This window comes from Heterodontus francisci, chromosome 25 (genome assembly GCF_036365525.1).
Source record: "Heterodontus francisci isolate sHetFra1 chromosome 25, sHetFra1.hap1, whole genome shotgun sequence".
NCBI lineage: Eukaryota > Metazoa > Chordata > Chondrichthyes > Heterodontiformes > Heterodontidae > Heterodontus > Heterodontus francisci.
The window spans coordinates 9,148,933-9,221,021 of NC_090395.1; positions in this window are offsets into that span (position 1 = coordinate 9,148,933).

Consider the following 72,089-nt stretch of genomic DNA (forward strand, 5'->3'; position numbering starts at 1 on the left):
ACTTTGACACTCTCAGACACAGTCGGACTCTCTCTGAAACTCTCTGAAACTCTCTGACACTCTCTGACACTCCCTGACATTCTCTGAAGCTTTCTGAAACTCTCTGACACTCTGTGACACCCTCTGAAACTCTGTGAAACTCTCGGACACTCTCTGAAACTTTCTGACACTCTCTGAAACTCTCTGAAACTCTTTGTAACTCTCTGAAACTCTCAGAAACTCTCAGAAGCTCACTGAAACTCTCTGACACTCTCTGACACTCTCTGAAACTCTCAGACACTCTCAGAGACTCTCTGACACTCTCCGACACTATCTGAGACTCTCTGAAACTCTCTGACACTCTCTGAAATTCTCTGAAACTCTCTGACACTCTCTGACATTCTCTGAAACTCTCTGACACTCTCTGACACTCTCAGACACTCTCTGACACTCTGTGACACTTTCTGAATCTCTCGGACACACTCTGAAACACTCTGACACTCTCTGACACTCTCCGGCACACTCAGAAACTGTCAGAAACTCTCAGGCACTCTCTGACACTCTCAGGAATTCTCTGAAACTCTCTGACACTCTCTGAAACCCTCTGACACTCTCTGAAACTCTCTGAAACTCTCAGAAACTCTCAGAAGCTCACTGAAACTCTCTGACACTCTCTGACACTCTCTGAAACTCTCAGACACTCTCAGAGAGTCTCTGACACTCTCCGACATTATCTGACACTCTCTGAAACTCTGTGACACTCTCTGAAACACTCTGACACTCTCTGACACTCTCCGGCACAATCAGAAACTGTCAGAAACTCTCAGGCACTCTCTGAAACTCTTTGACACACTTTGACACTCTCAGACACAGTCGGACTCTCTCTGAAACTCTCTGAAACTCTCAGAAACTCTCAGAAGCTCACTGAAACTCTCTGACACTCTCTGACACTCTCTGAAACTCTCAGACACTCTCAGAGACTCTCTGACACTCTCTGACACTATCTGACACTCTCTGAAACTCTGTGACACTCTCTGAAACTCTCAGACACTCTCAGAGACTCTCTGACACTCTCCGACACTATCTGACACTCTCTGAAACTCTGTGACACTCTCTGAAACACTCTGACACTCTCTGACACTCTCCGGCACACTCAGAAACTGTCAGAAACTCTCAGGCACTCTCTGACACTCTCAGAAATTCTCTGAAACTCTCTGACACTCTCTGAAACCCTCTGACACTCTCTGACACTCTCTGAAACTCTTTGACACACTTTGACACTCTCAGACACAGTCGGACTCTCTCTGAAACTCTCTGAAACTCTCTGACACTCTCTGACACTCCCTGACACTCTCTGAAGCTTTCTGAAACTCTCTGACACTCTGTGACACCCTCTGAAACTCTGTGAAACTCTCGGACACTCTCTGAAACTTTCTGACACTCTCTGAAACTCTCTGAAACTCTCTGACACTCTCTGACACTCTCTGAAACTCTTTGACACACTTTGACACTCTCAGACACAGTCGGACTCTCTCTGAAACTCTCTGAAACTCTCTGACACTCTCTGACACTCCCTGACACTCTCAGAAGCTCACTGAAACTCTCTGACACTCTCTGACACTCTCTGAAACTCTCAGACACTCTCTGACACTCTCCGACACTATCTGAGACTATCTGACACTCTCTGACACTCTGTGACACTTTCTGAAACTCTCTGACACTCTCAGACACTCTCTGACACTCTCCGACACTATCTGATACTCTCTGAAACTCTCTGACACTCTCTGAAATTCTCTGAAGCTCTCTGACACTCTCTGACACACTCTGAAACTCTCTGACACTCTCTGACACTCTCAGACACTCTCTGACACTCAGTGACACTTTCTGAAACTCTCTGACACTATCTGACACTTTCTGAATCTCTCAGACACTCTCTGAATCTCTCTGAAACTCTCCGAAACTCTGTGACACTCTCTGAAACTTTCTGGCACTCTCTGACACTCTCTGAAGATCTCTGGCACTCTCTGAAAATCTCTGACACTCTCTGAAACTCTGTGACACTCTCTGAAAGACTCTGACACTCTCTGACACTCACAGACACTCTCTGACACTCTCTGACACTTTCTGAAACTCTCTGACGCTATCTGACTTTTTCTGAAACTCTCGGACACTCTCTGACACACTCTGCAACTCTATGACACTCTGTGACACTGTCTGACACTCTCTGAATCTCTCTGAAAAGCTCTGACACTCTGTGACACTCTCTGAAAATCTCTGACACTCTCTGAAACACTCTGACACTCTCTGACGCTCTCTGACACTGTCTGAAACTCTGTGACACTCTTTGACACTCGCTGACACTCACTGACTCCCTCTGAAACTCTCTGACACTCTCTGAAACTCTCTGAAACACTCTGAAACTTTCTGACACTCTCTGAAACTCTCTGAAGCTCTCTGAAACTCTCCGAAACTCTCTGAAACTCTCTGACACTCTCTGACACTCTCTGAAACTCTCTGACAATCTCTGGCACTCTGAGACACTCTCAGACACTCTCTGAAGATCTCTGAAACTCTCTGAAAATCTCTGACACTCTCTGAAACTCTGTGACACTCTCTGAAACACTCTGACACTCTCTGACACTCTCCGGCACACTCAGAAACTGTCAGAAACTCTCAGGCACTCTCTGACACTCTCAGAAATTCTCTGAAACTCTCTGACACTCTCTGAAAACCTCTGACACTCTCTGACACTCTCTGAAACTCTTTGACACACTTTGACACTCTCAGACACAGTCGGACTCTCTCTGAAACTCTCTGAAACTCTCTGACACTCTCTGACACTCCCTGACATTCTCTGAAGCTTTCTGAAACTCTCTGACACTCTGTGACACCCTCTGAAACTCTGTGAAACTCTCGGACACTCTCTGAAACTTTCTGACACTCTCTGAAACTCTCTGAAACTCTTTGTAACTCTCTGAAACTCTCAGAAACTCTCAGAAGCTCACTGAAACTCTCTGACACTCTCTGACACTCTCTGAAACTCTCAGACACTCTCAGAGACTCTCTGACACTCTCCGACACTATCTGAGACTCTCTGAAACTCTCTGACACTCTCTGAAATTCTCTGAAACTCTCTGACACTCTCTGACATTCTCTGAAACTCTCTGACACTCTCTGACACTCTCAGACACTCTCTGACACTCTGTGACACTTTCTGAATCTCTCGGACACACTCTGAAACACTCTGACACTCTCTGACACTCTCCGGCACACTCAGAAACTGTCAGAAACTCTCAGGCACTCTCTGACACTCTCAGAAATTCTCTGAAACTCTCTGACACTCTCTGAAACCCTCTGACACTCTCTGAAACTCTCTGAAACTCTCAGAAACTCTCAGAAGCTCACTGAAACTCTCTGACACTCTCTGACACTCTCTGAAACTCTCAGACACTCTCAGAGACTCTCTGACACTCTCCGACATTATCTGACACTCTCTGAAACTCTGTGACACTCTCTGAAACACTCTGACACTCTCTGACACTCTCCGGCACACTCAGAAACTGTCAGAAACTCTCAGGCACTCTCTGAAACTCTTTGACACACTTTGACACTCTCAGACACAGTCGGACTCTCTCTGAAACTCTCTGAAACTCTCAGAAACTCTCAGAAGCTCACTGAAACTCTCTGACACTCTCTGACACTCTCTGAAACTCTCAGACACTCTCAGAGACTCTCTGACACTCTCCGACACTATCTGACACTCTCTGAAACTCTGTGACACTCTCTGAAACTCTCAGACACTCTCAGAGACTCTCTGACACTCTCCGACACTATCTGACACTCTCTGAAACTCTGTGACACTCTCTGAAACACTCTGACACTCTCTGACACTCTCCGGCACACTCAGAAACTGTCAGAAACTCTCAGGCACTCTCTGACACTCTCAGAAATTCTCTGAAACTCTCTGACACTCTCTGAAACCCTCTGACACTCTCTGACACTCTCTGAAACTCTTTGACACACTTTGACACTCTCAGACACAGTCGGACTCTCTCTGAAACTCTCTGAAACTCTCTGACACTCTCTGACACTCCCTGACACTCTCTGAAGCTTTCTGAAACTCTCTGACACTCTGTGACACCCTCTGAAACTCTGTGAAACTCTCGGACACTCTCTGAAACTTTCTGACACTCTCTGAAACTCTCTGAAACTCTTTGTAACTCTCTGAAACTCTCAGAAACTCTCAGAAGCTCACTGAAACTCTCTGACACTCTCTGACACTCTCTGACACTCTCTGAAACTCTCAGACACTCTCAGAGACTCTCTGACACTCTCCGACACTATCTGAGACTCTCTGAAACTCTCTGACACTCTCTGAAATTCTCTGAAACTCTCTGACACTCTCTGAACCTCTCTGACACTCTCTGACACTCTGTGACACTTTCTGAAACTCTCTGACACTATCTGACACTTTCTGAATCTCTTGGACACTCTCTGAATCTCTCTGAAACTCTCCGACACTCTGTGACACTCTCTGAAACGTTCTGGCACTCTCTGACACTCTCAGAGACTCTCTGACACTCTACGACACTATCTGAGACTATCTGAAACTCTCTGACACTCTCTGAAATTCTCTGAAACTCTCTGACACTCTCTGAACCTCTCTGACACTCTCTGACACTCTGTGACACTTTCTGAAACTCTCTGACACTCTCTGACACTCTCTGAAACTCTCAGACACTCTCAGACACTCTCTGACACTCTCCGACACTATCTGAGACTCTCTGAAACTCTCTGACACTCTCTGAAATTCTCTGAAGCTCTCTGACACTCTCTGACACACTCTGAAACTCTCTGACACTCTCTGACACTCTCAGACACTCTCTGACACTCAGTGACACTTTCTGAAACTCTCTGACACTATCTGACACTTTCTGAATCTCTCAGACACTCTCTGAATCTCTCTGAAACTCTCCGACACTCTGTGACACTCTCTGAAACTTTCTGGCACTCTCTGACACTCTCTGAAGATCTCTGGCACTCTCTGAAAATCTCTGACACTCTCTGAAACTCTGTGACACTCTCTGAAAGACTCTGACACTCTCTGACACTCACAGACACTCTCTGACACTCTCTGACACTTTCTGAAACTCTCTGACGCTATCTGACTTTTTCTGAAACTCTCGGACACTCTCTGACACACTCTGCAACTCTATGACACTCTGTGACACTGTCTGACACTCTCTGAATCTCTCTGAAAAGCTCTGACACTCTGTGACACTCTCTGAAAATCTCTGACACTCTCTGAAACACTCTGACACTCTCTGACGCTCTCTGACACTGTCTGAAACTCTGTGACACTCTTTGACACTCGCTGACACTCACTGACTCTCTCTGAAACTCTCTGACACTCTCTGAAACACTCTGAAACTTTCTGACACTCTCTGAAACTCTCTGAAGCTCTCTGAAACTCTCCGAAACTCTCTGAAACTCTCTGACACTCTCTGACACTCTCTGAAACTCTCTGACAATCTCTGGCACTCTGAGACACTCTCAGACACTCTCTGAAGATCTCTGAAACTCTCTGAAAATCTCTGACACTCTCTGAAACTCTGTGACACTCTCTGAAACTCTCTGACAATCTCTGGCACTCTGAGACACTCTCAGACACTCTCTGAAGATCTCTGAAACTCTCTGAAAATCTCTGACACTCTCTGAAACTCTGTGACACTCTCTGAAACACTCTGACACTCTCTGACACTCTCCGGCACACTCAGAAACTGTCAGAAACTCTCAGGCACTCTCTGACACTCTCAGAAATTCTCTGAAACTCTCTGACACTCTCTGAAAACCTCTGACACTCTCTGACACTCTCTGAAACTCTTTGACACACTTTGACACTCTCAGACACAGTCGGACTCTCTCTGAAACTCTCTGAAACTCTCTGACACTCTCTGACACTCCCTGACATTCTCTGAAGCTTTCTGAAACTCTCTGACACTCTGTGACACCCTCTGAAACTCTGTGAAACTCTCGGACACTCTCTGAAACTTTCTGACACTCTCTGAAACTCTCTGAAACTCTTTGTAACTCTCTGAAACTCTCAGAAACTCTCAGAAGCTCACTGAAACTCTCTGACACTCTCTGACACTCTCTGAAACTCTCAGACACTCTCAGAGACTCTCTGACACTCTCCGACACTATCTGAGACTCTCTGAAACTCTCTGACACTCTCTGAAATTCTCTGAAACTCTCTGACACTCTCTGACATTCTCTGAAACTCTCTGACACTCTCTGACACTCTCAGACACTCTCTGACACTCTGTGACACTTTCTGAATCTCTCGGACACACTCTGAAACACTCTGACACTCTCTGACACTCTCCGGCACACTCAGAAACTGTCAGAAACTCTCAGGCACTCTCTGACACTCTCAGAAATTCTCTGAAACTCTCTGACACTCTCTGAAACCCTCTGACACTCTCTGAAACTCTCTGAAACTCTCAGAAACTCTCAGAAGCTCACTGAAACTCTCTGACACTCTCTGACACTCTCTGAAACTCTCAGACACTCTCAGAGACTCTCTGACACTCTCCGACATTATCTGACACTCTCTGAAACTCTGTGACACTCTCTGAAACACTCTGACACTCTCTGACACTCTCCGGCACACTCAGAAACTGTCAGAAACTCTCAGGCACTCTCTGAAACTCTTTGACACACTTTGACACTCTCAGACACAGTCGGACTCTCTCTGAAACTCTCTGAAACTCTCAGAAACTCTCAGAAGCTCACTGAAACTCTCTGACACTCTCTGACACTCTCTGAAACTCTCAGACACTCTCAGAGACTCTCTGACACTCTCCGACACTATCTGACACTCTCTGAAACTCTGTGACACTCTCTGAAACTCTCAGACACTCTCAGAGACTCTCTGACACTCTCCGACACTATCTGACACTCTCTGAAACTCTGTGACACTCTCTGAAACACTCTGACACTCTCTGACACTCTCCGGCACACTCAGAAACTGTCAGAAACTCTCAGGCACTCTCTGACACTCTCAGAAATTCTCTGAAACTCTCTGACACTCTCTGAAACCCTCTGACACTCTCTGACACTCTCTGAAACTCTTTGACACACTTTGACACTCTCAGACACAGTCGGACTCTCTCTGAAACTCTCTGAAACTCTCTGACACTCTCTGACACTCCCTGACACTCTCTGAAGCTTTCTGAAACTCTCTGACACTCTGTGACACCCTCTGAAACTCTGTGAAACTCTCGGACACTCTCTGAAACTTTCTGACACTCTCTGAAACTCTCTGAAACTCTTTGTAACTCTCTGAAACTCTCAGAAACTCTCAGAAGCTCACTGAAACTCTCTGACACTCTCTGACACTCTCTGACACTCTCTGAAACTCTCAGACACTCTCAGAGACTCTCTGACACTCTCCGACACTATCTGAGACTCTCTGAAACTCTCTGACACTCTCTGAAATTCTCTGAAACTCTCTGACACTCTCTGAACCTCTCTGACACTCTCTGACACTCTGTGACACTTTCTGAATCTCTCTGACACTATCTGACACTTTCTGAATCTCTTGGACACTCTCTGAATCTCTCTGAAACTCTCCGACACTCTGTGACACTCTCTGAAACGTTCTGGCACTCTCTGACACTCTCAGAGACTCTCTGACACTCTACGACACTATCTGAGACTATCTGAAACTCTCTGACACTCTCTGAAATTCTCTGAAACTCTCTGACACTCTCTGAACCTCTCTGACACTCTCTGACACTCTGTGACACTTTATGAAACTCTCTGACACTCTCTGACACTCTCTGAAACTCTCAGACACTCTCAGACACTCTCTGACACTCTCCGACACTATCTGAGACTCTCTGAAACTCTCTGACACTCTCTGAAATTCTCTGAAGCTCTCTGACACTCTCTGACACACTCTGAAACTCTCTGACACTCTCTGACACTCTCAGACACTCTCTGACACTCAGTGACACTTTCTGAAACTCTCTGACACTATCTGACACTTTCTGAATCTCTCAGACACTCCCTGAATCTCTCTGAAACTCTCCGACACTCTGTGACACTCTCTGAAACTTTCTGGCACTCTCTGACACTCTCTGAAGATCTCTGGCACTCTCTGAAAATCTCTGACACTCTCTGAAACTCTGTGACACTCTCTGAAAGACTCTGACACTCTCTGACACTCACAGACACTCTCTGACACTCTCTGACACTTTCTGAAACTCTCTGACGCTATCTGACTTTTTCTGAAACTCTCGGACACTCTCTGACACACTCTGCAACTCTATGACACTCTGTGACACTGTCTGACACTCTCTGAATCTCTCTGAAAAGCTCTGACACTCTGTGACACTCTCTGAAAATCTCTGACACTCTCTGAAACACTCTGACACTCTCTGACGCTCTCTGACACTGTCTGAAACTCTGTGACACTCTTTGACACTCGCTGACACTCACTGACTCTCTCTGAAACTCTCTGACACTCTCTGAAACACTCTGAAACTTTCTGACACTCTCTGAAACTCTCTGAAGCTCTCTGAAACTCTCCGAAACTCTCTGAAACTCTCTGACACTCTCTGACACTCTCTGAAACTCTCTGACAATCTCTGGCACTCTGAGACACTCTCAGACACTCTCTGAAGATCTCTGAAACTCTCTGAAAATCTCTGACACTCTCTGAAACTCTGTGACACTCTCTGAAACACTCTGACACTCTCTGACACTCTCCGGCACACTCAGAAACTGTCAGAAACTCTCAGGCACTCTCTGACACTCTCAGAAATTCTCTGAAACTCTCTGACACTCTCTGAAACCCTCTGACACTCTCTGACACTCTCTGAAACTCTTTGACACACTTTGACACTCTCAGACACAGTCGGACTCTCTCTGAAACTCTCTGAAACTCTCTGACACTCTCTGACACTCCCTGACATTCTCTGAAGCTTTCTGAAACTCTCTGACAATCTGTGACACCCTCTGAAACTCTGTGAAACTCTCGGACACTCTCTGAAACTTTCTGACACTCTCTGAAACTCTTTGTAACTCTCTGAAACTCTCAGAAACTCTCAGAAGCTCACTGAAACTCTCTGACACTCTCCGACACTATCTGAGACTCTCTGAAACTCTCTGACACTCTCTGAAATTCTCTGAAACTCTCTGACACTCTCTGATATTCTCTGAAACTCTCTGACACTCTCTGACACTCTCAGACACTCTCTGACACTCTGTGACACTTTCTGAATCTCTCGGACACACTCTGAAACACTCTGACACTCTCTGACACTCTCCGGCACACTCAGAAACTGTCAGAAACTCTCAGGCACTCTCTGACACTCTCAGAAATTCTCTGAAACTCTCTGACACTCTCTGAAACCCTCTGACACTCTCTGAAACTCTCTGAAACTCTCAGAAACTCTCAGAAGCTCACTGAAACTCTCTGACACTCTCTGACACTCTCTGAAACTCTCAGACACTCTCAGAGACTCTCTGACACTCTCCGACACTATCTGACACTCTCTGAAACTCTGTGACACTCTCTGAAACACTCTGACACTCTCTGACACTCTCCGGCACACTCAGAAACTGTCAGAAACTCTCAGGCACTCTCTGAAACTCTTTGACACACTTTGACACTCTCAGACACAGTCGGACTCTCTCTGAAACTCTCTGAAACTCTCAGAAACTCTCAGAAGCTCACTGAAACTCTCTGACACTCTCTGACACTCTCTGAAACTCTCAGACACTCTCAGAGACTCTCTGACACTCTCCGACACTATCTGACACTCTCTGAAACTCTGTGACACTCTCTGAAACTCTCAGACACTCTCAGAGACTCTCTGACACTCTCCGACACTATCTGACACTCTCTGAAACTCTGTGACACTCTCTGAAACACTCTGACACTCTCTGACACTCTCCGGCACACTCAGAAACTGTCAGAAACTCTCAGGCACTCTCTGACACTCTCAGAAATTCTCTGAAACTCTCTGACACTCTCTGAAACCCTCTGACACTCTCTGACACTCTCTGAAACTCTTTGACACACTTTGACACTCTCAGACACAGTCGGACTCTCTCTGAAACTCTCTGAAACTCTCTGACACTCTCTGACACCCCTGACACTCTCTGAAGCTTTCTGAAACTCTCTGACACTCTGTGACACCCTCTGAAACTCTGTGAAACTCTCGGACACTCTCTGAAACTTTCTGACACTCTCTGAAACTCTCTGAAACTCTTTGCAACTCTCTGAAACTCTCAGAAACTCTCAGAAGCTCACTGAAACTCTCTGACACTCTCTGACACTCTCTGACACTCTCTGAAACTCTCAGACACTCTCAGAGACTCTCTGACACTCTCCGACACTATCTGAGACTCTCTGAAACTCTCTGACACTCTCTGAAATTCTCTGAAACTCTCTGACACTCTCTGAACCTCTCTGACACTCTCTGACACTCTGTGACACTTTCTGAAACTCTCTGACACTATCTGACACTTTCTGAATCTCTTGGACACTCTCTGAATCTCTCTGAAACTCTCCGACACTCTGTGACACTCTCTGAAACTTTCTGGCACTCTCTGAGACTCTCTGAAGATCTCTGGCACTCTCTGAAAATCTCTGACACTCTCTGAAACTCTGTGACACTCTCTGAAAGACTCTGACACTCTCTGACACTCTCAGACACTCTCTGACACTCTCTGACACTTTCTGAAACTCTCTGACACTATCTGACTCTTTCTGAAACTCTCGGACACTCTCTGACACACTCTGCAACTCCATGACACTCTGTGACACACTCTGACACTCTCTGAATCTCTCTGAAAAGCTCTGACACTCTGTGGCACTCTCTGAAACTCACTGAAACTCCCTGACACTCTCTGACTCTCTCTGAAACTTTCTGACACTCTCTGACACTCTCGGAACATCTCTGAAACTCTCTGAAAATCTCTGACACTCTCTGACACTCTGTGACACTCTCAGATACTCTCTGACTCTCTCAGACACACTCCGACACACTCAGAAACACTCAGAAACCCTCTGGAACTCTCTGACATTCTCAGAAAGTTTCTGAAACCCTCTGACACTCTCAGAAATTCTCTGAAACTCTCTGACACTCTCTGAAACCCTCTGACACTCTCTGACACTCTCTGAAACTCTTTGACACACTTTGACACTCTCAGACACAGTCTGACTCTCTCTGAAACTCTCTGAAACTCTCTGACACTCTCTGACACTCCCTGACACTCTCTGAAGCTTTCTTAAACTCTCTGACACTCTGTGACACCCTCTGAAACTCTGTGAAACTCTCGGACACTCCCTGAAACTTTCTGACACTCTTTGAAACTCTCTGAAATTCTTTGTAACTCTCTGAAACTCTCAGAAACCCTCAGAAGCTCACTGAAACTCTCTGACACTCTCTGACACTCTCTGAAACTCTCAGACCCTCTCAGACACTCTCTGACACTCTCCGACACTATCGGAGACTCTCCGAAACTCTCTGAAACTCTCTGAAATTCTCTGAAACTCTCTGACACTCTCCGACACTCTCTGAAACTCTCTGACACTCTCAGACACTCTCTGACACTCTGTGACACTTTCTGAAACTCTCTGACACTATCTGACACTTTCTGAATCTCTCGGACACTCTCTGAATCTCTCTGAAACTCTCCGACACTCTGTGACACTCTCTGAAACTTTCTGGCACTCTCTGACACTCTCTGAAGATCTCTGAAACTCTCTGAAAATCTCTGACACTCTCTGAAACTCTGTGACACTCTTTGAAACACTCTGATACACTCTGAAACTCTCTGACACTCTCAGAAATTCTCTGAAACTCTCTGACACTCTCTGAAACCCTCTGACACTCTCTGACACTCTCTGAAACTCTTTGACACTATTTGACACTCTCAGACACAGTCTGACTCTCTCTGAAACTCTCTGAAACTCTCTGACACTCTCTGACACTCCCTGACACTCTCTGAAGCTTTCTGAAACTCTCTGACACTCTGTGACACCCTCTGAAACTCTGTGAAACTCTCGGACACTCTCTGAAACTTTCTGACACTCTCTGAAACTCTCTGAAACTCTTTGTAACTCTCTGAAACTCTCAGAAACTCTCAGAAGCTCACTGAAACTCTCTGACACTCTCTGACACTCTCTGAAAGTCTCAGACACTCTCACACACTCTCTGACACTGTCCGACACTATCTGAGACTCTCTGAAGATCTCTGGCACTCTCTGAAAATCTCTGACACTCTCTGAAACTCTGTGACACTCTCTGAAAGACTCTGACACTCTCTGACACTCACAGACACACTCTGACACTCTCTGACACTTTCTGAAACTCTCTGACACTATCTGATTTTTTCTGAAACTCTCGGACACTCTCTGACACACTCTGCAACTCTATGAAACTCTGTGACACTCTCTGACACTCTCTGAATCTCTCTGAAAAGCTCTGACACTCTGTGACACTCTCTAAAACTCTCTGACACTCTCTGAAACTCTCTGACACTCTCTGACGCTCTCTGACACTCTCTGAAACTCTGTGACACTCTTTGACACTCGCTGACACTCACTGACTCTCTCTGAAACTCTCTGACACTCTCTGAAACTCTCTGAAACACTCTGAAACTTTCTGACACTCTCTGAAACTCTCTGAAGCTCTCTGAAACTCTCTGAAACTCTCTGAAACTCTCTCAAACTCTCTGACACTCTCTGAAACTCTCTGACAATCTCTGGCACTCTCAGACACTCTCAGACACTCTCTGAAGATCTCTGAAGATCTCTGAAACTCTCTGAAAATCTCTGACACTCTCTGAAACTCTGTGACACTCTCTGAAACACTCCGACACTCTCTGACACTCTCCGGCACACTCAGAAACTGTCAGAAACTCTCAGGCACTCTCTGACACTCTCAGAAATTCTCTGAAACTCTCTGACACTCTCTGAAACCCTCTGACACTCTCTGACACTCTCTGAAACTCTTTGACACACTTTGACACTCTCAGACACAGTCGGACTCTCTCTGAAACTCTCTGAAACTCTCTGACACTCTCAGACACTCCCTGAAACTCTCTGACACTCTCTGACGCTCTCTGACACTCTCTGAAACTCTGTGACACTCTTTGACACTCGCTGACACTCACTGACTCTCTCTGAAACTCTCGGACACTCTCTGAAACTCTCTGAAAAACTCTGAAACTTTCTGACACTCTCTGAAACTCTCTGAAGCTCTCTGAAACTCTCTGAAACTCTCTGACAATCTCTGAAACTCTCTGACAATCTCTGGCACTCTCAGACACTCTCAGACACTCTCTGAAGATCTCTGAAACTCTCTGAAAATCTCTGACACTCTCTGAAACTCTGTGACACTCTCTGAAACACTCTGACACTCTCTGACACTCTCCGGCACACTCAGAAACTGTCAGAAACTCTCAGGCACTCTCTGACACTCTCAGAAATTCTCTGAAACTCTCTGACACTCTCTGAAACCCTCTGACACTCTCTGACACTCTCTGAAACTCTTTGACACACTTTGACACTCTCAGACACAGTCGGACTCTCTCTGAAACTCTCTGAAACTCTCTGACACTCTCTGACACTCCCTGACATTCTCTGAAGCTTTCTGAAACTCTCTGACACTCTGTGACACCCTCTGAAACTCTGTGAAACTCTCGGACACTCTCTGAAACTTTCTGACACTCTCTGAAACTCTCTGAAACTCTTTGTAACTCTCTGAAACTCTCAGAAACTCTCAGAAGCTCACTGAAACTCTCTGACACTCTCTGACACTCTCTGAAACTCTCAGACACTCACAGAGACTCTCTGACACTCTCCGACACTATCTGAGACTCTCTGAAACTCTCTGACACTCTCTGAAATTCTCTGAAACTCTCTGACACTCTCTGACATTCTCTGAAACTCTCTGACACTCTCTGACACTCTCAGACACTCTCTGACACTCTGTGACACTTTCTGAAACTCTCTGACACTATCTGACACTTTCTGAATCTCTCGGACACTCTCTGAATCTCTCTGAAACTCTCTGACACTCTGTGACACTCTGAAACTTTCTGTCACTCTCTGACACTCTCTGAAGTTATCTGGCACTCTCTGAAAGTCTCTGACACTCTCTGAAACTCTGTGACACTCTCTGAAAGACTCTGACACTCTCTGACACTCACAGAGACTCTCTGACACTCTCTGACACATTCTGAAACTCTCTGACACTATCTGACTCTTTCTGAAACTCTCTGACACTCTCTGACACACTCTGCAACTCGAAGACACTCTGTGACACTCTCTGACACTCTCTGAATCTCTCTGAAAAGCTCTGACACTCTGTGACACTCTCTGAAACTCTCTGAAACTCCCTGACACTCTCTGACTCTCTCTGAAACTTTCTGACACTCTCTGACACTCTCTGAATATCTCTGAAACTCTCTGAAAATCTCTGACACTCTCTGACACTCTCAGATACACTCTGACTCTCTCAAACACACTCTGACACACTCAGAAACTCTCAGAAACCCTCTGGAACTCTCTCACACTTTCAGAAAGTCTCTGAAACTCTCTGACACTCTCTGAATCTCTCTGACACTCTCTGAAACTCTGTGACACTCTTTGACACTCGCTGACACTCACTGACTCTCTCTGAAACTCTCTGACACTATCTGAAACTCTCTGAAACACTCTGAAACTTTCTGACACTCTCTGAAACTCTCTGAAGCTCTCTGAAACTCTCTGAAACTCTCTGAAACTCTCTGAAACTCTCTGACACTCTCTGACACTCTCTGAAACTCTCTGGCAATCTCTGGCACTCTCAGACACTCTCAGGCACTCTCTGAAGATCTCTGAAACTCTCTGACACTATCTGACACTTTCTGAATCTCTCGGACACTCTCTGAATCTCTCTGAAACTCATAGACACTCTGTGACACTCTCTGAAACATTCTGGCACTCTCTGACACTCTCTGAAGATCTCTGAAACTCTCTGAAAATTTCTGACACTCTCTGAAACTCTCTGACACTCACTGACACTCTTTGGCACTCACAGACACTCTCTGAAGATCTCTGAAACTCTCTGAAAATCTCTGACACTCTCTGAAACTCTGTGACACTCTCTGAAACACTCTGACACTCTCTGACACTCTCCGGCACACTCAGAAACTGTCAGAAACTCTCAGGCACTCTCTGACACTCTCAGAAATTCTCTGAAACTCTCTGACACTCTCTGAAACCCTCTGACACTCTCTGACACTCTCTGAAACACTATGACACTCTTTGACACTCTCAGACACAGTCTGACTCTCTCTGAAACTCTCTGAAACTCTCTGACACTCTCTGACACTCCCTGAAACTCTCTGAAGCTTTCTGAAACTCTCTGACACTCTGTGACACCCTCTGAAACTCTGTGAAACTCTCGGACACTCTCTGAAACTTTCTGACACTCTCTGAAACTCTCTGAAACTCTTTGTAACTCTCTGACACTCTCAGAAACTCTCATAAGCTCACTGAAACTCTCTGACACTCTCTGACACTCTCTGAAACTCTCAGACACTCTCAGACACTCTCTGACACTCTCCGACACTATCTGAGACTATCTGACACTCTCTGACACTCTTTGAAATTCTCTGAAACTCTCTGACACTCTCTGAACCTCTCTGACACTCTCTGACACTCTGTGACACTTTCTGAAACTCTCTGACACTATCTGACACTTTCTGAATCTCTCGGACACTCTCTGAGTCTCTCTGAAACTCTCCGACACTCTGTGACACTCTCTGAAACTTTCTGGCACTCTCTGACACTCTCTGAAGATCTCTGGCACTCTCTGAAAATCTCTGACACTCTCTGAAACTCTGTGACACTCTCTGAAAGACTCTGACACTCTCTGACACTCTCAGACACTCTCTGACACTCTCTGACACTTTCTGAAACTCTCTGACACTATCTGACTCTTTCTGAAACTCTCGGACACTCTCTGACACACTCTGCAACTCTATGACACTCTGTGACACACTCTGACACTCTCTGAATCTCTCTGAAAAGCTCTGACACTCTGTGGCACTCTCTGAAACTCTCTGAAACTCCCTGACACTCTCTGACTCTCTCTGAAACTCCCTGACACTCTCTGACTCTCTCTGAAACTTTCTGACACTCTCTGACACTCTCGGAACATCTCTGAAACTCTCTGAAAATCTCTGACACTCTCTGACACTCTGTGACACTCTCAGATACTCTCTGACTCTCTCAGACACACTCCGACACACTCAGAAACTCTCAGAAACCCTCTGGAACTCTCTGACATTCTCAGAAGGTCTCTGAAACTCTCTGACACTCTCTGAAACTCTCTGAAACTCTCTGACGCTCTCTGAAACCCTCTGAAACACTCTGAAACTTTCTGACACTCTCTGAAACTCTCTGAAGCTCTCTGAAACTCTCTGACACTCTCTGAAACTCTCTGAAACTCTCTGAAACTCTCTGACAGTATCTGACACTCTCTGAAACTCTGACAATCTCTGGCACTCTCAGACACTCTCAGACACTTTCTGAAGATCTCTGAAACTCTCTGACACTATCTGACACTTTCTGAATCTCTCGGACCCTCTCTGAATCTCTCTGAAAATCTCCGACACTCTGTGACACTCTCTGAAACTTTCTCGCACTCTCTGATACTCTCTGAAAATCTCTGACACTCTCTGAAACTCTGTGAAACTCTCTGAAATACTCTGACACTCTCTGACATTCTCAGACACTCTCTGACATTCTCTGACACTTTCTGAAACTCTCGGACACTCTCGGACACACTCTGCAACTCTGTGTGACTCTGTGACACTCTCTGACACTCTCTGACACTCTCTGAATCTCTCTGAAACTCTCTGACGCTCTGTGACACTCTGTAACTCTCTGAAACTCCCTGACACTCTCTGACACTCTCTGAAACTTTCTGACACTCTCTGACACTCTCTGAACATCTCTGAAACTCTCTGAAAATCTCTGAAACTCTCTGACACACAGTGACACTCTCAGATACTCTCTGACTCCCGCAGACACACTTCGACACACTGAGAAACTCTCAGAAACTCTCTGGCACTCTCTGACACTCTCAGAAACTCTCTGAAACTCTTTGAAACTCTCTGAATCTCTCTGACACTCTCTGACACTCTCTGACACTCTCTGAAACTCTTTGACACTATTTCACACTCTCAGACACTGTCTGACTCTCTCTGAAACTCTCTGACACTCTCTGACACTCCCTGAAACTCTCTGAAACTCTCTGACTCTCTCTGACACTCTCTGAAACTCTTTGACACACTTTGACAATCTCAGACACTGTCTGACTCTATCTGAAACTCTCTGACATTTTCTGACACTCCCTGACACTGTCTGAAGCTCTCTGACACTCTCTGACACTCTCTGAAACTATCGGAAACTCTCTGACACTCTCTGACACTCTCTGAAACTCTCTGAAACTCTCTGACAATCTCTGACACTCTCAGACACTCTCTGACACTCTCTGTCACATTCTGAAACTCTCTGACACTATCTGACACTTTCTGAATCTCTCGGACACTCTCTGAAACTCTCCGACACTCTGTGACACTCTCTGAAATTTTCTGGCACTCTCTGACACTCTCTGAAACTTTCTGAAACTCACTGACACTCTGTGGCACTCACTGACACTCTCTGAAGATCTCTGAAACTCTCTGAAAATCTCTGTCACTCTCTGAAACTCTGTGACACTCTCTGAAACACTCTGACACTCTTTGACACTCTCCGGCACACTCAGAAACTGTCAGAAACTCTCAGGCACTCTCTGACACTCTCCGGAAGTCTCTGAAACTCTCTGACACACTCTGAAACCCTCTGACACTCTCTGACACTCTCTGAAACTCTTTGACACTCTTTGACACTCTCAGACACTGTCTGACTCTCTCTGAAACTCTCTCAAACTCCGTGACACTCTCTGAAGTTTCCTGAAACTCTCTGACACTCTGTGACACCCTCTGAAACTCTCTGAAACTCTCGGACACTCTCTGAAACTTTCTGACACTCTCTGAAACTCTCTGAAATACTTTGTAACTCTCTGACACTCTCAGAAACTCTCAGAAGCTCTCTGAAACTCTCTGACACTGTCTGCAACTCTCTGTAACTCTCAGACACTCTCAGACACTCTCTGACACTCTCTGACACTATCTGAGACTCTCTGAAACTCTCTGACACTGTCTGAAACTCTCTGATCCTCTCTGAAACTCTCTAACACTCTCGGACACTCTCAGACACTCTCTGACACTCTGTGACACTTTCTGAAACTCTCTGACACTATCTGACACTTTCTGAATCTCTCGGACACTCTCTGAATCTCTCTGAAACTCACCGACACTCTGTGACACTCTCTGAAACTTTCTGGCACTCTCTGACACTCTCTGAAGATCTCTGAAACTATCTGACAATCTCAGACACTCTCTGATACTCTCTGACCCTTTCTGAAACTCTCTGACACTATCTGACACTTTCTGAAACAATCGGACACTCACTGAAACACTCTGCAACTCTGTGTCACTCTGTGACACTCTCTGACACTCTCTGACACTCTCTGAAACTCTCTGACAATCTCTGACACTCTCAGACACTCTCTGACATCTTTATGATACTCTCTGACACTATCTGACACTTTCTGAATCTCTCGGACACTCTCTGAATCTCTCTGAAACTCTCCGACACTCTGTGACACACTCTGAAACTTTCTGGCACTCTCTGACACTCTATGAAGATCTCTGAAACTCTCTGAGAATCTCTGACACTCACTGACACTCTGTGGCACTCACTGACACTCTCTGAAGATCTCTGAAACTCTCTGAAAATCTCTGACACTCTCTGAAACTCTCTGAAACTGTCTGAAACTCTTTGACACACTTTGACAATCTCAGACACTGTCTGACACCATCTGAAACTCTCTGACACTCTCTGACACTCCCTGACACTGTCTGAAGCTCTCTGACACTCTCTGACACTCTCTGACGCTCTCTGAAACTCTCTGAAACTCTCTGACAATCTCTGACACTCTCAGACACTCTCTGACACTCTTTGACACATTCTGAAACTCTCTGACACTATCTGACACTTTCTGAATCTCTCGGACACTCTCTGAATCTCTCTGAAACTCTCCGACACTCTGTGACACTCTCTGAAACTTTCTGGCACTCTCTGACACTCTCTGAAGATCTCTGAAACTCTCTGAAAATCTCTGACACTCTCTGAAACTCTGTGACACACTCTGAAACACTCTGACACTCTCTGACATTCTCAGACACTCTCTGACACTCTCTGACCCTTTCTGAAACTCTCTGACACTATCTGACACTTTCTGAAACACTCGGACACTCACTGACACACTCTGCAACTCTGTGTCACTCTGTGACACTCTCTGACACTCTCTGACACTCTCTGACACTCTGAAACTCTCTGACAATCTCTGACACTCTCAGACACTCTCTGACACTTTCTGAAACTCTCTGACACTATCTGACACTTTCTGAATCTCTCGGACACTCTCTGAATCTCTCTGAAACTCTCCGACACTCTGTGACACACTCTGAAACTTTCTGGCACTCTCTGACACTCTATGAAGATCTCTGAAACTCTCTGAAAATCTCTGACACTCACTGACACTCTGTGGCACTCACTGACACTCTGTGGCACTCACTGACACTCTCTGAAGATCTCTGAAACTCTCTGAAAATCTGTGACACACTCTGAAACTCTGTGACACTCTCTGAAACACTCTGACACTCTCTGACACGCTCCGGCACACTCAGAAACTGTCAGAAACTCTCAGGCACTCTCTGAAACTCTCAGAAATTCTCTGAAACTCTCTGAAACTCTCTGAAACCCTCTGACACTCTCTGACACTCTCTGAAACTCTTTGACACTCTTTGACACTCTCAGACACTGTCTGACTCTCTCTGAAACTCTCTGAAACTCTCTGACACTCTCTGAAACTCCCTGACACCCTCTGAAGTTTTCGGAAACTCTCTGACACTCTGTGACACCCTCTGAAACTCTCTGAAACTCTCGGACACTATCTGACAGTTTCTGAATCTCTCGGACACTCTCTGAATCTCTCTGAAACTCGCCGACACTCTATGACACTCTCTGAAACTTTCTGGCACTCTCTGACACTCTCTGAAGATCTCTGGCACTCTCTGAAAATCTCTGACACTCTCTGAAACTCTGTGACACTCTCTGAAAGACTCTGACACTCTCTGACACTCTCAGACACTCTCTGACACTCTCTTACACTTTCTGAAACTCTCTGACACTCTCTGACTCTTTCTGAAACACTCGGACACTCTCTGACACACTCTGCAACTCTATGACACTCTGTGACACTCTCTGACACTCTCTGAATCTCTCTGAAAAGCTCTGACACTCTGTGACACTCTCTGAAACTCTCTGAAACTCCCTGACACTCTCTGACTTTCTCTGAAACTCTCTGACACTCTCTGACACTCTCTGAACATCTCTGAAACTCTCTGAAACTCTCTGACACTCTCTGACACTCCCTGACACTCTCTGAAACTCTCTGACACTCTCTGACACTCTCTGAAACTCTTTGAAGCTCTTTGACAATCTCAGACACTGTCTGACTCTATCTGAAACTCGCTGACACTCTCTGACACTCCCTGACACTGTCTGAAGCTCTCTGACACTCTCTGAAACTCTCTGACACTCTCTGACACTCTCTGAAACTCTCTGACAATCTCTGAAACTCTCAGACACTCTCTGACACTCTCTGACACTTTCTGAAATTCTCTGACACAATCTGACACTTTCTGAATCTCTCGGACACTCTCTGAATCTCTCTGAAACTCTCCGACACTCTGTGACACTCTCTGAAACTTTCTGGCACTCTCTGACACTCTCTGAAGATCTATGAAACTTTCTGACACTCTCTGACACTCTCTGAAACTCTCTGAAACTCTCTGACACTCTCTGACACGCTCTGAAACTCTCTGACAATCTCTGGCACTCTCAGACACTCTCAGACACTCTCTGAAGATCTCTGAATCTCTCTGACACTATCTGACACTTTCTGAATCTCTTGGACACTCTCTGAATCTTTCTGAAACTCTCCGACACTCTGTGACACTCTCTGAAACTTTCTCACACTCTCTGACACTCTCTGAAGATCTCTGAACATCTCTGAAATTCTCTGACACTATCAGAAACTCTCTGAAACTCTCTGAAACACTCTGACACTCTCTGACATTCTCAGACACTCTCTGACACTCTCTGACACTCTCTGAAACTCTCTGACACTATCTAACACTTTCTGAAAGTCTCGGACACTCTCTGACAGAGTCTGCAACTCTGTGTCAAAATGTGACTCTCTCGGACACTCTGTGACGATCGCTGAATCTCTCTGAAACTCGCTGACACTCTGTGACACTCTCTGTAACTCTCTGAAACTCCCTGACACTCTCTGACATTCTCTGAAACTTTCTGACACTCTCTGACACTCTCTGAACATCTCTGAAATTCTCTGAAAATCTCTGACACTCTCTGACACTCTGTGACACTCTCAGATACTCTCTGACTCCCGCAGACACACTTCGACACACTCAGAAACTCTCAGAAACTCTCTGGCACTCTCTGACACTCTCAGAAAGTCTCTGAAACTCTCTGACACTCTCTGAAACTCACTGACACTCACTGACACTCTCTGACACTCTCTGAAACTCTTTGACACTCTTTGATACTCTCAAACACAGTCTGACTCTCTCTGAAAATCTCTGACACTCTCTGACACTGCCTGACACTCTCTGAAACTCTCTGTCACTCTCTGACACTCTCTGAAACTCTTTGACACTTTTTGACGATCTCAGACACTGTCTGACTCTATCTGAAACTCTCTGACACTCTCAGACACTCCCTGACACTGTCTGAAGCTCTATGACACTCTCTGACACTCTCTGAAACTCTCTGACACTATCTGACACTTTCTGAATCTCTCGGCCACTCTCTGAATCTCTCTGAAACTCTCCGAGACTCTGTGACACTCTCTGAAACTTTCTGGCACTCTCTGTCACTATCTGAAGATCTCTGAAACTCTCTGAAAATCTCTGACACTCTCTGAAACTCTGTGACACTCTCTGAAACACTCTGACTCTCTCGGAAACTCTCTGACACTCTCTGACACTCCCTGACACTCTCTGAAACTCTCTGACACTCTCTGACATTCTATGAAACTCTTTGACACTTTTTGACAATCTCAGACAATGTCTGACTCTATCTGAAACTCTCTGACACTCTCTGACACTCCCTGACACTGTCAGAAGCTCTCTGACACTCTCTGACACTCTCTGAAACTCTCTGAAACTCTCTGACACTCTCTGACACTCTCTGAAACTCTCTGACAATCTCTGACACTCTCAGACACTCTCTGACACTCTCTGACACTTTCTGAAACTCTCTGACACTATCTGACACTTTCTGAATCTCTCGGACACTCTCTGAATCTCTATGAAACTCTGGGACACTCTGTGACACTCTCTGAAACTTTCTGGCACTCTCTGACACTCTCTGAAGATCTCTGAAACTCTCTGAAAATCTCTGACATTCTCTGAAACTCTGTGACACTCTCTGAAACACTCTGACACTCTCTGACATTCTCAGACACTTTCTGACACTCTCTGACACTTTCTGAAACTCTCTGACACTATCTGACACTATCTGAAACTCTCGGACACTCTCTGACACACTCTGCAACTCTGTATCACTCTGTGACACTCTGTGACACTCTCTGACACTCTCTGAATCTCTCTGAAACTCTCTGACACTCTGTGACACTCTCTGTAACTCTCTGAAACTCCCTGACTCTCTCTGACACTCTCTGAAACTTTCTGACACTCTCTGACACTCTCTGAACATCTCTGAAACTCTCCGAAAATCTCTGACACTCTCTGACACTCTGTGACACTCTCAGATACTCTCCGACTCCTGTAGACACAATTCGACGCACTCAGAAACTCTGAGAAACTCTCTGGCACTCTCTGACACTCTCAGAAAGTCTCTGAAACTCTCTGATACTCTCTGAAACTCTTTGACACTCTTTGACAATCTCAGACACTGTCTGACTCCATCTGAAACTCTCTGACACTCCCTGACACTGTCTGAAGCTCTCTGAAGCTCTCTGACACACTCTGAAACTCTCTGAAAGTCTCTGAAACTCTCTGAAACTCTCTGAAACTCTCTGACACTCTCGGACACTCTCTGACACTTTTTGAAACTCTCTGACACTCTCTGAAACTCTCTGAAACTCTCAGACACTCTCTGACACTCTCTGAAACTCTCTGACAATCTCTGACACTCTCAGACACTCTCTGACACTCTCTGACACTTTCTGAAACTCTCTGACACTATCTGACACTTTCTGAATCTCTCGGACACTCTCTGAAACTCTTTGACACTCTTTGACAATCTCAGACACTGTCTGACTCCATCTGAAATTCTCTGACACTCCCTGACACTGTCTGAAGCTCTCTGACACTCTCTGACACTCTCTGAAACTCTCTGAAACTCTCGGACACTCTCTGACACTCTCTGAAACTCTCTGACAATCTCTGACACTCTCCGATACTCTCTGACACTCTCTGACACTTTCTGAAACTCTCTGACACTATCTGACAATTTCTGAATCTCTCGGACACTCTCTGATACTCTCTGAAACTCTCCGACACTCTGTGACATTCTCTGAAACTTTCTGGCACTCTCTGACACTCTCTGAAGATCTCTGAAACTCTCTGAAAATCTCTGACACTCTCTGAAACTCTGTGACACTCTCTGAAACACTCTGACTCTCTCGGAAACTCTCTGACACTCTCTGACACTCCCTGACACTCTCTGAAACTCTCTGATACTCTCTGACACTCTCTGAAACTCTTTGACACTTTTTGACAATCTCAGACACTGTCTGACTCTATCTGAAACTCTCTGACACTCTCTGACACACCCTGACACTGTCAGAAGCTCTCTGACACTCTCTGACACTCTCTGAAACTCTCTGAAACTCTCTGACACTCTCTGACACCCTCTGAAACTCTCTGACAATCTCTGACACTCTCAGACACTCCCAGACACTCTCTGACACTCTCTGACACTTTCTGAAACTCTCTGACACTATCTGACACTTTCTGAATCTCACGGACACTCTCTGAATCTCTCTGAAACGCTCCGACACTCTGTGACACTCTCTGAAACTTTCTGGCGCTCTCTGACACTCTGTGAAGATCTCTGAAACTCTCTGAAAATCTCTGACACTCTCTGAAACTCTGTGACACTCTCTGAAACACTCTGACACTCTCTGACATTCTCAGACACTCTCTGACACTCTCTGACCCTTTCTGAAACTCTCTGACACTAGCTGACACTTTCTGAAACACTCGGACACTCTCTGACGCACTCTGCAACTCTGTGTCACTCTGTGACACTCTCTGACACTATCTGACACTCTCTGAATCTCTCTGAAACTCTCTGACAAGCTGTGATACTCTCTGTAACTCTCTGAAACTCCCTGACACTCTCTGACTCTCTCTGAAACTTTCTGACACTCTCTGACACTCTCTGAACATCTCTGAAACTCTCTGAAAATCTCTGACACTGTCTGACACTCTGTGACACACTCAGATACTCTCCGACTCCCGCAGACACACTTTGACGCACTCAGAAACTCTCAGAAACTCTCTCTCACTCTCTGACACTCTCAGAAAGTCTCTGAAACTCTCTGACACTCTCTGAAACTCTTTGACACTCTTTGACAATCTCAGACACTGTCTGACTCCATCTGAAACTCTCTGACACTCCCTGACACTGTCTGAAGCACACTGACACTCTCGGACACACTCTGAAACTCTCTGAAACTCTCTGAAACTCTCTGAAACTCTCTGACACTCTCGGACACTCTCTGACACTTTCTGAAACTCTCTGACACTATCTGACACTTTCTGAATCTCTCGGACACTCTCTGAATCTCTCTGAAACATTCCGACACTCTGTGACACTCTCTGAAACTTTCTGGCACTCTGTGACACTCTCTGAAGATCTCTGAAACTCTCTGAAAATCTCTGACACTCTCTGAAACTCTGACACTCTCTGAAACACTCTGACTCTCTCGGAAACTCTCTGACACTCTCTGACACTCCCTGACACTCTCTGAAACTCTTTGACACTTTTTGACAATCTCAGACACTGTCTGACTCTATCTGATACTCTCTGACACTCTCTGACACTCCCTGACACTGTCAGAAGCTCTCTGACAATCTCTGACACTCTCAGACACTCTCTGACACTCTCTGACACTTTCTGAAACTCTCTGACACTATCTGACACTTTCTGAATCTCTCGGACACTCTCTGAATCTCTATGAAACTCTCCGACACTCTGTGACACTCTCTGACACTCTCTGAAAGTCTCTGAAACTCTCTGACACTCTCTGACACTCTCTGAAACTCTCTGACAATCTCTGACACTCTCAGACACTCTGTGACACTCTCTGACACTCTCTGAATCTCTCTGAAACTCTCTGACACTCTGTGACACTCTCTGTAACTCTCTGAAACTCCCTGACTCTCTCTGACACTCTCTGAAACTTTCTGACACTCTCTGACACTCTCTGTACATCTCTGAAACTCTCTGAAAATCTCTGACACTCTCTGACACTCTGTGACACACTCAGATAATCTCCGACTCCCGCAGACACACTTCGACGCACTCAGAAACTCTCAGAAACTCTCTGGCACTCTCTGACACTCTGTGAACATCTCTGAAACTCTCTGACACTCTCTGAAACTCATTGACACTCTTTGACAATCTCAGACACTGTCTGACTCCATCTGAAACTCTCTGACACTCCCTGACACTGTCTGAAGCTCTCTGACACTCTCTGACACTCTCTGAAAATCTCTGAAACTCTCTGACACTCTCTGACACTCTCTGAAACTCTCTGGCAATCTCTGACACTCTCAGACACTCTCTGACACTCTCTGACACTTTCTGAAACTCTCTGGCAATCTCTGACACTCTCTGACACTCTCTGACACACTGTGACACTCTCAGATACTCTCCGACTCCTGCAGACACACTTCGGCGCACTCAGAAACTTTGAGTAACTCTCTGGCACTCTCTGACACTCTCAGAAAGTCTCTGAAACTCTCTGACACTCTCTGAAACTCTTTGACACTCTTTGACAATCTCAGACACTGTCTGACTCCATCTGAAACTCTCTGACACTCCCTGACACTGTCTGAAGCTCTCTGACACTCTCTGACACTCTCTGAAACTCTCTGAAACTCTATGACACTCTCTGACACTCTCTGAAACTCTTTGACAATCTCTGACACTCTCAGACACTCACTGACACTCTCTGGCACTTTCTGAAACTCTCTGACACTATCTGACACTTTCTGAATATCTCGGACACTCTCTGAAACTCTTTGACACTCTTTGACAATCTAAGACACTGTCTGACTCCATCTGAAACTCTCTGACACTGTCTGACACTGTCTGAAGCTCTCTGACACTCTCTGACACTCTCTGAAACTCTCTGAAACTCTCTGACACTCTCTGACACTCTCTGAAACTCTCTGACAATCTCTGACACTCTCAGGCACTCTCTGACACTCTCTGACACTTTCTGAAACTCTCTGACACTATCGGACACTTTCTGAATCTCTCTGACACTCTCTGAAGATCTCTGAAACTCTCTGAAAATCTCTGACACTGTCTGAAACTCTGTGACACTCTCTGAAACACTCTGACTCTCTCGGAAACTCTCTGACACTCTCTGACACTCCCTGACACTCTCTGAAACTCTCTGACACTCTCTGACACTCTCTGAAACTCTTTGACACTTTTTGACAATCTCAGACACTGTCTGACTCTATCTGAACCTCTCTGACACTCTCTGACACTCCCTGACACTGTCAGAAGCTCTCTGACACTCTCTGACACTCTCTGAAACTCTCTGAAACTCTCTGACACTCTCTGAAACTCTCTGACAATCTCTGACACTCTCAGACACTCCCAGAAACTCTCTGACACTCTCTGACACTTTCTGAAACTCTCTGACACTTTCTGACACTTTCTGAATCTCTCGGACACTCACTGACACTCTCTGAAACTCTCTGACACTCTGTGACACTCTCTGAAACTTTCTGGCACTCTCTGACACTCTCTGAAGATCTCTGAAACTCTGTGACACTCTCTGAAACACTCTGACACTCTCTGACATTCTCAGACACTCTCTGACACTATCTGACACTTTCTGAAACACTCTCTGACACACTCTGAACTCTGTGTCACTCTGTGACACTCTCTGACACTCTCTGAATCTCTCTGAAACTGTCTGACACTCTGTGATACTCTCTGTAACTCTCTGAAACTCCCTGACACTCTCTGACTCTCTCTGCAACTTTCTGACACTCTCTGACACTCTCTGAACATCTCTGAAACTCTCTGAAAATCTCTGACACTCTCTGACACTCTGTGACACTCTCAGATACTCTCCGACTCCCGCAGACACACTTCGACGCACTCAGAAACTCTCAGAAACTCTCTGGCACTCTCTGACACTCTCAGAAAGTCACTGAAACTCTCTGACACACTCTGAAACTCTTTGACACTCTTTGACAATCTCAGACACTGTCTGGCTCCATCTGAAACTCTCTGACACTCCCTGACACTGTCTGAAGCTCTCTGACACTCTCTGACACACTCTGAAACTCTCTGAAACTCTCGGACACTCTCTTACACTCTCTGAAACTCTCTGACAATCTCTGACACTCTCAGACACTCTCTGACACTCTCTGACACTTTCTGAAACTCTCTGACACTATCTGACACTTTCTGAATCTCTCGGACACTCTCTGAATCTCTCTGAAACTTTCCGACACTCTGTGACACTCTCTGAAACTTTCTGGCACTCTCTGACACTCTCTGAAGATCTCTGAAACTCTCTGAAAATCTCTGACACTCTCTGAAACACTGTGACACTCTCGGAAACACTCTGACTCTCTCGGAAATTCTCTGACACTCTCTGACACTCCCTGACACTCTCTGAAACTCTCTGACACTCTCTGACACTCTCTGAAACTCTTTGACACTTTTTGACAATCTCAGACACTGTCTGACTATATCTGAAACTCTCTGACACTCTCTGACACTTTCTGAATCTCTCGGACACTCTCTGAATCTCTCTGAAACTCTCCGACACTGTCAGAAGCTCTCTGACACTCTCTGACACTCTCTGAAACTCTCTGAAACTCTCTGACACTCTTTGACACTCTCTGAAACTCTCTGACAATCTCTGACACTCTCAGACACTCTCTGACACTCTCTGACACTTTCTGAAACTCTCTGACACTATCTGACACTTTCTGACACTGTCAGAAGCTCTCTGACACTCTCTGACACTCTCTGAAACTCTCTGAAACTCTCTGACACTCTTTGACACTCTCTGAAACTCTCTGACAATCTCTGACACTCTCAGACACTCTCTGACACTCTCTGACACTTTCTGAAACTCTCTGACACTATCTGACACTTTCTGAATCTCTCGGACACTCTCTGAATCTCTCTGAAACTCTCCGACACTCTGTGACACTCTCTGAAACTTTCTGGCACTCTCTGACACTCTCTGAAGATCTCTGAAACTCTCTGAAAATCCCTGACACTCTCTGAAAATCTGTGACATTCTCTGAAACACACTGACACTCTCTGACATTCTCAGAGACTCTCTGACACTCTCTGACACTTTCCGAAACTCTCTGACACTATCTGACACTTTCTGAAACTCTCTGAAACTCTCTGACACACGCTGCAACTCTGTGTCACTCTGTGACACTCTGTGACACTCTCTGACACTCTCTGAATCTCTCTGAAACTCTCTGACACTCTGTGACACTCTCTGTAACTCTCTGAAACTCCCTGACTCTCTCTGACACTCTCTGAAACTTTCTGACACTCTCTGACGCTCTCTGTACATCTCTGAAACTCTCTGAAAATCTCTGACACTCTCTGACACTCTGTGACACACTCAGATACTCTCCGACTCCCGCAGACACACTTCGACGCACTCAGAAACTCTCAGAATCTCTCTGGCACTCTCTGACACTCTGTGAACATCTCTGAAACTCTCTGACACTCTCTGAAACTCTTTGACACTCTTTGACAATCTCAGACACTGTCTGACTCCATCTGAAACTCTCTGACACTCCCTGACACTGTCTGAAGCTCTCTGACACTCTCTGACACTCTCTGAAACTCTCTGGCAATCTCTGACACTCTCAGACACTCTCTGACACTCTCTGACACTTTCTGAAACTCTCTGACACTATCTGACACTTTCTGAATCTCTCGGACACTCTCTGAATCTCTCTGAAACTCTCCGACACTCTGTGACACTCTCTGAAACTTTCTGGCACTCTCTGACACTCTCTGAAGATCTCTGAAACTCTCTGAAAATCTCTGACACTCTCTGAAAATCTGTGACATTCTCTGAAACACACTGACACTCTCTGACATTCTCAGAGACTCTCTGACACTCTCTGACACTTTCCGAAACTCTCTGACACTATCTGACACTTTCTGAAACTCTCTGACACACGCTGCAACTCTGTGTCACTCTGTGACACTCTGTGACACTCTCTGACACTCTCTGAATCTCTCTGAAACTCTCTGACACTCTGTGACACTCTCTGTAACTCTCTGAAACTCCCTGACTCTCTCTGACACTCTCTGAAACTTTCTGACACTCTCTGACACTCTCTGTACATCTCTGAAACTCTCTGAAAATCTCTGACACTGTCTGACACTCTGTGACACACTCAGATACTCTCCGACTCCCGCAGACACACTTCGACGCACTCAGAAACTCTCAGAAACTCTCTGGCACTCTCTGACACTCTGTGAACATCTCTGAAACTCTCTGACACTCTCTGAAACTCTTTGACACTCTTTGACAATCTCAGACACTGTCTGACTCCATCTGAAACTCTCTGACACTCCCTGACACTGTCTGAAGCTCTCTGACACTCTCTGACACTCTCTGAAACTCTCTGGCAATCTCTGACACTCTCAGACACTCTCTGACACTCTCTGACACTTTCTGAAACTCTCTGACACTATCTGACACTTTCTGAATCTCTCGGACACTCTCTGAATCTCTCTGAAACTCTCTAACACTCTGTGACACTCTCTGAAGATCTCTGAAACGCTCTAAAAATCTCTGACACTCTCTGAAACTCTGTGACACTCTGTGAAATACTCTGACTCTCTCGGAAACTCTCTGACACTCTCTGACACTCCCTGACACTCTCTGAAACTCTCTGACACTCTCTGACACTCTCTGAAACTCTTTGACACTTTTTGACAATCTCAGACACTGTCTGACTCAATCTGAAACCCTCTGACACTCTCTGACACTCCCTGACAATGTCAGAAGCTCTCTGACACTCTCTGACACTCTCTGAATCTCTCTGAAACTCTCTGACACTCTGTGACACTCTCTGTAACTCTCTGAAACTCCCTGACTCTCTCTGACACTCTCTGAAACTTTCTGACAATCTCTGACACTCTCAGACACTCTCTGACACTCTCTGACACTTTCTGAAACTCTCTGACACTATCTGACACTTTCTGAATCTCTCGGACACTCTCTGAATCTCTATGAAACTCACCGACACTCTGTGACACTCTCTGAAACTTTCTGGCACTCTCTGACACTCTCTGAAGATCTCTGAAACTCTCTGAAAATCTCTGACACTCTCTGAAACTCTGTGACACTCTCTGAAACACTCTGACACTCTCTGACATTCTCAGACACTCTCTGACACGCTCTGACACTTTCTGACACTCTCTGACACTATCTGACACTTTCTGAAAATCTCGGACACTCTCGGACACTCTCTGACACACTCTGCAACTCTGTGTCACTCTGTGACATTCTGTGACACTCTCTGACACTCTCTGAATCTCTCTGAAACTCTCTGACACTCTGTGACACTCTCTGTAACTCTCTGAAACTCCCTGACTCTCTCTGACACTCTCTGAAACTTTCTGACACTCTCTGACACTCTCTGAACATCTCTGAAACTCTCTGAAAATCTCTGACACTCTCTGACACTCTGTGACACTCTCAGATACACTCCGACTCCCGCAGACACACTTCGACGCACTCAGAAACTCTCAGAAACTCTCTGGCACTCTCTGACACTCTCAGAATGTCTCTGAAACTCTCTGACACTCTCAGACACTCTCTGACACTCTCTGACACTTTCTGAAACTCTCTGACAATCTCTGACACTCTCAGACACTCTCTGACACTCTCTGACACTCTCTGAAACTCTCTGACACTCTCTGACACTCTCAGAAACTCTCTGACAATCTCTGACACTCTCAGACACACTCTGACACTCTCTGACACTTTCTGAAACTCTCTGACACTATCTGACACTTTCTGAATCTCTCGGACACTCTCTGAAACTCTTTGAAACTCTTTGACAATATCAGACACTGTCTGACTCCATCTGAAACTCTCTGACACTCCATGACACTGTCTGAAGGTCTCTGACACTCTGTGACACTCTCTGAAACTCTCTGAAACTCTCTGAAACTCTCTGACACTCTCTGAAACTCTCTGACAATCTCTGACACTCTCAGACACTCTCTGACACTCTCTGACACTTTCTGAAACTTTCTGACACTATCTGACACTTTCTGAATCTCTCGGACACTCTCTGAATCTCTCTGAAACTCTCCGACACTCTGTGACACTCTTTGAAACTTTCTGGCACTCTCTGACACTCTCTGAAGATCTCTGAAACTCTCTGAAAATCTCTGACAATCTCTGAAACTCTGTGACACTCTCTGAAACACTCTGACACTCTCTGACATTCTCAGACACTCTCTGACACTCTCTGACACTTTCTGACACTCTCTGACACTATCTGACACTTTCTGAAAATCTCGGACACTCTCGGACACTCTCTGACACACTCTGCAACTCTGTGTCACTCTGTGACATTCTGTGACACTCTCTGACACTCTCTGAATCTCTCTGAAACTCTCTGACACTCTGTGACACTCTCTGTAACTCTCTGAAACTCCCTGACTCTCTCTGACACTCTCTGAAACTTTCTGACATTCTCTGACACTCTCTGAACATCTCTGAAACTCTCTGAAAATCTCTGACACTATCTGACACTCTGTGACACTCTCAGATACTCTCCGACTCCCGCAGACACACTTCGACGCACTCTGAAACTCTGAGAAACTCTCTGGAACTCTCTGACACTCTCAGAAAGTCTCTGAAACTCTCTGACACTCTCTGAAACTCTTTGACACTCTTTGACAATCTCAGACACTGTCTGACTCCATCTGAAACTCTCTGACACTCCCTGACACCGTCTGAAGCTCTCTGGCACTCTCTGACACTCTCTGAAACTCTCTGAAACTCTCTGACACTCTCTGACACTCTCTGAAACTCTCTGACAATCTCTGCCACTCTCAGACACTCTCTGACACTCTCTGACACTTTCTGAAACTCTCTGACACTATCTGACACTTTCTGAATCTCTCGGACACTCTCTGAATCTCTCTGAAACTCTCCGACACTCTGTGACACTCTCTGAAACTTTCTGGCAATCTCTGACACTGTCTGAAGATCTCTGAAACTCTCTGAAAATCTCTGACACTCTCTGAAACTCTCTGACACTGATTGACACTCTGTGGTACTCACTGACACTCTCTGAAGATCTCTGAAACTCTCTGAAAATCTCTGACACTCTCTGAAACTCTGTGACACTCTCTGAAACACTCTGACACTCTCTGACACTCTCCGGCACACTCAGAAACTGTCAGAAACTCTCAGGCACTCTCGGACACTCTCAGAAATTCTCTGAAACTCTCTGACACTCTCTGAAACCCTCTAACACTCTCTGACACTCTCTGAAACTCTCTGACACTATCTGACACTTTCTGAATCTCTCGGACACTCTCTGAATCTCTCTGAAACTCTCCGACACTATATGACACTCTCTGAAACTTTCTGGCACTCTCTGACACTCTCTGAAGATCTCTGAAACTCTCTGAAAATCTCTGAGACTCTCTGAAACTCTGTGACACTCTCTGAAAGACTCTGACACACTCTGACACTCTCAGACACTCTCTGACACTTTCTGAAACTCTCTGACACTATCTGACTCTTTCTGAAACTCTCGGACACTCTCTGACACACTCTGCAACTCTATGACACTCTGTGACACTCTCTGACACTCTCTGAATCTCTCTGAAAAGCTCTGACACTCTGTGACACTCTCTGAAACTCTCTGAAACTCCCTGACACACTCTGACTCTCTCTGAAACTTTCTGAAACTCTCTGGCACTCTCTGACCATCTCGGAAACTCTCTGAAAGTCTCTGACACTCTCTGACACTCCCTGACGCTCTCTGAAACTCTCTGACACTCTCTGCAACTCTTTGACACTCTTTGACAATCTCAGACACTGTCTGACTCTATCTGAAACTCTCAGACACTCTCTGACACTCCCTGGCACTCTCTGAAGCTCTCTGACACTCTCTGACACTCTCTGAAACTCTCTGAAACTCTCTGACACGCTCTGAAACTCTCTGACAATCTCTGACACTCTCTGACACTTTCTGAAACTCTCTGACACAATCTGACACTTTCTGAATCTCTCGGACACTCTCTGAATCTCTCTGACACTCTCCGACACTCTGTGACACTCTCTGAAACTTTCTGGCACTCTCTGAAGATCTCTGAAACTCTCTGACAATCTCTGACACTCTCTGAAACTCTCTGAAACTCTCTGAAACTCTTTGACACTCTCTGACACTCTCTGAAAATCTCTGACAATCTCTGGCACACTCAGACACTCTCAGACACTCTCTGAAGATCTCTGAAACTCTCTGACACTATCTGACACTTTCTGAATCTCTCGGACACTCTCTGAATCTCTCTGAAACTCTACGACACTCTGTGACACTCTCTGAAACTTTCACACACTCTCTGACACTATCTGAAGATCTCTGAAACTCTCTGAAAATCTCTGACAATATCAGAAACTCTGTGAAACTCTCTGAAACACTCTGACACTCTCTGACATTCTCAGACATTCTCTGACACTCTCTGACACTTTCTGAAACTCTCTGACACTATCTGACACTTTCTGAAACTCTCGGACACTCTCTGACACACTCTGAAACTCTGTGTCACTCGGTGACACTCTCTGACACTCTCTGAATCTCTCTGAAACTCGCTGACACTCTGTGACTCTATCTGTAACTCTCTGAAACTCTCTGACACTCTCTGACACTCTCTGAGACTGTCTGAAACTCTTTGACACTCTTTGACAATCTCAGACACTGTCTGACTCTATCTGAAACTCTCTGACACTCTCTGACACTCCATGGCACTGTCTGAAGCTCTCTGACACTCTCTGACACTCTCTGAAACTCTCTGAAACTCTCTGAAACTCTCTGACACTCTCTGAAACTCTCTGACACTCTCTGACACTCTCTGAAACTCTATGACACTCTCTGAAACTCTCTGACACTCTCTGAAACTCTCTGACAATCTCTGACACTCTTTGACACTTTCTGAAACTCTCTGAAACTCTCCGACACTCTGTGACACTCTCTGAAACTTTCTGGCACTCTCTGACACTCTCTGAAGATCTCTGAAACTCTCTGAAAATCTCTGAAACTCTCTGAAACTCTCTGACACTCTCTGACACTCTCTGAGACTGTCTGAAACTCTCTGACAATCGCTGGCACTCTCAGACACTCTCTGACACTCTCTGACCTTCTCTGCAACTCTTTGACACTCTTTGACAATCTCAGACACTGTCTGACTCTATCTGAAACTCTCTGACACTCTCTGACACTCCCTGACACTGTCTGAAGCTCTCTGACACTCTCTGAAACTCTCTGAAACTCTCTGACACTCTCTGAAACTCTCTGACAATCTCTGACACTCTCTGACACTTTCTGAAACTCTCTGACACAATCTGACACTTTCTGATTCTCTCGGACACTCTCTGAATCTCTCTGAAACTCTCCGACACTCTGTGACACTCTCTGAAACTTTCTGGCACTCTCTGAAGATCTCTGAAACTCTCTGACACTCTCTGACACTCTCTGAATCTCTCTGAAACTCTCTGAAACTCTCTGACGCTCTCTGACACTCTCTGAAACTCTCTGACAATCTCTGGCACTCTCAGACACTCTCAGACACTCTCTGAAGATCTCTGAAACTCTCTGACACTATCTGACACTTTCTGAATCTCTCGGACACTCTCTGAATCTCTCTGAAACTCTCCGACACTCTGTGAAACTCTGAAACTTTCTCGCACTCTCTGACACTATCTGAAGTTCTCTGAAACTCTCTGAAAATCTCTGACAATATCAGAAACACTGTGAAACTCTCTGAAACACTCTGACACTCTCTGACATTCTCAGACACTCTCTGACACTCTCTGACACTTCCTGAAACTCTCTGACACTATCTGACACTTTCTAAAACTCTCGGACACTCTCTGACACTCTGCGACACTCTCTGAAACTTTCTGACAATCTCTGAAACTTTCTGACACTCTCTGAAACTCTCTGAAGCTCTCTGAAACCCGCTGACACTCTGCGACACTATCTGTAACTCTCTGAAACTCCCTGACACTCTCTGACACTCTCTGAAACTTTCTGACACTCTCTGACACTCTCTGAACATCTCTGACACTCTCTGACACTCTGTGACACTCTCAGATACTCTCTGACTCCCGCAGACACACTTCGACACACTCAGAAACTCTCAGAAACTCTCTGGCACTCTGACACTCTCAGAAAGTCTCTGAAACTCTCTGACACTCTCTGAAACTCTCTGGCACTCTCTGACACTCTCTGACACTCTCTTTAACTCTTTGACACTCTTTGACACTCTCAGACACTGTCTGACACTCTATGAAACTCTCTGACACTCTCTGACACTCACTGACACTCTCTGAAACTCTCTGACACTCTCTGACACTCTCTGAAACTCTTTGACACATTTTGACAATCTCAGACACTGTCTGACTCTATCTGAAACTCTCTGACACTCTCTGACACTGTCTGAAGCTCTCTGACACTCTCTGACACTGTCTGAAACTCTCTGACACTCTCTGAGACTGTCTGAAACTCTCTAACAATCTCTGGCACTCTCAGACACTCTCTGACACTCTCTGACACTTTCTGAAACTCTCTGACGCTATCTGACACTTTCTGAATCTCTCGGACACTCTCAGAAACTCTCTGACACTCTCTGAAACTGTCTGACACTCTGTGACAATCTCTGACACTCTGTGAATCTCTCTGAAGCACTCTGACACTCTGTGACACTCTCTGAAACTCTCTGAAACTCTCTGAAACTCTCTGACACTCTCTGAAACTCTCTGACAATCTCTGACACTCTCAGACACTCTCTGACACTCTCTGACACTTTCTGAAACTTTCTGACACTATCTGACACTTTCTGAATCTCTCGGACACTCTCTGAATCTCTCTGAAACTCTCCGACACTCTGTGACACTCTTTGAAACTTTCTGGCACTCTCTGACACTCTCTGAAGATCTCTGAAACTCTCTGAAAATCTCTGACAATCTCTGAAATTCTGTGACACTCTCTGAAACACTCTGACTCTCTCGGAAACTCTCTGACACTCTCTGACACTCCCTGACACTCTCTGAAACTCTCTGACACTCTCTGACACTCTCTGAAACTCTTTGACACTTTTTGACAATCTCAGACACTGTCTGACTCTATCTGAAACTCTCTGACACTCCCTGACACTGTCAGAAGCTCTCTGACACTCTCGGACACTCTCTGAAACTCTCTGACAATCTCTGACACTCTCAGACGCTCTCTGACACTCTCTGACACTTTCTGAAACTCTCTGACACTATCTGACACTTTCTGAATCTCTCGGACACTCTCTGAATGTCTATGAAACTCTCCGACACTCTGTGACACTCTCTGAAAATTTCTGGCACTCTCTGACACTCTCTGAAGATCTCTGAAACTCTCTGAAAATCTCTGACACTCTCTGAAACTCTGTGACATTCTCTGAAACACTCTGCAACTCTGTGACACTCTGTGACACTCTCTGACACTCTCTGACACTCTCTGAATCTCTCTGAAACTCTCTGACACTCTGTGACACTCTCTGTAACTCTCTGAAACTCCCTGACTCTCTCTGACACTCTCTGAAACTTTCTGACATTCTCTGACACTCTCTGAACATCTCTGAAACTCTCTGAAAATCTCTGACACTATCTGACACTCTGTGACACTCTCAGATACTCTCCGACTCCCGCAGACACACTTCGACGCACTCTGAAACTCTGAGAAACTCTCTGGAACTCTCTGACACTCTCAGAAAGTCTCTGAAACTCTCTGACACTCTCTGAAACTCTTTGACACTCTTTGACAATCTCAGACACTGTCTGACTCCATCTGAAACTCTCTGACACTCCCTGACACCGTCTGAAGCTCTCTGGCACTCTCTGACACTCTCTGAAACTCTCTGAAACTCTCTGACACTCTCTGACACTCTCTGAAACTCTCTGACAATCTCTGCCACTCTCAGACACTCTCTGACACTCTCTGACACTTTCTGAAACTCTCGGACACTCTCTGACACTCTGCGACACTCTCTGAAACTTTCTGACACTCTCTGAAACTTTCTGACACTCTCTGAAACTCTCTGAAGCTCTCTGAAACTCGCTGACACTCTGCGACACTATCTGTAACTCTCTGAAACTCCCTGACACTCTCTGACACTCTCTGAAACTTTCTGACCCTCTCTGACACTCTCTGAACATCTCTGACACTCTCTGACACTCTGTGACACTCTCAGATACTCTCTGACTCCCGCAGACACACTTCGACACACTCAGAAACTCTCAGAAACTCACTGGCATTCTGACACTCTCAGAAAGTCTCTGAAACTCTCTGACACTCTCTGAAACTCTCTGGCACTCTCTGACACTCTCTGACACTCTCTTTAACTCTTTGACACTCTTTGACACTCTCAGACACTGTCTGACACTCTATGAAACTCTCTGACACTCTCTGACACTCACTGACACTCTCTGAAACTCTCTGACACTCTCTGACACTCTCTGAAACTCTTTGACACATTTTGACAATCTCAGACACTGTCTGACTCTATCTGAAACTCTCTGACACTCTCTGACACTGTCTGAAGCTCTCTGACACTCTCTGACACTGTCTGAAACTCTCTGACACTCTCTGAGACTGTCTGAAACTCTCTAACAATCTCTGGCACTCTCAGACACTCTCTGACACTCTCTGACACTTTCTGAAACTCTCTGACGCTATCTGACACTTTCTGAATCTCTCGGACACTCTCAGAAACTCTCTGACACTCTCTGAAACTGTCTGACACTCTGTGACAATCTCTGACACTCTGTGAATCTCTCTGAAGCACTCTGACACTCTGTGACACTCTCTGAAACTCTCTGAAACTCTCTGAAACTCTCTGACACTCTCTGAAACTCTCTGACAATCTCTGACACTCTCAGACACTCTCTGACACTCTCTGACACTTTCTGAAACTTTCTGACACTCCCTGACACTCTCTGAAACTCTCTGACACTCTCTGACACTCTCTGAAACTCTTTGACACTTTTTGACAATCTCAGACACTGTCTGACTCTATCTGAAACTCTCTGACACTCCCTGACACTGTCAGAAGCTCTCTGACACTCTCGGACACTCTCTGAAACTCTCTGACAATCTCTGACACTCTCAGACGCTCTCTGACACTCTCTGACACTTTCTGAAACTCTCTGACACTATCTGACACTTTCTGAATCTCTCGGACACTCTCTGAATCTCTATGAAACTCTCCGTCACTCTGTGACACTCTCTGAAAATTTCTGGCACTCTCTGACACTCTCTGAAGATCTCTGAAACTCTCTGAAAATCTCTGACACTCTCTGAAACTCTGTGACATTCTCTGAAACACTCTGCAACTCTGTGACACTCTGTGACACTCTCTGACACTCTCTGACACTCTCTGAATCTCTCTGAAACTCTCTGACACTCTGTGACAATCTCTGTAACTCTCTGAAACTCCCTGACTCTCTCTGACACTCTCTGAAACTTTCTGACATTCTCTGACACTCTCTGAACATCTCTGAAACTCTCTGAAAATCTCTGACACTATCTGACACTCTGTGACACTCTCAGATACTCTCCGACTCCCGCAGACACACTTCGACGCACTCTGAAACTCTGAGAAACTCTCTGGAACTCTCTGACACTCTCAGAAAGTCTCTGAAACTCTCTGACACTCTCTGAAACTCTTTGACACTCTTTGACAATCTCAGACACTGTCTGACTTCATCTGAAACTCTCTGACACTCCCTGACACCGTCTGAAGCTCTCTGGCACTCTCTGACACTCTCTGAAACTCTCTGAAACTCTCTGACACTCTCTGACACTCTCTGAAACTCTCTGACAATCTCTGCCACTCTCAGACACTCTCTGACACTCTCTGACACTTTCTGAAACTCTCTGACACTATCTGACACTTTCTGAATCTCTCGGACACTCTCTGAATCTCTCTGAAACTCTCCGACACTCTGTGACACTCTCTGAAACTTTCTGGCAATCTCTGACACTGTCTGAAGATCTCTGAAACTCTCTGAAAATCTCTGACACTCTCTGAAACTCTCTGACACTGATTGACACTCTGTGGTACTCACTGACACTCTCTGAAGATCTCTGAAACTCTCTGAAAATCTCTGACACTCTCTGAAACTCTGTGACACTCTCTGAAACACTCTGACACTCTCTGACACTCTCCGGCACACTCAGAAACTGTCAGAAACTCTCAGGCACTCTCGGACACTCTCAGAAATTCTCTGAAACTCTCTGACACTCTCTGAAACCCTCTGACACTCTCTGACACTCTCTGAAACTCTCTGACACTATCTGACACTTTCTGAATCTCTCGGACACTCTCTGAATCTCTCTGAAACTCTCCGACACTATATGACACTCTCTGAAACTTTCTGGCACTCTCTGACACTCTCTGAAGATCTCTGAAACTCTCTGAAAATCTCTGAGACTCTCTGAAACTCTGTGACACTCTCTGAAAGACTCTGACACACTCTGACACTCTCAGACACTCTCTGACACTTTCTGAAACTCTCTGACACTATCTGACTCTTTCTGAAACTCTCGGACACTCTCTGACACACTCTGCAACTCTATGACACTCTGTGACACTCTCTGACACTCTCTGAATCTCTCTGAAAAGCTCTGACACTCTGTGACACTCTCTGAATCTCTCTGAAACTCCCTGACACACTCTGACTCTCTCTGAAACTTTCTGAAACTCTCTGGCACTCTCTGACCATCTCGAAAACTCTCTGAAACTCTCTGACACTCTCTGACACTCCCTGACGCTCTCTGAAACTCTCTGACACTCTCTGCAACTCTTTGACACTCTTTGACAATCTCAGACACTGTCTGACTCTATCTGAAACTCTCAGACACTCTCTGACACTCCCTGGCACTCTCTGAAGCTCTCTGACACTCTCTGACACTCTCTGAAACTCTCTGAAACTCTCTGACACGCTCTGAAACTCTCTGACAATCTCTGACACTCTCTGACACTTTCTGAAACTCTCTGACACAATCTGACACTTTCTGAATCTCTCGGACACTCTCTGAATCTCTCTGACACTCTCCGACACTCTGTGACACTCTCTGAAACTTTCTGGCACTCTCTGAAGATCTCTGAAACTCTCTGACAATCTCTGACACTCTCTGAAACTCTCTGAAACTCTCTGAAACTCTTTGACACTCTCTGACACTCTCTGAAAATCTCTGACAATCTCTGGCACTCTCAGACACTCTCAGACACTCTCTGAAGATCTCTGAAACTCTCTGACACTATCTGACACTTTCTGAATCTCTCGGACACTCTCTGAATCTCTCTGAAACTCTCCGACACTCTGTGACACTCTCTGAAACTTTCACGCACTCTCTGACACTATCTGAAGATCTCTGAAACTCTCTGAAAATCTCTGACAATATCAGAAACTCTGTGAAACTCTCTGAAACACTCTGACACTCTCTGACATTCTCAGACATTCTCTGACACTCTCTGACACTTTCTGAAACTCTCTGACACTATCTGACACTTTCTGAAACTCTCGGACACTCTCTGACACACTCTGAAACTCTGTGTCACTCGGCGACACTCTCTGACACTCTCTGAATCTCTCTGAAACTCGCTGACACTCTGTGACTCTATCTGTAACTCTCTGAAACTCTCTGACACTCTCTGACACTCTCTGAGACTGTCTGAAACTCTCTGACAATCTCTGGCACTCTCAGACACTCTCTGACACTCTCTGACACTTTCTGAAACTCTTTGACACTCTTTGACAATTTCAGACACTGTCTGACTCTATCTGAAACTCTCTGACACTCTCTGACACTCCATGGCACTGTCTGAAGCTCTCTGACACTCTCTGACACTCTCTGAAACTCTGTGACACTCTCTGAAACTCTCTGACAATCTCTGACACTCTCTGACACTTTCTGAAACTCTCTGAAACTCTCCGACACTCTGTGACACTCTCTGAAACTTTCTGGCACTCTCTGACACTCTCTGAAGATCTCTGAAACTCTCTGAAAATCTCTGAAACTCTCTGAAACTCTCTGACACTCTCTGACACTCTCTGAGACTGTCTGAAACTCTCTGACAATCGCTGGCACTCTCAGACACTCTCTGACACTCTCTGACCTTCTCTGCAACTCTTTGACACTCTTTGACAATCTCAGACACTGTCTGACTCTATCTGAAACTCTCTGACACTCTCTGACACTCCCTGACACTGTCTGAAGCTCTCTGACACTCTCTGACACTCTCTGAAACTCTCTGAAACTCTCTGACACTCTCTGAAACTCTCTGACAATCTCTGACACTCTCTGACACTTTCTGAAACTCTCTGACACAATCTGACACTTTCTGATTCTCTCGGACACTCTGTGAATCTCTCTGAAACTCTCCGACACTCTGTGACACTCTCTGAAACTTTCTGGCACTCTCTGAAGATCTCTGAAACTCTCTGACACTCTCTGACACTCTCTGAATCTCTCTGAAACTCTCTTAAACTCTCTGACGCTCTCTGACACTCTCTGAAACTCTCTGACAATCTCTGGCACTCTCAGACACTCTCAGACACTCTCTGAAGATCTCTGAAACTCTCTGACACTATCTGACACTTTCTGAATCTCTCGGACACTCTCTGAATCTCTCTGAAACTCTCCGACACTCTGTGAAACTCTGAAACTTTCTCGCACTCTCTGACACTATCTGAAGTTCTCTGAAGCTCTCTGAAAATCTCTGACAATATCAGAAACACTGTGAAACTCTCTGAAACACTCTGACACTCTCTGACATTCTCAGACACTCTCTGACACTCTCTGACACTTCCTGAAACTCTCTGACACTATCTGACACTTTCTGAAACTCTCGGACACTCTCTGACACTCTGTGACACTCTCTGAAACTTTCTGACACTCTCTGAACCTTTCTGACACTCTCTGAAACTCTCTGAAGCTCTCTGAAACTCGCTGACACTCTGCGACACTATCTGTAACTCTCTGAAACTCCCTGACACTCTCTGACACTCTCTGAAACTTTCTGACACTCTCTGACACTCTCTGAACATCTCTGACACTCTCTGACACTCTGTGACACTCTCAGATACTCTCTGACTCCCGCAGACACACTTCGACACACTCAGAAACTCTCAGAAACTCTCTGGCACTCTGACACTCTCAGAAAGTCTCTGAAACTCTCTGACACTCTCTGAAACTCTCTGGCACTCTCTGACACTCTCTGACACTCTCTTTAACTCTTTGACACTCTTTGACACTCTCAGACACTGTCTGACACTCTATGAAACTCTCTGACACTCTCTGACACTCACTGACACTCTCTGAAACTCTCTGACACTCTCTGACACTCTCTGAAACTCTTTGACACATTTTGACAATCTCAGACACTGTCTGACTCTATCTGAAACTCTCTGACACTCTCTGACACTGTCTGAAGCTCTCTGACACTCTCTGACACTGTCTGAAACTCTCTGACACTCTCTGAGACTGTCTGAAACTCTCTAACAATCTCTGGCACTCTCAGACACTCTCTGACACTCTCTGACACTTTCTGAAACTCTCTGACGCTATCTGACACTTTCTGAATCTCTCGGACACTCTCAGAAACTCTCTGACACTCTCTGAAACTGTCTGACACTCTGTGACAATCTCTGACACTCTGTGAATCTCTCTGAAGCACTCTGACACTCTGTGACACTCTCTGAAACTCTCTGACACTCTCTGAAACTTTCTGACACTCTCTGAAACTCTCTGAAGATCTCTGAAACTCTCTGAAACTCTCTGACTCTCTCAGAAACACTCAGAAACTCTCTGAAAGTCTCTGAAACACTCTGACACTCTCTGACACTCTCTGACACTCTCTGACACTCTCTGAAACTCTCTGGAACTCTCTGAGACTCTCTGACACTGTCTGAAACTCTCTGACAATCTCTGACACTCTCAGACACTATCTGACACTCTCTGACACTTTCTGAAACTCTCTGACACTATCTGACACTTTCTGAAACTCGCGGACACTCTCTGACACTCTGTGACACTCTCTGAAACTTTCTGACACTCTCTGAAACTTTCTGGCACTCTCTGAAACTCTCTGAAGCTCTCTGAAACTCGCTGACACTCTGTGACACTATCTGTAACTCTCTGAAACTCCCTGACACTCTCTGACACTCTCTGAAACTTTCTGACACTCTCTGACACTCTCTGAACATCTCTGACACTCTCTGACACTCTGTGACACTCTCAAATACTCTCTGACTCCCGCAGACACACTTCGACACACTCAGAAACTCTCAGAAACTCTCTGGCACTCTGACACTCTCAGAAAGTCTCTGAAACTCTCTGACACTCTCTGAAACTCTCTGGCACTCTCTGACACTCTCTGACACTCTCTTTAACTCTTTGACACTCTTTGACACTCTCAGACACTGTCTGACACTCTATGAAACTCTCTGACACTCTCTGACACTCACTGACACTCTCTGAAACTCTCTGACACTCTCTGACACTCTCTGAAACTCTTTGACACATTTTGACAATCTCAGACACTGTCTGACTCTATCTGAAACTCTCTGACACTCTCTGACACTGTCTGAAGCTCTCTGACACTCTCTGACACTGTCTGAAACTCTCTGACACTCTCTGAGACTGTCTGAAACTCTCTAACAATCTCTGGCACTCTCAGACACTCTCTGACACTCTCTGACACTTTCTGAAACTCTCTGACGCTATCTGACACTTTTGGAATCTCTCGGACACTCTCAGAAACTCTCTGACACTCTCTGAAACTGTCTGACACTCTGTGACAATCTCTGACACTCTGTGAATCTCTCTGAAGCACTCTGACACTCTGTGACACTCTCTGAAACTCTCTGACACTCTCTGAAACTTTCTGACACTCTCTGAAACTCTCTGAAGCTCTCTGAAACTCTCTGAAACTCTCTGACTCTCTCAGAAACACTCAGAAACTCTCTGAAAGTCTCTGAAACACTCTGACACTCTCTGACACTCTCTGAGACTCTCTGACACTCTCTGACACTCTCTGACACTCTCTGAAACTCTCTGGAACTCTCTGAGACTCTCTGACACTGTCTGAAACTCTCTGACAATCTCTGACACTCTCAGACACTATCTGACACTCTCTGACACTTTCTGAAACTCTCTGACACTATCTGACACTTTCGGAATCTCTCGGACACTATCTGAATCTCTCTGAAACTCTCCGACACTCTGTGACACACTCTGAAACTTTCTGGCACTCTCTGACACTCTCTGAAGATCTTTGAAACTCTCTGAAAATCTCTGACACTCTCTGAAACTCTGTGACACTCTCTGAAACACTCTGACACTCTCTGACATTCTCAGACACTCTCTGACACTTTCTGAAACTCTCGGACACTCTCTGGCACACTCTTCAACACTCTGTGTCACTCTGTGACACTCTCTGACACTCTCTGAATCTCTCTGAAACTCTCTGACAATCTGTGAAACTCTCTGTAACTCTCTGAAACTCTCTGACTCTCGCTGACACTCTCTGAAACTTTCTGACACTTTCTGAACATCGATGAAACTCTGTGTCACTCTGTGACACTCTCTGACACTCTTTGAAACTCTCTGAATCTCTCTGACACTCTGTGACACTCTCTGTAACTCTCTGACAGTCTCTGACACTCTGTGACACCCTCAGATACTCTCTGACTCCCGCAGACACACTTCGACACACTCAGAATCTCTCAGAAACTCTCTGGCACTCTCTGACACTCTCGGAAAGTCTCTGAAACTCTCTGACACTCTATAAAACTCTCTGACACTCTCTGAAACTCTCTGAAACTCTTTGACACTCTTTGACACTCTCAGACACTGTCTGTCTCTCTCTGAAACTCTCTGACACTCTCTGAAACACTCTGAAACTGTCTGACACTCTCTGTCACTCTCTGACTCTCTCTGAAGCTCTCTGAAACACTCAGAAACTCTCTGACTCTCTCAGAAACACTCAGAAACTCTCTGAAACTCTCTGACACTCTCTGACAGTCTGTGACACTCTCTGAAATTCTCTGACAATCTCTGACTCTCTCTGACAAACTCAGAAACTTTCAGAAACTCTGTGACACTCTCTGAAACTCTCAGACACTCTTTGACACTCTCTGACACTCTCTGAAACTCTTTGACACTCTTTGACACTCTCAGACACTCTCTGACACTCTCTGAAACTCTTTGACACTTTCTAACAATCTCCGACACTGTCTGACTCTATCTGAAACTCTCTGACACTCTCAGACACTCCCTGACACTGTCTGAAGCTCTCTGACACTCTCTGACACTCTCTGAAACTCTCTGAAACACTCTGACACTCTCTGACACTCTCTGAAACTCTCTGACAATCTCTGAAACTCTCAGACACTCTCTGACACTCTCTGATACTTTCTGAAACTCTGTGACACTATCTGACACTTTCTGAATCTCTCGGACACTCTCTGAATCTCTCTGAAACTCTCCGACACTCTGTGACACTCTCTGAAACTTTCTGGCACTCTCTGACATTCTCTGAAGATCTCTGAAACTCTCTGAAAATCTCTGACACTCTCTGAAACTCTCTGACACTCACTGACACTCGGTGGCACTCACTGACACTCTCTGAAGATCTCTGAAACTCTCTGAAAATCTCTGACACTCTCTGAAACTCTGTGACACTCTCTGAAACACTCTGACTCTCTCGGAAACTCTCTGACACTCTCTGACACTCCCTGACACTCTCTGAAACTCTCTGACACTCTCTGACACTCTCTGAACCTCTTTGACACTTTTTGACAATTCCAGACACTGTCTGACTCTATCTGAAGCTCTCTGACACTCTCTGACTCTCTCTGAAACTCTCTGAAACTCTCTGACACTCTCTGACACTCTATGAAACTCACTACAATCTCTGACACTCTCAGACACTCTCTGACACTCTCTGACACTTTCTGAAACTCTCTGACACTATCTGACACATTCTGAATCTCTCGGACACTCTCTGAATCTCTCTGAAGCTCTCCAGCACTCTGTGACACTCTCTGAAACGTTCTGGCACTCTCTGACAGTCTCTGAAGAAGTCTGAAACTCTCTGAAAATCTCTGACACTCTCTGAAACTCTCTGACACTCTCTGAAACACTCTGACACTCTCTGACATTCTCAGTCTCTGAAGAACTCTGAAACTCTCTGAAAATCTCTGACACTCTCTGCAACTCTGTGTCACTCTGTGACACTCTGTGACACTCTCTGACGCTCTCTGAATCTCTCTGAAACTCTCTGACACTCTGTGACACTCTCTGTAACTCTCTGAAACTCCCTGACTCTCTCTGACACTCTCTGAAACTTTCTGACACTCTCTGACACTCTCTGAACATCTCTGAAACTCTCTGAAAATCTCTGACACTCTCTGACACTCTGTGACACTCTCAGATACTCTCCGACTCCCGCAGACACACTTCGACGCACTCAGAAACTCTGAGAAACTCTCTGGCACTCTCTGACACTCTCAGAAAGTCTCTGAAACTCTCTGACACTCTCTGAAACTCTTTGACACTCTTTGACAATCTCAGACACTGTCTGACTCCATCTGAAACTCTCTGACACTCCCTGACACTGTCTGAAGCTCTCTGACACTCTCTGACACTCTCTGAAACTCTCTGAAACTCTCTGACACTCTCTGACACTCTCTGAAACTCTCTGAAAATCTCCGACACTCTCAGACACTCTCTGACACTCTCTGACACTTTCTGAATCTCTCTGACACTATCTGACACTTTCTGAATCTCTCGGACACTCTCTGCATCTCTCTGAAACTCTCCTACAGTCTGTGATACTCTCTGAAACGTTCTGGCACTCTCTGACACTCTCTGAAGATCTCTGAAACTCTCTGAAAATCTCTGACACTCTCTGAAACTCTGTGACACTCTCTGAAATACTCTGACACTCTCTGACATTCTCAGACACTCTCTGACACTTTCTGAAACTCTCTGACATTATCTGACACTTTCTGAAACTCTCGGACACTCTCTGACACAGTCTGCAACTCTGTGTCACTCTGTGACACTCTCTGACACTCTCTGAATCTCTCTGAAACTCTCTGACACTCTGTGACACTCTCTGTAACTCTCTGAAACACCCTGACTCTCTCTGACACACTCTGAAACTTTCTGACACTCTCTGACACACTCTGAACATCTCTGAAACTCTCAGAAAGTCTCTGAAACTCTCTGACACTCTCCGAAACTCTCAGAAAGTCTCTGAAACTCTCTGACACTCTCTGAAACTCTTTGACACTCTTTGACAATCTCAGACACTGTCTGACTCAATCTGAAACTTTCTGGCACTCTCTGACACTCTCTGAAGATCTCTGAAACTCTCTGAACATCTCTGACACTCTCTGAAACTCTCTGACACTCACTGACACTCTGTGGCACTCACTGCCACTCTCTGAAGATCTCTGAAAGTCTCTGAAAAGCTCTGACACTCTCTGAAACTCTGTGACACTCTCTGAAACACTCTGACACTCTCTGACACTATCTGACACTTTCTGAATCTCTCGGACACTCTCTGAATCTCTCTGAAACTCTCCGACACTCTATGACACTCTCTGAAACTTTCTGGCACTCTCTGACACTCTCTGAAGATCTCTGGCACTCTCTGAAATCTCTGACACTCTCTGCAACTATGTGACACTCTTTGAAAGACTCTGAAACTCTCTGACACACTCAGACACTCTCTGACACTCTCTGACACTTTCTGAAACACTCTGACACTATCTGACTCTTTCTGAAACTCTCGGACACTCTCTGACACACTCTGCAACTCTATGACACTCTGTGACACTCTCTGACACTCTCTGAATCTCTCTGAAAAGCTCTGACTCTCTGTGACACTCTCTGAAACACTCTGAAACTCCCTGACACTCTCTGCCTCTCTCTGAAACTTTCTGACACTCTCTGACACTCTCTGAACATCTCTGAAACTCTCTGAAAATCTCTGACACTCTCTGACACTCTGTGACACTCTCAGATACTCTCCGACTCCCGCAGACACACTTCGACGCACTCAGAAACTCTGAGAAACTCTCTGGCACTCTCTGACACTCTCAGAAAGTCTCTGAAACTCTCTGACACTCTCTGAAACTCTCAGAAAGTCTCTGAAACTCTCTGACACTCTCTGAAACTCTTTGACACTCTTTGACAATCTCAGACACTGTCTGAATCAATCTGAAACTTTCTGGCACTCTCTGACACTCTCTGAAGATCTCTGAAACTCTCTGAAAATCTCTGACACTCTCTGAAACTCTCTGACACTCACTGACACTCTGTGGCACTCACTGACACTCTCTGAAGATCTCTGAAACTCTCTGAAAATCTCTGACACTCTCTGAAACTCTGTGACACTCTCTGAAACACTCTGACACTCTCTGACACTCTCCGGCACACTCAGAAACTGACAGAAACTCTCAGGCACTCTCTGACACTCTCAGAAATTCTCTGAAAATCTCTGACACTCTCTGAAACCCTCTGACACTCTCTGACACTCTCTGACACTCTCTCAAACTCTCTGACACTATCTGACACTTTCTGAATCTCTCGGACACTCTCTGAATCTCTCTGAAACTCTCCGACACTCTATGACACTCTCTGAAACTTTCTGGCACTCTCTGACACTCTCTGAAGATCTCTGGCACTCTCTGAAAACCTCTGACACTCTCTGAAACTATGTGACACTCTTTGAAAGACTCTGACACTCTCTGACACACTCAGACACTCTCTGACACTCTCTGACACTTTCTGAAACTCTCTGACACTATCTGACTCTTTCTGAAACTCTCGGACACTCTCTGACACACTCTGCAACTCTATGACACTCTGTGACACTCTCTGACACTCTCTGAATCTCTGTGAAAAGCTCTGACTCTCTGTGACACTCTCTGAAACACTCTGAAACTCCCTGACACTCTCTGCCTCTCTCTGAAACTTTCTGACACTCTCTGACACTCTCTGAACATCTCTGAAACTCTCTGAAACTCTCTGACACTCTCTGACACTCCCTGACACTCTCTGAAACTCTCTGACACTCTCTGCAACTCTTTGACACTCTTTGACAATCTCAGACACTGTCTGACTCTATCTGAAACTCTCTGACACTCTCTGACACTCCCTGACACTGTCTGAAGCTCTCTGACACTCTCTGACACTATCTGAAACTCTCTGAAACTCTCTGACACTCCCTGACACTGTCTGAAGCTCTCTGACACTCTCTGACACTATCTGAAACTCTCTGAAACTCTCTGACACTCTCTGAAACTCTCTGAAACTCTCTGACACTCTCTGAAACTCTCTGACACTCTCTGACACTCTCTGACACTTTCTGAAACTCTCTGACACAATCTGACACTTTCTGAATCTCTCGGACACTCTCTGAATCTATCTGAAACTCTCCGACACTCTGTGACACTCTCTGAAACTTTCTGGCTCTCTCTGACACTCTCTGAACATCTCTGAAACTCTCTGACACTCTCTGACACTCTCTGAAACTCTCTGAAACTCTCTGAAACTCTCTGACACTCTCTGACACTCTCTGAAACTCTCTGACAATCTCTGGCACTCTCAGACACTCTCAGACACTCTCTGAAGATCTCTGAAACTCTCTGACACTATCTGAAACTTTCTGAATCTCTCGGAGACTCTCTGAATCTCCCTGAAACTCTCCGACACTCTGTGACACTCACTGAAACTTTCTCGCACTCTCTGACACTCTCTGAAGATCTCTGAAACTCTCTGAAAATCTCTGACACTATCAGAAACTCTGTGACTCACTCAGAAACACTCAGAAACTCTCTGAAGATCTCTGAAACACTCTGACACTCTCTGACACTCTCTGAAGATCTCTGACACTCTCTGAATCTCTCTGAAGCACTCTGACACTCTCTGACACTCTCTGAGACTCTCTTAAACTCTCTGACACTCTCTGACATTCTCTGAAACTCTCTGGAACTCTCTGACACTCTCTGAAACGCTCTGAAATCTCTGACACTCTCAGACACTCTCTGACACTCTCTGACACTCTCTGACACTTTCTGAAACTCTCTGACACTATCTGACACTTTCTGAATCTCTCGGACACTATCTGAATCTCTCTGAAACTCTCCGACACTCTGTGACAAACTCTGAAACTTTCTGGCACTCTCTGACACTCTCTGAAGATCTCTGAAACTCTCTGAAAATCTCTGACACTCTCTGAAACTCTGTGACACTCTCTGAAACACTCTGACACTCTCTGACATTCTCAGACACTCTCTGACACTCTCTGACACTTTCTGAAGCTCTCTGACACTATCTGACACTTTATGGAACTCTCGGACACTCTCTGGCACACTCTGCAACTCTGTGTCACTCTGTGACACTCTCTGACACTCTTTGAAACTCTCTGAAATTCTCTGACACTCTCAGAAACTCTCTGAAACTCTCTGACACTCTCTGACACTCTCTGACACTCTCTGACACTCTGTGACACTCTCTGAATCTCTCTGACAGTCTCTGACACTCTCTGACACTCTCTGAAACTCTCAAACACTCTTTGACACTATCTGACACTCTCTGAAACTCTCCGAGATTCTCTGACACTCTGTGGCACTCTCTGAAACTCTCTGACAGTCTCTGACACTCTCTGAAACTCTCTGACACTCTCTGATACACTCAGAAAATCTCAGAGCCCTCTGAAAGTCTCTGACACTATCTGACACTCTCTGACAAACTCAGAAACTCTCAGAAACTCTCTGACACTCTCTGAAACTCTCTGACACTCTCTGACACTCGCTGACACTCTCTGATAATCTCTGACACTCACTGACACTATCTGACACTCTCTGAAACTCTCTGACACTCTCTGGCACTCTCTGAAACTCTCTGACACTCTCTGACACACTCAGAAAATCTCAGAGCCCTCTGAAAGTCTCTGAAACACTCTGACACTCTCTGAAACTCACAGATAATTTCTGAAACTCTGTGATACTATCTGAAACTTTCTGAAACACTCTGACACTCTCTGACATTCTCTGACACTCTGTGAATTTCTCTGAAACCCTCCGAATCTCTGTGACACTCTCTGAAACTATCTGAAACTCCCTGAAACTCTCTGAAGATCTCTGAAACTCTGTTACACTCTCTGAAAATCTCTGAAGATCTCTGAAACTCTCTGAAACTCTGTGACACACTCTGACACTCTCTGACACACTCCGACACACTCAGAAATTCTCCGAAACTCTCTGGCACTGTCTGACACTCTCAGAAAGTCTCTGAGACTCTCTGACATTCTCTGAAAATCTCTGACTCTCTCTGAAGCTCTCTGAAACTCTCTGACACCCGTTGACACTCTTTGACACTCTCTGAAACTCTCTGAAGCTCTCTGAAACATTCTGAAACTCTCTGAAACTCTCAGAAACTGTCAGAAACTCTCTGAAACTCTCTGACACTCTGTGAAACTCTCTGAAAATCTCTGAACACTCTCTGGCACTCTCTGACAAACTCAGAAACTCTCAGAAACTCGCTGACACTATCTGAAACTCTCTGACAATCTCTGACACGCTCTGAAACTCTCTGACACTATCTGACACTTTCTGAAACTTCCTGACTCTCTCTGACACTCTCTGACACTCTCTGATAATCTCAGAAACTCTCTGACTCTCTCTGACACTCTCAGACACTCTCTGAAACTCTCTGAATCTCTCTGACACTCTCTGACACTCTCTGACACTCTCTGAATCTCACTGACACTCTCTGACACTCTCTGAAAATCTCTGACACTCTCTGAAACTCTCAGACACCCTCTGACACTCTCTGACACTTTCTGACACTCTCTGACACTCTCTGAAGCTCTCTCAAACTCTCTGACACCCTGTGACTCTCTCTGAATCTCTCTGACAGGCTCTGACACTCTCTGAAACTCTCTGAAGCTCTCTGAAACATTCTGAAACTCTCTGAAACTCTCTGAAACTCTCTGAAACTCTCAGAATCTCTCAGAAACTTTCTGAAAGTCTCTGCCACTCTCTGACACTCTGTGACACTCTCTGAAAATCTCTGACACTCTCTGACAAACTCAGAAACTCTCAGAAACTCTCTGATTCTCTCTGACACTCTCCGACACTCTCTGAAACTCTCTGAAACTCTCTGACACTCTCTGACACTCTCTAAATCTCGCAGACACTCTCTGACACTCTCTGACACTCTCTGAAACTCTCTGAAACTCTCTGACGCTCTCTGACACTCTCTGAAACTCTCTGGCACCCTCTGAAACTCTCTGAAACTCTCTGACACTCTCTGACTCTCTCTAACACTCTCAGACACTCTCTGACACTCTCTGACACTTTCTGACACTCTCTGACAATCTCTGACTCTCTCTGACACTCTCTGATACACTCTCACACTCTCTGACACTCATTGAAACTCTTCGACTCATTCTGGCACTCTCAGATACTATCTGACACTCTTTGAAAATCTCTGACATTCTCTGACACTCCCTGACACTCTCTAAATCTCTCTGAAACTCTCTGACCCTCTGTGACACTCAATGAAACTTTCTGACACTCTGACACTCTCTGAAGATCTCTGAAATCCACTGAAAATCTCTGACACTCTCTGACACTCTGTGACACTCTCTGAAACTCTCTGACCCTCTCTGAAACTCTCTGACACTCTCCGACACACTCAGAAATTGTCAGAAACTCTCAGGCACTCTCTGACACTCACAGAAAGTCTCTGAAACTCTCTGACACTCTCTGACACTCTCTGAAACTCTTTGACATTCTTTGACACTCTCAGACACTGTCTGACTCTCTCTGGAACTCTCTACACTCTCTGAAACTCTCTGACACTCTCTGAAGCTAGCTGATACTCGCTGACACTCTGTGACACTCTCTGAAACACTCTGAAAGTCTCTGACACTCACTGGCACTCTCTGAAACTTTCTGACAATCTCTGACACTCTCAGACACTCTCAGACACTCTCTGAAGATCTCTGAAACTCTCTGACAATATCTGACACTTTCTGAATCTCTCGGACACTCTCTGAAACTCTCTGAAACTCTCCGACACTCTGTGACACTCTCTGAAACTTTCTCGCACTCTCTGACACTCTCTGAAGATCTCTGACACTCTCTGACACTCTCTGACATTCTCAGACACTCTCTGACACTCTCTGACACTTTCTGAAACTCTCTGACAGTATCTGACACTTTCTGAAACTCTCGGACACTCTCTGACACACTCTGCAACTCTGTGTCACTCTGTGACACTCTGTGACACTCTCTGACACTCTCTGAAACTCTCTGGAACTCTCTGGAACTCCCTGACACTCTCTGAACATCTCTGAAGCTCTCTGAAAATCTCTGACACTCTCTGACACTCTGTGACACTCTCAGATACTCTCTGACTCCCGCAGACACACTTCGACACACTCAGAAACTCTCAGAAACTCTCTGGCACTCTCTGACACTCTCAGAAACTCTCTGAAACTCTTTGACACTCTCTGAAACTCCCTGACACTCTCTGACACTCTCTGAATCTCTTTGACACTCTTTGACACTCTCAGACACTGTCTGACTCTCTCTGAAACTCTCTGAAACTCTCTGACACTCCATGACACTCTCTGAAACTCTCTGACACTCTCTGACACTCTCTGAAACTCTTTGACACTCTTTGACAATCTCAGACACTGTCTGACTCCATCTGAAACTGTCTGACACTCCCTGACACTGTCTGAAGCTCTCTGACACTCTCTGACAATCTCTGAAACTCTCTGAAACTCTCTGACACTCTCTGACACTCTCTGAAACTCTCTGACAATCTCTGACACTCTCAGACACTCTCTGACACTCTCTGACACTTTCTGAATCTCTCGGACACTCTCTGAATCTCACTGAAACTCTCCGACACTCTGTGACACTCTCTGAAACTTTCTGGCACTCTCTGACACTCTCTGAAGATCTCTGAAGCTCTCTGAAAATCTCTGACACGCTCTGAAACTCTCTTACACTCACTGAAACTCTGTGGCACTCACTGACACACTCTGAAGATCTCTGAAACTCTCTGAAAATCTCTGACAATCTCTGAAACTCTGTGACACTCTCTGAAACACTCTGACACTCTCTGACACTCTCTGGCACACTCAGAAACTATCAGAAAAAATCAGGCACTCTCTGACACTCGCAGAAATTCTCTGAAACTCTCTGACACTCTCTGAAACCCTCTGGCACTCTCTGAAACTCTTTGACACTCTTTGACACTCTCAGACACTGTCTAACTCTCTCTGAAACTCTCTGACACTCTCTGAAACTCCCTGACACCCTCTGAAGATTTCGGAAAATCTATGACACTCTGTGACACCCTCTGAAACTCTCTGAAACTCTCGGACACGCTCTGAAACTCTCTTACACTCACTGAAACTCTGTGGCACTCACTGACACTCTCTGAAGATCTCTGAAACTCTCTGAAAATCTCTGACAATCTCTGAAACTCTGTGACACTCTCTGAAACACTCTGACACTCTCTGACACTCTCTGGCACACTCAGAAACTATCAGAAAAAATCAGGCACTCTCTGACACTCGCAGAAATTCTCTGAAACTCTCTGACACTCTCTGAAACCCTCTGACACTCTCTGACACTCTCTGACACTCTCTGACTCTCTCTAACACTCTCAGACACTCTCTGACACTCTCTGACACTTTCTGAAACTCTCTGACACAATCTGACACTTTCTGAATCTCTCGGACACTCTCCGAATCTCTCTGAAACTCTCCGGCACTCTGTGACACTCTCTGAAACTTTCTGGCGCTCTCTGACACTCTCTGAAACTCTCTGAAACTCTTTGACACTCTTTGACACTCTCAGACACTGTCTGTCTCTCTCTGAAACTCTCTGACACACTCTGAAGCTCTCTGACACTCTCTGAATCTCTCTGAAACTCTCCAACATTCTATGACACTCTCTGAAACTTTCTGGCACTCTCTGACACTCTCTGAAGATCTCTGGCACTCTCTGAAAATCTCTGACACTCTCTGAAACTCTCTGACACTCTCTGACACTCTCTGAGACTGTCTGAAACTCTCTGACAATCGCTGGCACTCTCAGACACTCTCTGACACTCTCTGACACTCTCTGAAACCCTCTGACACTCTCTGACACTCTCTGAAAATCTTTGACACTCTTTGACACTCTCAGACACTGTCTGACTCTCTCTGAAACTCTCTGACACTCTCTGAAACTCCCTGACACCCTCTGAAGATTTCGGAAAATCTATGACACTCTGTGACACCCTCTGAAACTCTCTGAAACTCTCGGACACTCTCTGAAACTTTCTGACACTCTCTGAAACTCTCTGACGCTCTTTGTAACTCTCTGACACTCTCAGAAACTCTCAGAAGCTCTCTGAAGCTCTCTGACACTCTCTGACACTCTCTGAAACTCTCAGACACTCTCAGACACTCTCTGAAACTCTCTGAAACTCTCTGACACTCTCTGAAACTCGCCGACACTCTCAGACACTCTCAGACACTCTCTGACACTCTGTGACACTTTCTGAAACTTTCTGACACTATCTGACACTTTCTGAATCTCTCGGACACTCTCTGAATCTCTCTGAAACTCTCCGACACTCTATGACACTCTCTGAAACTTTCTGGCACTCTCTGACACTCTCTGAAGATCTCTGGCACTCTCTGAAAATCTCTGACACTCTCTGAAACTCTGTGACACTCTCTGAAAGACTCTGACACTCTCTGACACTCTCAGACACTCTCTGACACTCTCTGACACTCTCTGACACTTTCTGAAACTCTCTGACACTCTCTGACACTTTCTGCAACTCTGTGACACTCTGTGACACTCTGTGACACTCTCAGAATCTCTCTGAAAAGCTCTGACACTCTGTGACACTCTCTGAAACTCTCTGAAACTCCCTGACCCTCTGTGACTCTCTCTGATACTTTCTGACACTCTCTGACACTCTTTGACAATCTCAGACACTGTCTGACTCTATCTGAAACTCTCTGACACTCTCTGACACTCTCTGACACTCCCTGACACTGTCTGAAGCTCTCTGAAACTCTCTGACACTCTTTGAAACTCTCTGACGATCTCTGACACTCTCAGACACTCTCTGACACTCTCTGACACTTTCTGAAACTCTCTGACACAATCTGACACTTTCTGAATCTCTCGGACACTCTCCGAATCTCTCTGAAACTCTCCGACACTCTGTGACACTCTCTGAAACTTTCTGGCACTCTCTGACACTCTCTGAAACTCTTTGACACTCTTTGACAATCTCAGACACTGTCTGACTCCATCTGAAACTGTCTGACACTCCCTGACACTGTCTGAAGCTCTCTGACACTCTCTGACACTCTCTGAAGCTCTCTGAAACTCTCTGACACTCTCTGACACTCTCTGAAACTCTCTGACAATCTCTGACACTCTCAGACACTCTCTGACACTTTCTGAAACTCTCTGACACTATCTGACACTTTCTGAATCTCTCGGACACTCTCTGAATCTCACTGAAACACTCTGACACTCTGTGACACTCTCTGAAACTTTCTGGCACTCTCTGACACTCTCTGAAGATCTCTGAAACTCTCTGAAAGTCTCTGACAATCTCTGAAACTCTGTGACACTCTCGGAAACACTCTGACACTCTCTGACACTCTCCGGCACACTCAGAAACTATCAGAAAATCTCAGGCACTCTCTGACTCTCGCAGAAATTCTCTGAAACTCTCTGACACTCTCTGAAACCCTCTGACCCTCTCTGACACTCTCTGAAAATCTTTGACACTCTTTGACACTCTCAGACACTGTCTGACTCTCTCTGAAACTCTCTGACACTCTCTGAAACTCCCTGACACCCTCTGAAGATTTCGGAAAATCTATGACACTCTGTGACACCCTCTGAAACTCTCTGAAACTCTCGGACACTCTCTGAAACTTTCTGACACTCTCTGAAAGTCTGTGAAACTCTTTGTAACTCTCTGACACTCTCAGAAACTCTCAGAAGCTCTCTGAAGCTCTCTGACACTCTCTGATACTCTCTGAAACTCTCAGACACTCTCAGACACTCTCTGACACTATCTGAGACTCTCTGAAACTCTCTGGCACTCTCTGACACTCTCTGAAACTCTCTGAAACTCTCTGACACTCTCTGACACTCTCTGAAACTCTCCGACACTCTCAGAAACTCTCATACACTCTCTGACACTCTGTGACACTTTCTGAAACTCTCTGACACTATCTGACACTTTCTGAATCTCTCGGACACTCTCTGAATCTCTCTGAAACTCTCCGACCTCTATGACACTCTCTGAAACTTTCTGGCACTTTCTGACACTCTCTGAAGATCTCTGGCACTCTCTGAAAATCTCTGACACTCTCTGAAACTCTGTGACATTCTCTGAAGGACTCTGACACTCTCTGACACTCTCAGACACTCTCTGACTATTTCTGAAACGCTCGGACACTCTCTGACACACTCTGCAACTCTGTGACACTCTGTGACACTCTCTGACACTCTCTGAATCTCTCTGAAAAGCTCTGACACTCTGTGACACTCTCTGAAACTCTCTGAAACTCCCTGACACTCTGTGACTCTCTCTGAAACTTTCTGACACTCTCTGACACTCTGTGAACATCTCTGAAACTCTCTGAAACTCTCTGACACTCTCTGACATTCCCTGACACTCTCTGAAACTCTCTGACACTCTTTGACAATCTCAGACACTGTCTGACTCTATCTGAAACTCTCTGACACTCTCTGACACTCCCTGACACTGTCTGAAGCTCTCTGACACTCTCTGACACTCTCTGAAACTCTCTGACACTCTCTGAAACTCTCTGACGATCTCTTACACTCTCAGACACTCTCTGACACTCTCTGACACTTTCTGAAACTCTCTGACAGAATCTGACACTTTCTGAATCTCTTGGACACTCTCTGAATCTCTCTGAAACTCTCCGACACTCTGTGACACTCTCTGAAACTTTCTGGCACTCTCTGACACTCTCTGAATATCTCTGAAACTCACTGACACTCTCTGAAACTCTCTGAACCTCTCTGAAACTTTCTGACACTCTCTGACACTCTGTGAACATCTCTGAAACTCTCTGACACTCTCTGACACTCCCTGACGCTCTCTGAAACTCTCTGAAACTCTTTGACAATCTCAGACACTGTCTGACTCTATCTGAAACTCTCTGACACTCTCTGACACTCCCTGACACTGTCTGAAGCTCTCTGACACTCTCTGACACTCTCTGAAACTCTCTGAAACTCTCTGACACTCTTTGAAACTCTCTGACGATCTCTGACACTCTCAGACACTCTCTGACACTCTCTGACACTTTCTGAAACTCTCTGACACTATCTGACACTTTCTGAATCTCTCGGACACACTCTGAATCTCTCTGAAACTCTCCGACACTCTGTGACACTCTCTGAAACTTTCTGGCACTCTCTGACACTCTCTGAAGATCTCTGAAAATCTCTGACACTCTCTGAAACTCTCTGAAACTCTCTGACACTCTCTGACACGCTCTGAAACACTCTGACAATCTCTGGCACTCTCAGACACTCTCAGACACTCTCTGAAGATCTCTGAATCTCTCTGACACTCTGTGACACTCTCTGTAACTCTCTGACACTCTCTGACACTCACTGGCACTCTGTGACACTCTCTGAAACTCTCTAACACTCCCTGACACTCTATGACACTCTCTGAAACTCTCGGACACTCTCTGACACTGATACTCTGTGGCACTCTCTGAAACTCTCTGACAGTCTCTGACACTCTCTGAAACTCTCTGACACTCTCTGACTCTCGCTGACACTCTCTGATACTCTCTGACACTCGCTGATACTCTCCAACTCTCGCTGACACTCTCTGATACTCTCTGACACTCACTGACACTATCTGACACTCTCTGATACTCTCTGACACTCACTGACACTATCTGACAATCTCTGAAACTCTCTGACACTCTCTGGCACTCTCTGCATTCTCTCTGACACTCTCTGACACACTCAGAAAATCTCAGAGCCCTCTGACAGTCTCTGAAACGCTCTGACACACTCTGACACTCACAGATAATTTCTGAAACTCTCTGACACTATCTGACACTTTCCGAAACTCTCTGACAATCTCTGACATTCTCTGACACTCTGTGAATATCTCTGAAACTCTCCGAAACTCTGTGACACTCTCTGAAACTCTCTGAAACACCCTGAAACTCTCTGACACTCTCTGAAACTCTGTAACACTCTCTGAAAATCTCTGAAGATCTCCGAAACTCTCTGACTCTCTGTGACACTCTCTGACACAATCTGAAACACTCTGACACTCTCTGAAACTCTCTGAAACCATCTCTCATTCTCTGACGCGCTCTTAAACTCTCTGACACTCTGTGACACTCTCTGAAACTCTATGACAATCTCCGACACACTCAGAATCTGTCAGAAACTCTCAGGCACTCTCTGACACTCTCAGAAAGTCTCTGAAACTCTCTCCTCTCTCTGAAACTCTCTGACACTCTCTGAAGCTCTCTGATACTCTCTGACACTCTGTGACACTCTCTGAAACTCTCTGACGATCTCTGACACTCTCAGACACTCTCTGACACTCTCTGACACTTTCTGAAACTCTCTGACAGAATCTGACACTTTCTGAATCTCTTGGACACTCTCTGAATCTCTCTGAAACTCTACGACACTCTGTGACACTCTCTGAAACTTTCTGGCACTCTCTGACACTCTCTGAATATCTCTGAAACTCACTGACACTCTCTGAAACTCTCTGAACCTCTCTGAAACTTTCTGACACTCTCTGACACTCTGTGAACATCTCTGAAACTCACTGACACTCTCTGACACTCCCTGACGCTCTCTGAAACTCTCTGACACTCTTTGACTATCTCAGACACTGTCTGACTCTATCTGAAACTCTCTGACACTCTCTGACACTCCCTGACACTGTCTGAAGCTCTCTGACACTCTCTGACACTCTCTGAAACTCTCTGAAACTCTCTGACACTCTTTGAAACTCTCTGACGATCTCTGACACTCTCAGACACTCTCTGACACTCTCTGACACTTTCTGAAACTCTCTGACACTATCTGACACTTTCTGAATCTCTCGGACACACTCTGAATCTCTCTGAAACTCTCCGATACTCTGTGACACTCTCTGAAACTTTCTGGCACTCTCTGACACTCTCTGAAGATCTCTGAAACTCTCTGACACTCTCTGAAACTCTCTGAAACTCTCTGACACTCTCTGACGCGCTCTGAAACACTCTGACAATCTCTGGCACTCTCAGACACTCTCAGACACTCTCTGAAGATCTCTGAATCTCTCTGACACTCTGTGACACTCTCTGTAACTCTCTGACACTCTCTGACACTCTGTGACACTCTCAGATACTCTCTGACTCCCGCAGACACACTTCGACACACTCAGAATCTCTCAGAAACTCTCTGGCACTCTCTGACACTCTCGGAAAGTCTCTGAAACTCTCTGACACTCTGTGAAACTCTCTGACACTCTCTGAAACTCTCTGAAACTCTTTGACACTCTTTGACACTCTCAGACACTGTCTGTCTCTCTCTGAAACTCTCTGACACACTCTGAAGCTCTCTGAAACACTCTGACACTCTGTGACACTCTCTGAAACTCTCTGACACTCTCTGAAACTCTCTGAAGCTCTCTGAAACTCTCTGAAACTCTCTGACTCTCTCAGAAACACTCAGAAACTCTCTGAAACTCTCTGACACTCGCTGACACTCTGTGACACTCTCTGAAATTCTCTGACAATCTCTGACTCTCTCTGACAAACTCAGAAACTTTCAGAAACTCTGTGACACTCTCTGAAACTCTCAGACACTCTCTGAAACTCTCTGACACTCTCTGAAACTCTCTGAAACTCTCTGACAATCAGTGACACTCTCTGAAATTCGCTGACAATCCCTGACACCCTGTGACACTCTCTGAAACTCTCAGACACTCTCTGACACTCTCTGACACTCTCTGAAGCTCTCTGAAACCCTCTGACACCCTGTGACACACTCTGAAACTCTCTGAAACTTTCTGAAACTCTCGGACAATCTCTGAAACTCTCTGAAACCATCTGACAATCTCTGACGCGCTCTGAAACTCTCTGAAACTCTCTGCCACTCTGTGACACTCTCTGAAACTCCATGACACTCTCCGACACACTCCGAATCTGTCAGAAACTCTCAGGCACTCTCTGACACTCTCTGAAGATCTCTGAAACTCTCTGACACTCTCTGAAACTCTCTGAAACTCTCTGACACTCTCTGACGCGCTCTGAAACACTCTGACAATCTCTGGCACTCTCAGACACTCTCAGACACTCTCTGAAGATCTCTGAATCTCTCTGACACTCTGTGACACTCTCTGTAACTCTCTGACACTCTCTGACACTCTGTGACACTCTCAGATACTCTCTGACTCCCGCAGACACACTTCGACACACTCAGAATCTCTCAGAAACTCTCTGGCACTCTCTGACACTCTCGGAAAGTCTCTGAAACTCTCTGACACTCTGTGAAACTCTCTGACACTCTCTGAAACTCTCTGAAACTCTTTGACACTCTTTGACACTCTCAGACACTGTCTGTCTCTCTCTGAAACTCTCTGACACACTCTGAAGCTCTCTGAAACACTCTGACACTCTGTGACACTCTCTGAAACTCTCTGACACTCTCTGAAACTTTCTGACACTCTCTGAAACTCTCTGAAGCTCTCTGAAACTCTCTGAAACTCTCTGACTCTCTCAGAAACACTCAGAAACTCTCTGAAACTCTCTGACACTCGCTGACACTCTGTGACACTCTCTGAAATTCTCTGACAATCTCTGACTCTCTCTGACAAACTCAGAAACTTTCAGAAACTCTGTGACACTCTCTGAAACTCTCAGACACTCTCTGAAACTCTCTGACACTCTCTGAAACTCTCTGAAACTCTCTGACAATCAGTGACACTCTCTGAAATTCGCTGACAATCCCTGACACCCTGTGACACTCTCTGAAACTCTCAGACACTCTCTGACACTCTCTGACACTCTCTGAAGCTCTCTGAAACCCTCTGACACCCTGTGACACACTCTGAAACTCTCTGAAACTTTCTGAAACTCTCGGACAATCTCTGAAACTCTCTGAAACCATCTGACAATCTCTGACGCGCTCTGAAACTCTCTGAAACTCTCTGCCACTCTGTGACACTCTCTGAAACTCCATGACACTCTCCGACACACTCCGAATCTGTCAGAAACTCTCAGGCACTCTCTGACACTCTCAGAAAGTCTCTGAAACTCTCTGTAACTCTCTGACATTCTCTGAAACCCTTTGACACTCTTTGACTCTCTCAGACACTGTCTGACTCTCTCTGAAACTCTCTACTCTCTCTGACACTCTCTGACACTCTCTGAAGCTCTCTGATACTCTCTGACACTCTGTGACACTCACTGAAACTCTCTGAAAGGCTCTGACACTCTCTGGCACTCCGAAACTTTCCGACACTCTCTGAAACACACTGACACTCTCTGAAGCTCTCTGATACTCTCTGACACTCTGTGACACTCTCTGAAACTCTCTGAAACTCTCTGTCACTCTCAGAAACTCTCAGACACTCTCTGAAACTCTCTGACACTCTCTGACACTCTCTGACACTCACTGGCACTCTGTGACACTCTCTGAAACTCTCTAACACTCCCTGACACTCTATGACACTCTCTGAAACTCTCGGACACTCTCTGACACTGATACTCTGTGGCACTCTCTGAAACTCTCTGACAGTCTCTGACACTCTCTGAAACTCTCTGACACTCTCTGACTCTCGCTGACACTCTCTGATACTCTCTGACACTCGCTGATACTCTCCAACTCTCGCTGACACTCTCTGATACTCTCTGACACTCACTGACACTATCTGACACTCTCTGAAACTCTCTGACACTCACTGACACTCTGTGACAATCTCTGAAACTCTCTGACACTCTCTGGCACTCTCTGCATTCTCTCTGACACTCTCTGACACACTCAGAAAATCTCAGAGCCCTCTGACAGTCTCTGAAACGCTCTGACACACTCTGACACTCACAGATAATTTCTGAAACTCTCTGACACTATCTGACACTTTCCGAAACTCTCTGACAATCTCTGACATTCTCTGACACTCTGTGAATATCTCTGAAACTCTCCGAAACTCTGTGACACTCTCTGAAACTCTCTGAAACACCCTGACACTCTCTGACACTCTCTGAAACTCTGTAACACTCTCTGAAAATCTCTGAAGATCTCCGAAACTCTCTGACTCTCTGTGACACTCTCTGACACAATCTGAAACACTCTGACACTCTCTGAAACTCTCTGAAACCATCTCACATTCTCTGACGCGCTCTTAAACTCTCTGACACTCTGTGACACTCTCTGAAACTCTATGACAATCTCTGACACACTCAGAATCTGTCAGAAACTCTCAGGCACTCTCTGACACTCTCAGAAAGTCTCTGAAACTCTCTCCTCTCTCTGAAACTCTCTGACACTCTCTGCAGCTCTCTGATACTCTCTGACTCTCTGTGACACTCTCTGAAACTCTCTGAAAGGCTCTGACACTCTCCGAAACTTTCCGACACTCTCTGAAACACACTGAAACTCTCTGAAACTCTCTGAAACTCTCTGACACTCTCTGACACTCTCTGACACTCTCTGACACTCTCTGACACTCTGTGACACTCTCTGAATCTCTCTGACAGTCTCTGACACTCTCTGACACTCTCTGAAACTCTCAAACACTCTTTGACACTATCTGACACTCTCTGAAACTCTCCGAGATTCTCTGACACTCTGTGGCACTCTCTGAAACTCTCTGACAGTCTCTGACACTCTCTGAAACTCTCTGACACTCTCTGATACACTCAGAAAATCTCAGAGCCCTCTGAAAGTCTCTGACACTATCTGACACTCTCTGACAAACTCAGAAACTCTCAGAAACTCTCTGACACTCTCTGAAACTCTCTGACACTCTCTGACACTCGCTGACACTCTCTGATAATCTCTGACACTCACTGACACTATCTGACACTCTCTGAAACTCTCTGACACTCTCTGGCACTCTCTGAAACTCTCTGACACTCTCTGACACACTCAGAAAATCTCAGAGCCCTCTGAAAGTCTCTGAAACTCTCTGACACTCTCTGAAACTCACAGATAATTTCTGAAACTCTGTGATACTATCTGAAACTTTCTGAAACACTCTGACACTCTCTGACATTCTCTGACACTCTGTGAATTTCTCTGAAACCCTCCGAATCTCTGTGACACTCTCTGAAACTATCTGAAACTCCCTGAAACTCTCTGAAGATCTCTGAAACTCTGTTACACTCTCTGAAAATCTCTGAAGATCTCTGAAACTCTCTGAAACTCTGTGACACACTCTGACACTCTCTGACACACTCCGACACACTCAGAAAGTCTCCGAAACTCTCTGGCACTGTCTGACACTCTCAGAAAGTCTCTGAGACTCTCTGACATTCTCTGAAAATCTCTGACTCTCTCTGAAGCTCTCTGAAACTCTCTGACACCCGTTGACACTCTTTGACACTCTCTGAAACTCTCTGAAGCTCTCTGAAACATTCTGAAACTCTCTGAAACTCTCAGAAACTGTCAGGAACTCTCTGACACTCTCTGACACTCTGTGAAACTCTCTGAAAATCTCTGAACACTCTCTGGCACTCTCTGACAAACTCAGAAACTCTCAGAAACTCGCTGACACTATCTGAAACTCTCTGACAATCTCTGACACGCTCTGAAACTCTCTGACACTATCTGAAGCTCTCTGATACTCTCTGACACTCTGTGACACTCTCTGAAACTCTCTGAAAGGCTCTGACACTCTCCGAAACTTTCCGACACTCTCTGAAACACACTGAAACTCTCTGAAACTCTCTGAAATTCTCTGACACTCTCAGAAACTCTCAGAAACTCTCTGAAACTCTCTGACACTCTCTGACACTCTCTGACACTCTCTGACACTCTCTGACACTCTGTGACACTCTCTGAATCTCTCTGACAGTCTCTGACACTCTCTGACACTCTCTGAAACTCTCAAACACTCTTTGACACTATCTGACACTCTCTGAAACTCTCCGAGAATCTCTGACACTCTGTGGCACTCTCTGAAACTCTCTGACAGTCTCTGACACTCTCTGAAACTCTCTGACACTCTCTGATACACTCAGAAAATCTCAGAGCCCTCTGAAAGTCTCTGACACTATCTGACACTCTCTGACAAACTCAGAAACTCTCAGAAACTCTCTGACACTCTCTGAAACTCTCTGACACTCTCTGACACTCGCTGACACTCTCTGATAATCTCTGACACTCACTGACACTATCTGACACTCTCTGAAACTCTCTGACACTCTCCGACACACTCCGAATCTGTCAGAAACTCTCAGGCACTCTCTGACACTCTCAGAAAGTCTCTGAAACTCTCTGTAACTCTCTGACACTCTCTGAAACCCTTTGACACTCTTTGACTCTCTCAGACACTGTCTGACTCTCTCTGAAACTCTCTACTCTCTCTGACACTCTCTGACACTCTCTGAAGCTCTCTGATACTCTCTGACACTCTGTGACACTCTCTGAAACTCTCTGAAAGGCTCTGACACTCTCTGGCACTCCGAAACTTTCCGACACTCTCTGAAACACACTGACACTCTCTGAAGCTCTCTGATACTCTCTGACACTCTGTGACACTCTCTGAAACTCTCTGAAACTCTCTGTCACTCTCAGAAACTCTTAGACACTCTCTGAAATTCTCTGACACTCTCTGACACTCACTGGCACTCTGTGACACTCTCTGAAACTCTCTAACACTCCCTGACACTCTATGACACTCTCTGAAACTCTCGGACACTCTCTGACACTGATACTCTGTGGCACTCTCTGAAACTCTCTGACAGTCTCTGACACTCTCTGAAACTCTCTGACACTCTCTGACTCTCGCTGACACTCTCTGATACTCTCTGACACTCGCTGATACTCTCCAACTCTCGCTGACACTCTCTGATACTCTCTGACACTCACTGACACTATCTGACACTCTCTGAAACTCTCTGACACTCACTGACACTCTGTGACAATCTCTGAAACTCTCTGACACTCTCTGGCACTCTCTGCATTCTCTCTGACACTCTCTGACACACTCAGAAAATCTCAGAGCCCTCTGACAGTCTCTGAAACACTCTGACACACTCTGACACTCACAGATAAATTCTGAAACTCTCTGACACTATCTGACACTTTCCGAAACTCTCTGACAATCTCTGACATTCTCTGACACTCTGTGAATATCTCTGAAACTCTCCGAAACTCTGTGACACTCTCTGAAACTCTCTGAAACACCCTGACACTCTCTGACACTCTCTGAAACTCTGTAACACTCTCTGAAAATCTCTGAAGATCTCCGAAACTCTCTGACTCTCTGTGACACTCTCTGACACAATCTGAAACACTCTGACACTCTCTGAAACTCTCTGAAACCATCACACATTCTCTGACGCGCTCTTAAACTCTCTGACACTCTGTGACACTCTCTGAAACTCTATGACAATCTCTGACACACTCAGAATCTGTCAGAAACTCTCAGGCACTCTCTGACACTCTCAGAAAGTCTCTGAAACTCTCTCCTCTCTCTGAAACTCTCTGACACTCTCTGAAGCTCTCTGATACTCTCTGACACTCTGTGACACTCTCTGAAACTCTCTGAAAGGCTCTGACACTCTCCGAAACTTTCCGGCACTCTCTGAAACACACTGAAACTCTCAAAAACTCTCTGAAATTCTCTGACACTCTCAGAAACTCTCAGAAACTCTCTGAAACTCTCTGACACTCTCTGACACTCTCTGACACTCTCTGACACTCTGTGACACTCTCTGAATCTCTCTGACAGTCTCTGACACTCTCTGACACTCTCTGAAACTCTCAAACACTCTTTGACACTATCTGACACTCTCTGAAACTCTCCGAGATTCTCTGACACTCTGTGGCACTCTCTGAAACTCTCTGACAGTCTCTGACACTCTCTGAAACTCTCTGACACTCTCTGATACACTCAGAAAATCTCAGAGCCCTCTGAAAGTCTCTGACACTATCTGACACTCTCTGACAAACTCAGAAACTCTCAGAAACTCTCTGACACTCTCTGAAACTCTCTGACACTCTCTGACACTCGCTGACACTCTCTGATAATCTCTGACACTCACTGACACTATCTGACACTCTCTGAAACTCTCTGACACTCTCTGGCACTCTCTGAAACTCTCTGACACTCTCTGACACACTCAGAAAATCTCAGAGCCCTCTGAAAGTCTCTGAAACTCTCTGACACTCTCTGAAACTCACAGATAATTTCTGAAACTCTGTGATACTATCTGAAACTTTCTGAAACACTCTGACACTCTCTGACATTCTCTGACACTCTGTGAATTTCTCTGAAACCCTCCGAATCTCTGTGACACTCTCTGAAACTATCTGAAACTCCCTGAAACTCTCTGAAGATCTCTGAAACTCTGTTACACTCTCTGAAAATCTCTGAAGATCTCTGAAACTCTCTGAAACTCTGTGACACACTCTGACACTCTCTGACACACTCCGACACACTCAGAAAGTCTCCGAAACTCTCTGGCACTGTCTGACACTCTCAGAAAGTCTCTGAGACTCTCTGACATTCTCTGAAAATCTCTGACTCTCTCTGAAGCTCTCTGAAACTCTCTGACACCCGTTGACACTCTTTGACACTCTCTGAAACTCTCTGAAGCTCTCTGAAACATTCTGAAACTCTCTGAAACTCTCAGAAACTGTCAGAAACTCTCTGACACTCTCTGACACTCTGTGAAACTCTCTGAAAATCTCTGAACACTCTCTGGCACTCTCTGACAAACTCAGAAACTCTCAGAAACTCGCTGACACTATCTGAAACTCTCTGACAATCTCTGACACGCTCTGAAACTCTCTGACACTATCTGACACTTTCTGAAACTTCCTGACTCTCTCTGACACTCTCTGACACTCTCTGATAATCTCAGAAACTCTCTGACTCTCTCTGACACTCTCAGACACTCTCTGAAACTCTCTGAATCTCTCTGACACTCTCTGACACTCTCTGACACTCTCTGAATCTCACTGACACTCTCTGACACTCTCTGAAAATCTCTGACACTCTCTGACACTCTCTGAAACTCTCAGACACCCTCTGACACTCTCTGACACTTTCTGACACTCTCTGAAGCTCTCTCAAACTCTCTGACACCCTGTGACTCTCTCTGAATCTCTCTGACAGGCTCTGACACTCTCTGAAACTCTCTGAAGCTCTCTGAAACATTCTGAAACTCTCTGAAACTCTCTGAAACTCTCTGAAACTCTCAGAATCTCTCAGAAACTTTCTGAAAGTCTCTGACACTCTCTGACACTCTGTGACACTCTCTGACAAACTCAGAAACTCTCAGAAACTCTCTGACTCTCTCTGACACTCTCCGACACTCTCTGAAACTCTCTGAAACTCTCTGACACTCTCTGACACTCTCTAAATCTCGCAGACACTCTCTGACACTCTCTGACACTCTCTGAAACTCTCTGACGCTCTCTGACACTCTCTGAAACTCTCTGGCACCCTCTGAAACTCTCTGAAACTCTCTGACACTCTCTGACTCTCTCTAACACTCTCAGACACTCTCTGACACTCTCTGACACTTTCTGACACTCTCTGACAATCTCTGACTCTCTCTGACACTCTCTGATACACTCTCACACTCTCTGACACTCATTGAAACTCTTCGACACATTCTGGCACTCTCAGATACTATCTGACACTCTTTGAAAATCTCTGACATTCTCTGACACTCCCTGACACTCTCTAAATCTCTCTGAAACTCTCTGACCCTCTGTGACACTCAATGAAACTTTCTGACACTCTGACACTCTCTGAAGATCTCTGAAATCCACTGAAAATCTCTGACACTCTCTGACACTCTGTGACACTCTCTGAAACTCTCTGACCCTCTCTGAAACTCTCTGAAACTCTCCGACACACTCAGAAATTGTCAGAAACTCTCAGGCACTCTCTGACACTCACAGAAAGTCTTTGACATTCTTTGACACTCTCAGACACTGTCTGACTCTCTCTGGAACTCTCTACACTCTCTGAAACTCTCTGACACTCTCTGAAGCTAGCAGATACTCGCTGACACTCTGTGACACTCTCTGAAACACTCTGAAAGTCTCTGACACTCACTGGCACTCTCTGAAACTCTCTGACAATCTCTGACCCTCTCAGACACTCTCTGAAGATCTCTGAAACTCTCTGACAATATCTGACACTTTCTGAATCTCTCGGACACTCTCTGAAACTCTCTGAAACTCACCGACACTCTGTGACACTCTCTGAAACTTTCTCGCACTCTCTGACACTCTCTGAAGATCTCTGACACTCTCTGACACTCTCTGACATTCTCAGACACTCTCTGACACTCTCTGACACTTTCTGAAACTCTCTGACAGTATCTGACACTTTCTGAAACTCTCGGACACTCTCTGACACACTCTGCAACTCTGTGTCACTCTGTGACACTCTGTGACACTCTCTGACACTCTCTGAAACTCTCTGGAACTCTCTGAAACTCCCTGACACTCTCTGAACATCTCTGAAGCTCTCTGAAAATCTCTGACACTCTCTGACACTCTGTGACACTCTCAGATACTCTCTGACTCCCGCAGACACACTTCGACAAACTCAGAAACTCTCAGAAACTCTCTGGCACTCTCTGACACTCTCAGAAACTCTCTGAAACTCTTTGACACTCTCTGAAACTCTCTGACACTCTCTGACACTCTCTGAATCTCTTTGACACTCTTTGACACTCTCAGACACAGTCTGACTCTCTCTTAAACTCTCTGACACCCCATGACACTCTCTGAAACTCTCTGACACTCTCTGACACTCTCTGACACTCTCTGAAACTCTTTGACACTCTTTGACAATCTCAGACACTGTCTGACTCCATCTGAAACTGTCTGACACTCCCTGACACTGTCTGAAGCTCTCTGACACTCTCTGACAATCTCTGAAACTCTCTGAAACTCTCTGAAACTCTCTGACACTCTCTGACACTCTCTGAAACTCTCTGACAATCTCTGACACTCTCAGACACTCTCTGACACTCTCTGACACTTTCTGAATCTCTCGGACACTCTCTGAATCTCACTGAAACTCTCCGACACTCTGTGACACTCCCTGAAAATTTCTGGCACTCTCTGACACTCTCTGAAGATCTCTGAAGCTCTCTGAAAATCTCTGACACGCTCTGAAACTCTCTTACACTCACTGAAACTCTGTGGCACTCACTGACACACTCTGAAGATCTCTGAAACTCTCTGAAAATCTCTGACAATCTCTGAAACTCTGTGACACTCTCTGGCACACTCAGAAACTATCAGAAAAAAATCAGGCACTCTCTGACACTCGCAGAAATTCTCTGAAACTCTCTGACACTCTCTGAAACCCTCTGACACTCTCTGAAACTCTTTGACACTCTTTGACACTCTCAGACACTGTCTAACTCTCTCCGAAACTCTCTGACACTCTCTGAAACTCCCTGACACCCTCTGAAGATTTCGGAAAATCTATGACACTCTGTGACACCCTCTGAAACTCTCTGAAACTCTCGGACACGCTCTGAAACTCTCTTACACTCACTGAAACTCTGTGGCACTCACTGACACTCTCTGAAGATCTCTGAAACTCTCTGAAAATCTCTGACAATCTCTGAAACTCTGTGACACTCTCTGAAACACTCTGACACTCTCTGACACTCTCTGGCACACTCAGAAACTATCAGAAAAAATCAGGCACTCTCTGACACTCGCAGAAATTCTCTGAAACTCTCTGACACTCTCTGAAACCCTCTGACACTCTCTGACACTCTCTGACACTCTCTGACTCTCTCTAACACTCTCAGACACTCTCTGACACTCTCTGACACTTTCGGAAACTCTCTGACACAATCTGACACTTTCTGAATCTCTCGGACACTCTCCGAATCTCTCTGAAACTCTCCGGCACTCTGTGACACTCTCTGAAACTTTCTGGCACTCTCTGACACTCTCTGAAACTCTCTGAAACTCTTTGACACTCTTTGACACTCTCAG